Consider the following 72089-nt stretch of genomic DNA (forward strand, 5'->3'; position numbering starts at 1 on the left):
TTGGAACCACCTAAAAGATCTTATATTAATGGTGATAATTATCCTAAGTAGAATAAAATTCTTTTTCCTAACCGAAGTGGAGCTTTTGGTTTGCACCCAACAATGTTTTTGGAAGAAAGTAGTACCTTGAGTCTCTCCTTTATCAGTTACTCTCTGCCACTTACAAAAGCTTGGATCTTACGAAGGTTTAGAGTAAAGGCCATGCAGGTACAGCACAAACACACTTGCTTTTGGCCACTTTGTCGCACCCTTTATCTGATCCACCTCTAATTGATGAACACTTGTTGCATCTCAACCATTTGTTGTTTGATCTAGTGATTCAACCATAACAATTACTACTTTCATTCAAAATCGTTATGCTAAAGATAGTTTTAAAAAATGAAATAATTTTTCTATAGCTGTTACTTGGAATAGCTAAAGGAGCATAAAAAGATAAATAACACAAAAAGCTTTGTTATTTATCTTTTTTGGTGAACCTACCTACGTCTGGAAAGTAGATTTTTATTAAGATTTATAAATGAGTATAACACTAATAATCTAGAAGACACTCCCCTTGATCTAATACTCATTTTAGTTATAAAAATGAAGCTAAAAATAATTAGGCTCCCTCTAAATTGTACTTGAATCTAATAAAGATGGCTAGGTTCCACTTGTAGAAGTAATTGATCCTATGTCAAATTACTAAATCTTCTTTAAATCTTTTATCCCGATACATCTTGAGTTGTCTAATGAAGATATCAAACAATCTTCATATAATATCTAAAAGGGTAATAACTTAATTTTGCAAGGATTCTTCATCAACTGTGGTTTGGAAAACTTCTCCAAAGAATATTGTCAATAACAAATACCATCTCCATTTATAATGGGGAGAAAAATAAAAAATGATGAAGTATTGGAAACCAAATGAGCTTGTGAAGAGAGATCGATAGATTTGAATTTTCTTCTTGAAAATGCACAGAACAATTTTTTTTTTTTTTTTACTAAGTTTCAATCATGAATCTAATGCCAATTGACAAAGATCGTAGAGCCTTTACCTATTTCATGACTTTACTTAGAAAACTATATATTTAAAACATTTGATTTCATATTTAGTAAGAAGGTAATTATTGTTGATGACTTTATACCATCATGAATCTCTCACTTTGTCTTTTTCTTTTCTTTTTAAATTTTATTAACGTTGAATTGAATCGGAGGAGAATAAATATATATGAGATTAGGTATTAGGTATTATTATATTAAGAGATAAGTATTGAGTTTAAGAAAGGAAATTGAAATGGTATTTAAAATTAATGGAAAGAAAAAGAAAAACGGATATACTGAGGAGAATGATTGAAAGGGGTTTTATAAATGAGATATAAAATTAGGTTTGGTTTTATGCGCATTTTAATGATGGGATATTCCCAATTTGTATTTGTAGTTTATAATCAACCGTCGTTTTCCCAATCATTTGTCAATCAATGCATTTGAAGACCGAATTCATACGACATGTATCTAATTAATAAAATCAACACTTGTTTCTTATTTTTCTTTTTAACATCAACCTTCAACTTTTAGATATTTTAGTCATATCATTTATTGTTGAACTAAATTCATTTTGACAATTGTTTATATATAATTTAAATTAAATATATAATAGATCTATATTTAGTTGTTTCAATATTAATATTTAAATTATAATTGTAATTTATCTTTTAAGAGATTGACAACGAATAAAATCAATCAATGGTAGCAATTGATAGTACTTTTTGAAGTTGAAAGTCATTAGTGATCATGAATGCAATCAATATCATCATTGATGACAACTATTAGTGAGGACTACTATCATTGACAACTTTCAATTTTGAGAAATCGAGCAAACATTTAAAAATGGTAGTTGGACATGGGTCTTTTTAATCTTTTACCAGTTTTTGTGCTATATATGCAATTGTTTCGTTTTTTTTTTTTTTTTTACTTAAATATCATTTATGCAACTTGCTGTAAATAGTAGCTACAGAGAAGGTCGAAATAGTTGTCTTCTCTTCTTCTTCTTTTCTTTTTTCTTTTTAATAAAATACTGGTAAAAAAAATTAAATGTTTTAACTTCAGATTGAAATTATAAAAGTATTACCTTAATTTGTTTTATACCTCATTTCAACAATTTACCTTAATTTACTTTCTATAATAATGTTAATGATAAAAAAAAAAAAAAACAAGAAGAAGGAAAGAAAAAAATAATTAGCTTTTCTTACGCAAATTTCCATTATCTTTTGATTTATTTCTTTTTTATTCTTAAACTGTGAAAATGTTTGTTTTGATCTCTTAATTCCTTTTTACTTTAGTTAAAAGTAACTATTTTTAATTTGTACTATTTTTTTCAAAAATGTTTACAATTTATAATAAATAATATTATATATTTTTTTTAATTTTGTAACAAAAAAAGATAATTACAAATAAAATTATCACGATAAATATAAATAACAATATAAAATTATTTTAAATAATTTTTTAAAAAAATATTTATAAATGTAATAAAATATTATGATCTATGTATAATTGATTAAAATAAATTGCTATTTACGTCTATTATAGTAGATATAAATACAAATAGTAGTCTGTATAAATCTATTGGAGGTGTTATATTTTATAAATATTTTAATTTATTTAGTTATATGCGAAAACAATGCAAAAAAGAATAGATGATAAGAGAAAAGCGAAATTAGAGGGAAAAAGAAGTAGGAGAAGATTGATCTGATTAGAATGTTGAGTTTTTACTAACGTACATAAAAGGAAAAAGAAAAAAAAAAAAAAAGAAGAATATTGGGAAGTGGACAGATTTAGAAATTGCAATGCGATGATTGTGTTTTGTTTTTTTAAATATATATATATATATATATATATATATATATGTGTGTGTGTGTGTGTGATGTGTGGCTTTCAATTAATTGACGGTTGATTTGACTTCATTTTTTTTTTATTTAATTTCCTTTTTCCTACTTTTAATAATTTATAATTCTTTTTTCCTTTCATATATAATATATATATACACACACACAAAGTTGTTTTAAATTTTTATTTATCTATCTTTTCTTGGATGGTTACTCCGTTTGGATGAGTCTTGAATTTGACCATTTAGCTTTAAAGAGTTGCTACATCTTTCACTTAGCTACAATTTGGTGGTACCTCACATTCACATTGACCATCGTTTCATCTTACAATTCTTATAATTTTTTTCAAAAACAAATTATATTTAAGCAATTAAAAATTCTTAACATTTTCAATTTTTATTTTTAATTTCATCGTTCACTTTCTTTCACACTATAATTTTTAAGTTTAAAAGATATAGGTCTAACATACATGACAAATGTTATTAAACTAAATTAGCAATTTCTATACATATAGATATGTTTAATTATTTTAGGAAAAATGTCAAAAATATATCATTTCACAAAATATTTACACTTTACAGAAAAAATTAAGTGTAATAAATTTTGTCTTTTAGTGATTGTATTCTATAAGGTGTAAATAGTTAATTTGTCAATTTTTTAATTTTTCTATTTTTATTATAAATATAAATATATAGAACACTAGATATATGCTATAGCATTTTTCCTAAATAAAAGAAACACTGATTTTCAACAAAGAAGAGAAGAGAGATAATTTTAAAAAAGATAAGTTAATAATAATAATAAAGGTACATTTTCAAATATAATAAAAAAATTTATGTTATTTATAAACTACAGCAAAATATAAAATTTTTGCAATATTTTTATTTATAGTTTCATTTTTTTCCACGATAATTTCTCAAATAATAATTTGAAAAAAACCTTAAAAAGAAGAAAATGAAAATGTATGTTTTGTAAAATATTATTATAAATAAACTACGAGCCTATTTAAAATACCTAATAAAAGAATTTTCAAAAAATCATTTTTATTTAAATTTTTTTATAAAAACGTTTTTCTAAAAAGTATTTGTTTACATAACTTTTATATATACCAAAAAAGTTTTAATAAAAAAATTTCAAGTTAATAAGTGGCAACTAGAGATTGGTTGACAGAAGTCCTCGGAGTTGATTGTCAGAGTTGTTATCGACAGAGTCACCGAAGGTGGTAGTCAAAGATTGGCCGACAATGATACAAAGGTGATGTCTAAAAGTTGATTGACGAGCTTCCCGACCCTTTAAGCAAATAACCCTCAAGGTTGAAAATAGTAAGGGATGAGTTATTTTAAATTGTGAGTTCTAATTCGAACTAAAACTAAGCGCGGCCTCAAACAAGGGAGTAGACTTTTATAGCCCACTTCACTCCACCTTACTCTCGGCCTCAAATGTGCCTTTAATGTTTTATTATAGGGTTTTTTTTTTTTTTTTTTTTTTGTCACTTGATGTTTGGGATTACTATTACAAAAATTGACAAATAAATAATACAAAAGAACGTAAAGAGGCAGTAAATTTTAAATAAATATATTTTTAATATATCTCATTATTATTTTAGAAAAACTTTGGTTGACATTTTGGGTGGTGGTTATGTGGGTGGGGGATGTTATATATAATAACAATACTGTTGGTAGGTGAAAGGGTGAGATAACTGTTTTCATTTAATTTGATTAAATTTATGTTTGTGATGGTTATGGTTATCACGTATATACTTAGTTCCAATTGTTTATTAATTCACTGCAGCTATGAGACCTTGTTGGAAGGATTTAAATATGAAAATTGAAGGTTTTGCACCCACGTAAAATGGTCAACACAAATATAGGAATTTTGATTTCCAGTATGATAATATATATGTGCATGCATGATTCTGTTTCAGATTTTTGTAGGAATATAGATATATTTCATAGAATTATTGAGACATTTGAACGCCATTTGTTTCTTAAATATTGGTTGTTGTTTTTTTTAAACATTTTCTAAAAATAAAAACACATTTCAACTAAAACATTAATCTTTTAAACTCTCTACAAACTTTATTTTTATTTTTTCTCTTTCATTACTCCTAGATATATCTAAATTATAAATTACTCTTTCATTGCTCTAGACATGTGAAAATGGTTAAAGTTTTATTTCAAGTATACACATTCTAACTTTTTAAATTAAAGTTTCAAAATTACCCTTAAACTTAAAAAAAAAATCTTACCATTAGTATATAAGCATAAAGCTTTAATACCTTGTTGCAATAATACTTCTAGAATGCTTCTATGGTGAAGTTTTCAAGAGTTTAGAAAGAACCAATTTTAATATATGCATATATAAATAACCTCTTTTGTTCATGTATATATTCTTTTAATTTTTGTCATAGTTTTGTAATTCTTCTACCAATTTTTTCGACAACTAAAATAAAAACAAAAAGTTAAGTTAAAATTACATAAAATTCCAAGAAAATGACACAATTTTTCAAAATAAAAAAAATTTCCTTCAAACATACACAAAACGGTAAATAGTGAACATATACTTGCTTACGAACGTACAATTAATTTTGATAAAACATTTAACATACCTTAATTAGTGAAGTAGACAAACTTATTTATTTATTAGTTTTTAGATAAACAAATGTCTAGCAGTTAACAGAAGGAAAGTAGAGTAGGATGGTAAGCTAATGAATTCTATTTATATGGAACTGCACATGTCTTGTTTTTAAGAAAAAGAAATTCCTATAAATATTATACAAAGTATAGCCAAAATAAAATAAATATATATTAAAAACGATAGAACAAGAAATATTTAGGAAAACTTGTCTACATTCATGATCTTGAAGAAAACGACAATATCATTCTACAATAAATTTTGTTTGAAGGATAACCTAGTAGACATATTTGCAAACTCACCATCTAAAACAATGTTTGAAAAATTGGTGCACAACATTAGGATGTGTTGATTTGAATATCTCATTAATTAGTTTTTTATTAGCAAGATTTTAATAAGACATATTTTATAATGGACATCTAATAAGGGGACTATTATCACTACAAGAAATTTTGCCTTTGTCGATGACAAACATGCCGATGCCCCTAAATGTCGTTGGCAAAAGTGATATTCTTCAACGTACTGTTTAATTGGTTGGCAATAAATGGAATCGTCGACGGTAAAAATTAGAGCATTGGCTTAGATAGATCTTTGCCAGCGACTTATTTTTGCACCGTCGACATAGGTAGACATCTATCGATGGTTTATTATTACCGTCGGGTTAAGTGGACTAATGCCTGGTGGATTTTAAAGAATTTTATTATTACCTTCGGTAGTTCAAGTATACGTCAACATTTTCTTTTTCATCGTTGACATAGGCTCTTTCGACGGCATGAGAGAAGCTGATGCGTTTTTGAAGATATGCTGAAAAATCTTGTCACCGACAAAAGATCAATTTTTTATAGTGTATATATTTAACAAAATAGATCAGAGGTCCAAAATCCCAAAATAGGTATCTTTTATCTCCTCTTGTTTCAGATGTATTAGTGTATATTGGGCATGTAATTTATCCACCCATGCTTAGTGTCCAAAATGTGTCATATCCTAATTTCTAAATTTGTTATATATAAATATTGACATTATGAAATTTTGTGGATGTCATGTTGAAGAAAACATTAGGGGTGTAAACTGATTGACTTGGGTTGGGTTGAAAGATGTTTTCAACCCAACCCATATTTTCGATTGAGTGGGTTGTCAACCCGAATAACTCGAATTAGGTTTCCAACCCAACCCATAAATATATTGGTTGGGTTGGGTTGTCGGGTTGTATTATTTTTTTTCTAAATTCTACTGCTTAAACTGTTAATGTGATCATAAGTCTTACCATAATCTTTGGATCCACACTACAAAATCTTATCCTGTCAATTTCTAACAAGGCAAACAAATCATGCTCATGCTAGAACTTCCTTTCAACTCAAAAAAAAATTAAAGCAGCAAAAAACCCAGTTGAACATAACACTAAAAAAAACACTAAACTCATCATCCAACAAAAGACTTCACGGATTTAGAGAAGAAAGTAGTAGAAAGCAACATAAACCCTTCACTTCAATCCATCCAAGGTTCCCCAGAAGCCAACAAACAACACCCATTAATACAAATCATCAACAATCAAACAAAAACAAACAAAAGAGAGAATTAATCACCAAAAGATGAAGAAAACGAAGTGGTGGGGGTAGATGATAAAGAAAAGCCGAATTTACGTCAAAACCAAAAAGGAAAAAAGAAGAAAAAACGAAAGAGAAAATGAATTTGATAGAAGAAGAGAGTGTAGTATGGTTGAAAGAAAAGAGTAGAGGGGTGGTTTTGATGAAGAGACAGACACCCTGGAATCAAAGGGTTCATCTGGAATGACATTTTCATGGCTACGTTAGAGACAGACAATACAAGGATGCATTTTGTCGCCATTGATTTGTCCTTCTTTGGTAGAATCAGAAGAATGAGGAATTTCAACATCAAAACTACAGAGACCAAGAAAGAAAGCAAAGAACTTTCAATTTTTTTTAAAAATTTCTCTCAAAACCCACCTAGATTTTTCCCCGAAATAAGACGAAGAAGACAAGGAGATGCAGAACGGAGAAGAGAGATTTCTCATCGTAGCCATTCGAAAAGCAAAGAAGACGAAGAAGACAAGGAGACAAATGGAGAACGGAGAAGAGGTTGTGCTGGTAATAGAGAACAAATTGAGATGAGGGAGACGGAGAAGAAGAACAGAGGAGAACGAAGAAGACGAAGATCGAAGGAGAAGACGAAGACGAGGAGAATGGAGAACAAAGAAAACGAGGAGAAGATGAACCGACTGAAGGAGATGAAAAAGACTGAGAAGAGCTGCGCAAAGTTAGAAAAACAAAAACTTAACCTAATTACTTATATTTTATTAAAAAATAATAAAATAAAATAAAAATATATGAACATTAGAAGAATTCGGGTTGGGTTGGGTTGAACCGAATTTTTCAACCCTCCAACTCGACACCTAATCCAATTCGAAAATTTTCAAAATTTTCAACTCAACCCAACCCAACCTAAAAAGAAGAGAGAGCATTCGGAATGCAAAAATTTTGTGAGGAGAGGGGAGAGGAGGGTAGGATGAATTTTTAATTTTTAACCCTACTATTACATTTTCTTTTTCCCTTTTCCAATAATCACCCAAAAAGAGATGCATGCAGATGCATGCATTTATATTTAAATTTACATGTATATGGTACGTATATTCTATAGTCCACAGGCAACCACTTTAGTTGTTAAATGGCGGCTCTGGGACTTAATACATCCAAATTCTGCTCTCAAAATTATTAACAATAATAACAACCTAACGTATGGATTCCATCACACAAACACACATATATATGGACATTTTTCAATATAATAGATAAATTGAAATTATTTAAAAATCATAGCAAAATCATCTAATTTTATATTTGAATCTTTTTTACAATATTTATGACAATTCTTCTCTATTTTTTATTTTTAAATGTGAAATATAGTTTGCTTTTTTATTTATTTATTTGTAAATTTAATTAATTGAATGAATTGGGTTTGGTGGTCTGTCCTAGGGGGAGCCGTATTTTAGTGTTAAAAAATAGAGGCCGCACAGTACATTAGAACATATTGCACTCAGCACTTTAAGGTACATGTATGCGTTTTCATATTTCATTGGATGTTGCATTTTTCTACATCAGCTAAGCAAGCCTAGTCTCTTACCACAACGTTTCCCCGTCCGCGTTGTTTGGAATCAGAGCTACTCATATAGTTCACCATCTCATATGTGATACATGGACTAACCTGAGTGAGAAAGAGAAAAGTTTGAGAAACTATTTGTAACTTTATTGATTTTTCTGTATTTCTCATGTCAAATATTACAGTATACATGTATACTTATACACAAAATTAAGGTAAAATAAGGGAAGAATAATAGTGTTAAATACAGCATAATCTCCTCCTTGATATTTGAGCATAATCTACTCCATGATATTTGAGCATAATCTACTCCATGATATTTGCTCTAATTTCATTAATACCCTCCCTCAAACTCAAGATGGGAGTGTCGAGACCACCTTGAGTTTGTGAATTAACTGAGTGAAATGAGGAGAATGGAGGGCTTTGGTGAATATATCCGCAGGTTGCTCGGTGGTAGAGATGGGTTGGAGATGAAGTGTGTTGCTCTGTAGGTGGTGGCGAACAAAGTGACAGTCATTCTCAATATGCTTTGTGCGTTCATGGAATACATCATTGTGTGCAATCTGAATAGCACTGTGATTATCACAATGAAGAATAGTTGGTGATGTCTGTGGGGTCCCCATATCAGTAAGAAGCCAACGCAGCCAAATTAATTCTGAAGTGGCATCAGCCAGTGCACGATATTCAGACTCTGTGCTGGAACGGGAAACAACAGATTGTTTCTTACTTCGCCAGGAGATAAGAGCGTCACCTAGATAGAAGCAATAGCCAGTGGTAGACCGTCTATCAGTAGGATCACCTGCCCAATCAGCATCAGAGAAACCAGAGAGAACCAGGGAGGATTGGGAGGAGAACTGTAGACCATGACCCAAAGTACCTTTGATGTAGCGAAGAATGCGAAGGACGACAGTGAAGTGAATTGTACGAGGGGCAGCCATGAACTGACTAACAATATGAACTGCATACGCAATATCTGGACGAGTCACAGTTAGGTAAATTAGGCTGTCAACTAGTTGCCTATACAAAGTGGGATCTTCAAGGGGAACACCGTCAAAAGGAGTGAGACGCACATTCGGATCCAGAGGTGTTGAGAAGGTGGCAGAATCAGTAATGCCAGATCGATTGAGGAGGTCAGATGCATATTTTGCTTGAGATAAATAGTAGCCACTAGATGATGAGGAGATTTCAAGACCAAGAAAATAGTTGAGATTTCCTAAGTCCTTCATCTCAAAATGCTTACCCAGGTAACATTGCAAATCAGATATGGCTTGAGGGTCATTACCTGTAATAATCATGTCATCCACATATAAGAGAAGGAGAACAATACCATTAGGCGTCTGACGAGTAAATAAGGCGGAATCATGAGGACTGGAGGTGAACCCGAGTTGTGTAATGGTGGAACTAAATGTTGCAAACCAAGCTCGAGGAGCCTGTTTGAGGCCGTAGAGAGCACGACGAAGAAGGCATACTTTCTGTGGTGGTGGAGTAGTGCCAGGTGGTGGTTTCATATAGACTTCTTCAGATAGGGTTCCATTCAGAAACGCATTTTTAACATCCATTTGAAGAAGGGGCCATTGTTTTGCAGCTGCAATGGCTAGAAGACTACGGACAGATGTCATTCGAGCTACTGGAGCAAACGTTTCTTCATAATCAATCCCATATTCCTGAGAATATCCTTTAGCAACAAGACGTGCTTTGTATCGTTCAATAGAGCCATCAGAGTGCGTTTTTATTTTAAAAATCCACTTACAGCCAATAGGTTTCTTACCAGGAGGTAGGTCAACATAATCCCAGGTGTGAGTTTTGGTTAAGGCTTGAAGTTCATTATCCATTGCTTGCTGCCACAAAGGGTTAGTACTGGCTTCTTTATACGAAGAAGGTTCCACTAAAGACATGATAGTAGAAAAACAATGGTACTCTTTGAGATGAGTAAGAGTTTCTCTTACCCGGGTGGACCGTCAGACAGGTGCATGTTCAGGTTCCTCACAGGGGACAGATGGGCGGTCCGGGAGTGCGGAGGTAGTGTGTGATTCAGTGAGCTCAGATGTGAGTGGGGGACAAGATGTAGTGTTGGATGATGAATCAGGAGTGGGAAATAGAGGGGTAGAAGGATCAGTAAAGAATGAGTGCGGACTAGATAGAGAGGCATGAAATGAAAAAAGACTAGAAAACATACGATGTTCCCAAAAGGTGACATGGCGAGAGATACGTAATCGTTGAGAGATAGGATCCCAACAACGAAAACCTTTATGTTCGGTGCCATAACCCAAGAAACAACAGAGACGAGCACGAGGTTCCAATTTGGTATGTTCATGGGAATGTAATAACACAAAGCATGTACACCCAAAGACTTTGAGATGAGAGTAAGTAGGAGGAGTACCGTATAGTCGTTCAAATGGGGAAATATTGTGTATGACCTGAGATGGAAGGCGATTGATGACGTAAACAGAGGTGAGGGCAGCCTCTCCCCAAAATTTTTCAGGACAGGATCCAGAAAGGAGTTGGGCACGAATAGAGTCTAAAATGTGGTGGTGTTTGCGTTCCGCTCGTCCATTTTGCTGGGAAGTGTGAGGACATGAGTGTTGAATTAAAGTGCCTTGTTGTGCAAGGAAGGAAAGAAAACGAGAGTCCTTATATTCCATTGCATTATCTGTGCGAAGAATTTTGATTTTGCTAGAAAATTGTGTTTGAATCATATTTGCAAAATCAACATATATTTGATATAAGGAGGAACGATTTCTGAGAAAGTAAATCCAAGTGAAACGAGAATAATCATCAATAAATAACACAAAATATCGATAACCATTAACAGTAGGACATGGAGCTGGTCCCCAAATATCAGAGTGAATTAGGCCAAAAGGTTTATCACATAAAGAAGCAGATTTAGGGAAGGACAAAGCAGGTTGTTTCGCCATTTTGCAATGTAAACAATCAAAAGTATTAAACTGAGAAACATTGTTTAAAAGACCAGTAGAAGTTAAACTACGAAGTTTATTAGATGATGCATGACCTAAACGAAGATGCCACTGAAATAGAGTGTTATCAGTGACGGGAGCAGAGATGGCTGGAAACGCAGAAGAATGTTGGAGGGATGTGAGCTCAAATAATCGACCCACCTTCCGTCCCGTACCAATCACTTGTCCCGTCTGAGAATCCTGAACCTGACAACCATGAGAAGAAAAAATAATAGTAAGTCCGAGATCACATAATTGACCAACAGAAGCTAGGTTGAATGTGAGATTTGGGACATGATAGGTGTTGGAAAGTTTGATGGTGGGTGTATTAACGGTGCCAATGTGGGAAATAGACATGGAATTACCATCCGCAGAGTGGATCGGGGGAAGTGATTGAACAGGAATATGAGATGATAATAAGGAAATGTCAGAAGTCATGTGATTACAACAGGCAGAGTCAAGGAGCCAAGAGGTACCTGGGGTGACAGCAAGAGCAGTAGATTGGGAAGAGATCACCTGTTTCAGTAAATCATGAAGATCAGTCAACTGAAGACTCGAAGGTTCAGTGATGTCAGATGATGTAGCAGCAACAACAACAGACGAAGAACCGGCTTTATGGGAAAATTTGGGTTTGTGTGAATGACCAGGAGGGCGGGGTGGGCGTGTTGGACAATTATCCAAAATATGACCTCGTTTGTGACAATACCTGCACTCAATAGTAGGACAGTTAGCAAACTTATGACCATGAAGTTTGCAATTCTTACAGAAGATGGTCTCATTAGCTTGTCGGAGATGAGTAGTTGCAAGGGCGACATCAGAGTGCAGGGAGGAGACAATGCCAAGTCTTTTCTCCTCAAATAAGATTTCTTGAACAGCAGCATCAAGAGATGGCAGAGGATTACGATGTAACAGAGCAGCACGAACGGATTCATATTCTGGTCGGAGACCCATTAATACTTTGATGAGACGAATATGGTCAGGGCTAATTTTTCACTACAAGAATTTTGGCCTTTAATGTCGGTTTAAAACCGACATTAAAGGCCTCTTTAATGTCGGTTTAAAAACGACATTAAAGGCCTTTAATGTCAGTTTTCAACCGACATCTTTGATGGTGTTATTGAAGCCCTTTAATGTCGGTTTAAAAACGACATTAAAGCCCTCTTTAATGTCGGTTTGTCAGTTTTCAACCGACATCTTTGATAGTGTTATTGAAGCTCTTTAATTTCGGTTGAACTCTGATATGTCGGTTTAAAACCGACATTAAAGCCTAGTTTTTTTATTCATTTTTACAAATTTATTTTTATTTAATTGTTACATTATTGTCCTATAGACCGACATTGGGTCAATGTAGATAAATATGTTTTTCACACGCCAACAAATCAATGAAATTCATATTATGTTAGAAACTATAACATTTGTCTTTTACATTTACACAAAATAAAATATTAATATTATGTTTATATATACATTCTACAATAGTACATGAAAAAAGATTCTAATACAAGAATTAAATAATTAAAAATCCTAAATGCCTTCTCAGTCTTCAATTTTCAACGGTCGCTTGACCATTTCTACACAATCGCTTAGCTTTCAACCCGATATCACTTCAATTATCTACAAACAATATCCAAATAAACCATTTATATGAATAACAAAGCTGTTTGAAGTACTGAAATTGCAGAAAAGGATGAAAAGTTCTTAATATTGCCCACCAAATGAATAATCAACATTTTTTTACATAACATTATTATGAAAACCAATATCAATCTATAAAGAAATAAGCAACATCAACATAATAAGCTGAAAAGTAAAGCTTATTATAGTCCAACGTAAGCATAAGTAGCGCAAAGAAAAAATGTCCCTTACGTCACCAATGGAATTTCATTCCAAGTAAACATAAACATCATTAAAAATTAACTAAAATAATAAATAATAAACAAAACCAGAGAAAGAGAGGAAGAATCACAACTTACCAATAATCCCACCACCTGCTGTTTCGCCAGCAAGACTACCATTTCCACTACCACTGCCAAGTTCACAAGGGAGATTGGGATCACCATACGCAACACCGCCATTAATGAAGGTGCCATTATAGTATCCATCACCACCTTTCCCACCATGTCCACCACCTGCACCAAGACCATTTGCAAAAATTCGTCCTCTACCCACTTCACCGGTGCAGCCTGCACAACCAAGTACAAAACATGGTGAGTTGCAATAATGGAAAATTTTCCTCTTATGAATAACCAAACTTTCATCAAGAAAAGATGGAGGCAATCACATACAATAACGAAAACCCACAAAGGATGCAAGATAAAACTAAGATACCAATTTAAATGGAAAAAAAGAAGAAGAAGAAAAACGATACATAGCCGAAGCACAACAGAAAACTTTAATCTACAATAGTGTAATGTAATATGTTCAACCTTCAGTTAAGATGAAGCTGCGGTATATTAACAATTTTTCATTAAAACTACTTGAACCTGCCAGGTAAGAACAAAATAATTGGAAGAAAAATGCATACCAAGACCAGAAGCACTAATTGCACCAGATAGGTAAACAAATATATCCCTGACCCAGTGAAAGTGAATAACAGATCCAGTTATGGTGCCTTCAACTGTTAGATCTTCAACTCGACAAATCTGCAGAAACAAGCCAAGCAAACAAATATCAGATTAGACAATGAAAAGCATGTTCAGTGTAATGAATAAATCTCAAAAATAATATTCTCCACACAAGATAACTACTTAGTGGTCAATCTGGCTAATGAGACACCTGAAGAGTGAAGGGCAATGTGGAATTCACATTACAATCTTCAAGGGGGTGAAGTAGTTCCGCTGGACAATCAGAAAGTTCACAGTAGAGTCGTGGTCTCCTACAAATTTATAGAAAAGTTAGGGAAACAAAAACGAAATTACTGATCTACGATCATACATTAGAAAACTTACGTCTTATTGGCTTTTGAATCGTCCAAAGGTCCTCGGAGGAATGACTTAGGCCCAACCTTAATATTATCAAGTAGATATTCAACACTTGGTACAAACAAACAATAAAAAAAATGTGCATGCTCTTATATCTGCCATATCAATGATAGCTCAGTTTTTCACATTTAAAAAAATGATATATACATCTGTTTATTAACGGAAAAAGAAAAATAATTGACAAACATAACTCAGGCTCTGTAATCCACAATAACCAAGTACCAACCAATCAAAAACAAAAAAAATATGAAATTTTTTAGCCTATTGAAGTAGTAATGGGGACCGAAGAAAAGGATTAAAAACATCAAAATGCCCCAAAAAGTCGTTTTTCAGGCAAGCAACCTTAAAATCATCCACACAGTCTGTCACAGAAAAGACAGCATGTATGGTTCTGAAACAATAGAGAAATAAGTTCAATTAAATATATATATATAGAGAGAGAGATAAGACCAAGATATAGTGTCATGGCTAGTCATGCCACCACGAGTTAAAAGGGAAACAAAAACTTCATGAATCAGTACTGTGTTGAAAATGTTAATTACATATGAAACACACTCTTGAGAAAGTCCAAAGAATAATTTTTGGCAAAAATATAGCTCTCAATAGATGGGAAACAAAAGGAGCTGCTACTTGCCTTAATAACAGAATTGCTCATAAGAAGCTCTTCTGCAATTAACTCAAATTCTGATGATGCGTAATGAGCAAGCCCAAAGGACAGGACTGCACCAACTGATAAATGAATTTGTCCTTGAACCTACGTGAAGAATCAGCAGCATTTCACCATAGAAGTACATAATAGAAAGAAATTGTTCTACCATTGGAGAAACAATATGTTGAATCAAAGAGAGTACGAATTTGGAAGACTGCGAAGTGTCTTAGTCAATTGTTTGATGTTATATTTTTAAAAATTGTAGAGTACCTCGATCACACATAACCTTTTTAAATGGTCTTCTTAGAACCTACTTTGTAGAATAAGAAACAACAATCGGTACTTGCAATACCTTCCTCATATATTTGGTAATACTTGCAAGCAAGTCTCAAAATAGCAAGGTAGAAAAAATTTGCATGCTAAGATGAAATTACACATCAGCAAACATTCATTTCCACTCAAAAAAAATAAAACAAAATCGAATTCTCTCAAATGGGACGTCTAAAATTGAAACTTAATCCTAAAGCTGAGCTTAGGTTAATAGGTTAGGATGGGGCATGTCTTGGAGTGATTTTGAAAGGTTTAAAATCACTTTCTGTCAAGTTCAAAATCAATCCCAAAAATATCTTTAATCATTCAACATCAACTTTGATTGAATGAAAATCATGTTTAAAATCATAAATCCAAATATGAAGATGATTTGATGAGAATCACTTTTAATAAATCACTTATAAACAAATCATATAATCACTTCTTTAAAAAAACACTCCCAAAGAAGTAACAAAATTTGTTATTATTTGAATGTGATGATTGATTACTTTTCAACGAACCACCAAACAAGCAAGTATCTGCCCTTTTCTTGGAATTCTGGTTATTTAAATCCTTTTTCTGATGAAATTACTCTTTCTTCTCTAAGAAAGGGAAAAAATACAACACTTCCCATTAATAGAAAGATGGCATTGATTATAACCAAAAAAAAAAAAAGGCAACTCAAGAAGTCCAGGTCAAAAAACACTCAAGCTGCATGATCCATATGAGAACAGAAATCAGAGAAATAATAATCTGCATAACCGTGGAAGCATATACTCAGAGATATATAACCTGTACACGGCTCCAAAACAAAGGAACCAAAGCCTTAGCATGGTTTTGAATGTACACATTTGTCCAAAGAGGCTGCTTGGGAAATGTTAGAAGAAGTGTATCCGTCTGAGTAGATAAGTTGTCATTGCTAACAATAAGGCTTCGAGACACAGCATCGTAATACGTTCCTGCAGCACCCGCATTTTCAGAACAGCCATAACTCTTCCCCCCTACAAACAACACATAAAGGTCACTATATTATATTTGATTCTTTCTCATTCTTTTCCTTCTCTGCACTATGATGGTATTATAGAGCAGAAACCCCATGACAACACTCAATTTTTGTTACTAAATTTACGTTACTTTCTTTTATTTCAAGGAAAGAAAAACAACCTTAGAACATGTTACTAAATATACATCTTAGAGATAAAATGCTCAAAGTCAAACACAAGGCTAAGACAGCAGACTAGAACAACAAAATGAAGCTTGCTTTAAGTTATAGCTAAGTCAAATAACCTGAATCTATAATGGAAGTGTTTGAAGCATCCGACGATGGGGGGCTGACTTCTCTGAAGCAAATAATAGGCAAAGCACGCTTCGGTATCTTTCTTGCTTTTGTGATGTCCTGAAAACATTGCATATAGTAAGAAAACCGAAATACAAAGAGAGATTGCAATTGTAATGACTGATAACATACTTGCAAATCTAGCATAAAGTTTTATAATAGAAAACACCCACTCTCATGAGACTAAGTATGAGCTTGGGACGAGCAATTCCTTGGTGAAAATGAGAGTTTTTTTTAAATACTTTTGACTATTTAACCACTTAGCACACTATATCCACAACATATCGAAATTTTGAGGGGAAAAAATCTTTTAACAGGTTTAAGCACATTTCACACATCCAAAAGCCATCTCAAGCTCACCTCTTGAAAACTACGTTTTTGTCGATGAAGCTATCAGACGCCATTGAAAAGATTAATGTGAAAGAAATATATTGTTTGACCTTGTTTTAGTGTGAAAGAGATCAAATCAGTGCGGGAACGTACGTGGTGGAGCGAAGTTGGGGCGGCCATTCGTGGGGATCTACTGCGCGAAAGTCCGTTATGGACATCAGGGGAGGGAACGTCGTCTGTGGTGGCGCCGACAAGTCGATTGATATCCCTGTGGTGGCGCGGCCAAAGCTTGTACGTGAACGTCGTCTGTGATGGTCGAATGTCGTCTGTGCGTGAACGTCTGGTGGTGGATTGTCAGCCGAAGCTTGTGCGTAACATCATCTGTGCGTGAAATTGGCGGCCGACGAGCTTGGGTGGAGGAAGGACAGGAAGAAGAATGGGAAAAAGAAAAGAAAGAACGTATGGGAGGGAAAGACTACCCTAAGGTTTTTGCTGAATTAAATTGGGGAAAAAAAGAGAGAGAAACCATTGACTTTTTACAATATTAAAAAAAAAATTAAAAATTAGCTTTAATGTCACTTTTAAAAAAGGGAGAATGTTTAATGTCGGTTTTAAACCGACATGAAACATCCGCTTTTTGAAAAGCGACATTAAAGTTCATTTTTCATTTTTTCCACCTGACATTAAAGCCCACATTTCTTCTAGTGTTTGCCTGATCTAACTGAGTCCAAATAGGCTGAAGAGTGGCGAGATATTCATTCACAGATTGTCCCATTTCCTGATTGAGACTAACAAGTGTAGAGTGCAGCTGATAATAATGAGCCAGTCCTATAGACTGAAAACGTGTGTATAGAAAATCCCAGAGTTCTTTTGCACTATCAAAGGCATCAAACTGAGTGTGGATGGCTGGAATAGAAGTATTACCTAACCAAGTGATAATTTGGTGATTTTTGCTGTCCCAATCCTCAAATCTTTCAATGTACTGAATATCCTCTGCACTGGTTTCATGGACAATAGGTTTGACAGGTTTGGTAATATCTCCCGTGATGATACGCCATAATTTTCGACCTATTAGAAAACTCCTCATTTGGTGGGCCCAGGTAATATAGTTTGTGCCATCAAGGATGGTGCTAATGGGGCGAGCTACGTCATGTTTCGCCATCTCGTCGGACAGAGGGGGCAGAATTAATCTCACGGCGAACTTCCTCACGGTACGGACAAGAAGGCTGGCGGAATGGATCTGCAGGTGGTCGGGCGGCAAACCTCACGGCTGATTGGACGAAGAGGTATACAGGAACACAGATTTCAAGTGGGCTAGTGGAGATCTCAAGTGGGCTAGTGGGGTGATGTTTTATATGGTTTATATAGTGGGCTAGGAAGGCAGAAGTGGGCTAGTGGGCTAGTGGGCTAGTGGGCTAGTGGGGGTGATCTCATCTCCTTCCAAAAAATATGATCGTTCTTAGCCTTGTCTTGATGAAGTAGGGCTAATCAAATCTGAGGAAGCTAAGCAAAAATCTGAGTAGGAGTGGAGTGCTAACTGAACTGGAGCGGACCGGAGCAGAGCGGAACTGGGCGTCGGATCTGCCCCTCGTCGACTCTGAGAGGAACTGAGCGTCGTCGAACGGATCGGCGGATCTGAGGATCGACACGAACTGGGAGTCTTCAAACTGAAGGAGTCGTCTTTTACAGGTACGGATTCGCGGATGAGGACGGATTCGCGGACGAGGACGACCGGCAGAAACTGATTTCGTCGAACGGATCGGTGGATCTGAGGATCGACACGAACTGGGAGTCTTCAAACTGAAGGAGTCGTCTTTTACAGGTACGGATTCGCGGATGAGGGCGGATTCGCGGACGAGGACGACCGGCAGAAACTGATTCGCGGATGAGGACGGCGGCGGCGGCTAGGTTAGAAACTTGGCTCTGATACCATGTAACTTTATTGATTTTTCTGTATTTCTCATGTCAAATATTACAGTATACATGTATACTTATACACAAAATTAAGGTAAAATAAGGGAAGAATAATAGTGTTAAATACAGCATAATCTCCTCCTTGATATTTGAGCATAATCTACTCCATGATATTTGAGCATAATCTACTCCATGATATTTGAGCATAATCTACTCCATGATATTTGCTCTAATTTCATTAATACTATTTATTTGCTTTGCTAAGTTATTTAATCATTGATTTGTAAAGCATGTTTTGTTTTAAAAGCTAGTCACTCATTGACCTTCAACTCACCTTTTCTAAAAATATTTTCTTACTTTTTAGGTAGAAATCTTTGATCCAGAGCCTGACTACTCATTTTCTATTTGCTAGAAAGTCTTGAGTTTTATTTTAGTATGTTTTGTATCTAGTTTATGCATATTGTCTGTATGTTATGGGTTGTACAAACTTTGTTTCATAGGTCATTTGGTCTATATAATACTTGTTTAAACTTAGTTTTTCAGGGCTGTATTACCTTTATTTGTATTAAGTTTGTTGTTTTTCCATGTTTAAAGCATGCGTGTGTTTTATGCTTTTAGCAAATAGGTCAAATCTTAGTTTTTAGTTAGGTGTAAATATATAACGTTTAGATGGGAATGGTATTTGTTAGCTTCAAGTCGTCTCTTAGGCTAAGAGACGAGGGTCTGAGAGGAGGTATGATGGCAATTGTGTAGCCCCGCTTTTTCGCCAACTTGATATTTTTCTTCAATTTTCTTGATGGTTTTGACCTGATTTTGGCATAGTTTGATCCTTTTGATTTCTAACACTCAATTTCATGAAAACATCTTGAAATAAACGAGCAAACATATTAAATGTAATAAAAACAACTCTAAATATAAGGCAAAATAAACACATTTTAAGTACGTATAAATACTATTAAATGAAGAAGGCGTAGAAGTAGATACACTCTTATAATCAGATGTTCTAACTGATTTAATTTTTGTCTTTTTCATTAGAAATGCATATTCAAAAGATTTGACATCCCTATATTCGCATATGGATCTATCATTAGCACATCGACCTATATGCAACACTATTTTGAGCATAACCAATAAACACATAATTAGAAGTTTTAGATCCTACCATAGGTTTCTTGAATGCAGGATATGCTACCTTAGTCAAACATCCTCACACCCTCAGGTCATTGAGATTAGGTGCATAATCACTTCAACGTTTGTAAGGTGTCATATTCAATTTTTTGTGAGCTACCTTGTTAATAATAAAATGGCAAAAAGCACAACTTTCCCTCACATATTGTCAGACATTTCAGAGCTTAACAACATAAAATTCATCACTTCTTTAAGATTTCTATTTTTATATTCTACTATATCATTTTGTTGTGGTGAATATGGTGTAGTAAATTCATAAATAATGTCATTTCATTCACAAATTTCTGTAAGAGAATTATCATTGTATTCACAACAACCTTAACCTTTTAATGATCTTCTTATCTAATTGATTCTCTACTTCTACTTTATATTTAAAAATCATAGTACCAACTTCATTTTCTGTTCTTAAAAGATAAATACGTAGTTATTAGAGTATTAGGGTCTAGGGTTCATTTAGTTCGTCGAAATTGATCGCCTATCATTTTCTATATGATTACCCAACTTTTATTAAATAATAACTCAGTTTATTAAAAAAATCCTCTAACTTTGATTAAATTATCATTTTATTTCTTCCAAGCGGTTGTGTTAGCTTTTCTAAACGATCGACCACATGTTATTAAATGATTTACTTACCTTTTATTAAATGATCGACCACATTTTACTAAATGGTTGTCTAATTGTTATTAGACGACTGCCTACTTACATGTTGAAATGCATACGTTTTGTTCATACTTTGCTAAGATGGCACATTCAATTGCTACTAAAAAATATTTTCCTGTCACTATCTCTTGCATGGTCGACAAAACAAATGGCATGATCAAGAAGAAGCTTGCTAAAGAGAAAATGGACATGTTTATAAAGGCATGCTTTGGTTTCACTTTTAAACTTGACCTTTGTGTTTAGTGAGCCGTTGTTACACATTTTTTTATTAAGAAAAGTCAGAAATGAAAACTCAGATATTATGAATTTTATCATACTAAGGAAGAAGGTAACGTTCACCTAAGATGACTTTAATTTGATAACTAGTTTATGGTCGATTGGGGAATTAGTAATAAAAGATACAAGTGATGAAAGCCTACGACAACTCATTCTTGGATCAAAGATTCAAGATGAGAAAGGAAAACTTTGCAAGGATGTTTGGATCGCTCTTGAAAAGCATGATTTTACAATTGACGAAAATGTCGTGAATGTTGCATTGGCATTATACATCAAAGTTATAATGATGGAAAAAAGATAAGAAAACACAGTTCGATGTTAAGACAATTGCGGTCATTGATAGTGCTAAAGTCTTTAGAAGATACGACTGGTTGTCTGTCCTCTTTAAACGCTTACTAGATAGTATGAACTGCGTTTTATAAGGAAAAAGAAGTCATATTATATTGTATAAAGGGTTTTATGGTAATTTCAATGTGTAACAAGGTTTTCCATAATGTAGGTTTTAGCTTATGAAATACTATCCACATGTTCATAGCCATCAAACGAGGCAAGAAGACAATGCAACGAACTCTTAGGTGGTCATGTTCTCAAGCTCCATCATATAAGTCATTGGATAGGAATGTATTCTAATGTAAAAGGGTTAGTAAATTATCACTTATATAATTTAATAAAAGATTGGATACATATTATCTATACAAATATTTAGAATTCAATACATGATTGCTTACATATTATCCAAACGATCAAATATACTTGATTAAATTATCATCTATATATTTTTAAATGATCGCATAGTCTTGTTCATGTGGTCTCTTAGATAATATATGTTAGAATTTATGTCATAAAGCTCATAGTTTTAAGTTTAAATTATATTATATTTAATAAAGTGGTTATGATGACTTATTAGTGAAAATTATCGAATATTGTAACCTTGAATCCAATAAACTAAGATCCTAAGGCTATCTAGCAGACTTGAACTTTATGTAGAGACATAAATGTGAATCAAGTTTGAGTATATAGCCTAAAAGGTCTATATTCTATGAATAAGGTTGGACGCCTTATTGTGGGGACAGTATTTGTCATTTCTAAGTAAAGTTTTGATGTTTTGTTGGTCAAAGGGATTTAATTGGACTTAAAATACCATAATTTTAGGTCAAGAAGAGAACGAGTAAATTTATAAACCAAGGTTCTAAAGCTTGTATCTGTTAGTGAAAAATGAATTTATTAAAATGTTTTCAAAACATGTTCTTAAGCTATTGTTTATGTATGAATTGAATTAAATATATAAGTTTTTTTATGAAAGATTTCCAAGCATGTGATTTCATTGAGGTATTTATTCAAGTATGTTTGTTTACTGAGAAATGTTTAAGGTTTATTTGAGGAAGGAATTTATCAAGGCATTATTATGTTTAAGGGTTAGTTTATGCAAAAAGAATTATTAAATGGTTTGAAGCATATAATTTTATAAATGTTTTCTCGGATCCAAGATGTCCTAAACAGCTCTTAATGGGATAGGATAAGAGGCGTCAAGGAATTTGAGGTAAGGACATTTATCTCTAGGATCGGAGCTAGGAATGCCAACCTCCTAGGAATAGGGATTGAGGATGTCCATCTCTGAAATTTGGAGCGAGTATTAAGTAATGTCTACCTTCTCCCAGGAATAGATACTTGGGATTCAAGCAGGAAAAACAAGGATTTAAGTTACTATTTCCTAAAGGTTTATGAAGCTTAAGAATTCATGATTTTGTTCATCATTTATTGTTTCAAAAGGTTTATGAAATATTATTTTTGAATGGTTTATTCAAGGCTATTTAGAAAATCTATCACTCACGGGGCTCAATTAGATCACACTCTTCAAAACGTTTTCCACTTTTTAGGAGGATTGTCCTCAAAGCCTAAATCACTGCTATCTGTCTATTGAAAGATTTTATTTTATTATCGTATGTGTCTTATTGTTTTGAACTTATGTTTAGCCATCCTTTTAATTTGGGCCAGACTTAGGTTATGGTTAGCTGAAGTTGAGGTCCATTCATGTGTAAATAAAGTTAAGTTATGTATGTATAAAGCTTATAAAAGTTGTTTAATGGAAGAGGTTTTGCTTGATTGTGTTTAAAATTTATATGTATTAGCTTCCACTTTCTTTTTGTTTAAAAGTTAAAAGTTAAAGGTCAACTGGTGTCGTTCTTGAGGGGAGCGATATCGGTTGATTTCACGCCGTCTCTCAGGTCTAGAGTAGGTGATCTGGGAGGGAGTGTGACATTAGCTATTTCTTTGCTACTTACTCTCTAAAGAAGTTGTCGATGAACGCTAGCCAAGTCATAGAGTTGAGCTCAGCTAAACGCAAAAAGCCTTATAAGTAAAGAGCCTTCATCAAGCACTTATCACACACTTAGACTACTTAATAACCACAAAAACAAAATGAATAGTAAAGAAGTGATAGATTGACCATGAATAAAGATGCAATGTATTGATTGATGTAGGCCTTTCGACCATGGAAATATAAAAGTCAAAACATTACATTGAAAGTACAAAAATAGAAAGTAAAGAGGTGAGTCGAGCCGCATAATGCATTGTTAAGCATTTTTTGGCTCTTTTACAAGTTAAGGGAATGGTTGGTGGTTTTTCTTTCTAAGTCTCACTCAAAAGTTGATCGGAGAAGAGGTGAAGAAGAGAAGAACAACTTCTATAGAAGGGGAAGAGATAAACCTCGCCAGAGCTCTCTAGGTTTTGGTCCTTCCAGACCTCTTTTTACATGGTAGAGATGGAGACTTTTATAGGCTAATTTAGGTGGGAAGTTTCTATTCCTTATCCTCTGTACTTGTCAGCACTAAATGCCGCCTTATCAAGTCACGTCACTCCAACTACCATTCTTGTCTTCTAGTGAATCTCCTTGCATGATGATGTGGCATCCCGCCTAGCAATGTTAATTGCCAGACAACTTCTTATCGCATAGGTCCTTGCATGCGTTCTTCATGCGATTTGCTATATTTCTTCTTTTCTACATCATCATGTGATAAAAACACTGAAAAGCATAGTTAATCAATCTAGGAAGCTTATGAAATTATATTCTCTTCTCTTTATAAATTTACAGTAAGAGTTACGCGTTTTGGTACTTTATCCTACATTTTGACTTCATTGTTTTACCTAAAAGGCTATAATAAATTGTATTTCTACAAGTTATAATACCTCCAAATTTAAAGCAATGCTTGTCCTCAAGCATAGCTCCATACAAATGCTTGTCCTCAAGCACAGCTCTGTAGATGCCATATTTTTGCCATTTATTTTTTACATTTTTTTATTACTTTATTTTATTTATTTATTTTTTATTAAATTAAGTTGATTTGAGTTTGAATTTATTTATAAAAAAAGGAAAAGAAAACAGTAATTAAATTTCATATCTTTTCCCTGTTTTCTCTCAACCACTTCCCGTCCTACGATTTTCTCCCTCCTTCTCCACGATCCTCCCTCTCCACGATTCTTCCTCTCCACGATCCTCCCCCTCCACGATTCTCCTTCTTCACGACTCTTCCTACTTTCCCACTATCATAAACATGATCCTCATGATCTTGGAATCTTAAAAAAAAAAAAGCTACCATCTTAGTGCCCTATAAAAACAGAGAAAAAAAAGAGAGAAGGGGGAGATTTCTTGATTACTAGAGATTTCTTGATTACTAAAAAGAGAGATCAGTTAAAAGGAAAAAGCAAAAAAATTTATTCAGCCAAGGTAAGTTTTTTTGTATTGTTCTTCCATTCTTTAAATTTAATTTGTTTTAATTCGTTTTGATTTTATCCCTTCGTCAAATTTTACTAGACTGTGTTTAATTTTTGTTAGGGTTAGGTTATTTTAATTTTGTTAGGTTTAGACCAATTGAGTCTGTATCGTTGTTTTGTATTCTAATTTTGTTGGGTTAAACTTGCATCAAATTTTGCCTAGACTGTACTGTGCTAAATTTTTTTAGGTTTAGGGTGTTTTAATTTTGTTAGGTTTAGACCAATTGAGTCAATTTCTCATTAGCCTCTGTTTTCTATTCCAATTTTGTTGGGTTAAACCAATTGGATATTATTGCATCAAATTTTGCCTAGGCTGTTCAATTTTTTTTTAAATTATGGCTCTTTAGGTTAAACCAATTGAATACCAATAGAATAGTGTTACATCAAATTTGCCACTGTGTTTAATTCTGTTAGGAATACTATCACATCAAATCACATGGGCTTTAAATTTGATTTAAAGTAAGCAATTTAATTAAAATTTGTTAAATGTAAGGTTTAATTTGGTTGTTTTTACTGTTTATTAAGTATGTTTGATATTGATTGATTAGATTGGTTGAATGACATAATACTTATTTCAGCACGGTATATTATTTACTTTCCAAATATTATTTCTCAAACATTATATATTTCTAATATAGTATATTATTTTCAATATTTTATTTTTGAATATGTAGATATTATCTCCAACTTTTATTATTTGACAACATATATTGTTGGTTGTATTATTTGTCATATTTGCCAACTATTTTATATTATTTATGGGAAAGAGTAATGCTCATTTATGGTTAAAATTCCATAAATACATGAAAATTTTCAATTTTTAAAAGTTAATACAATTATTTTTAAACAAAGTATATTTAACAATTTTATATTTTAGAATGGGACTGAGCAGTGTTTTCTTTAGAATTCATTAATTCTTTAGATACATGAAATTTTCCATTAAAGGCCTATGATGGAGATCAAAATATCAAAGTTTGATATTTTAATATTCTTGAGGTAAATAAAAAATCTTTTTAAATAAAAATTAAATTCTATTTTTCTAATGGCTCTCATGCCACCCATATAATCATCAATTCAGATTTAGTTTTTTTAGTTATGAATTGATAACCATGGGACATTTAAAAATATCAAACAAAAACTTTGTTTTTTGAACCTTTCGTTTAAAAAATAAATTTTGGTAATCATTTTTATGGGTGTTGTAGGGTGCTAATACCTTCCCTACACACGTGCTAATACCTTTTCTACACACAACTGACTCCCGAACCTTAAATCTGAATTTACGTAGACCAATTTTTTTTTTGTGGTGACCAATCACACCTTAATATGATTGGTGGCGACTCCAAACCTTTATAATAGTAAAGATTAAATGAGAGGGGGATGTCGGCCGCTCCGCGTCACAATCACGCCGCGACAAGCTCCACACTCAAGACTTACCTTCATCTTTGTATCCATTAAACTTCTCATAATGCAACCTAATCCTTTTTTGCCAATCAGCTCCACTCTCGTTGCATACTTCTTACTATGAAAATATTTTCAGGCCCAGAAGGCGGCAATCTTAAGTTTCAAACTACGCTTGTTCCAGAAAATCTTATTTTCAATTTTTAGAAAAGGCTGAAATTTTCGAAAAGTTTTGGGTACTCTTTGTGAAGAAACTTTTATTTATTTTACTTGGGATTTGGCGTTGAGTGAGAAATCATAAGTACTCTATGAGTCCGTTCCTCTCCTCAACTACAACTCTTATTGGCACTTTTACTTTTACTCTCATATTTTTAAAGCTTTGCTTCTTTGTTTTTGGGTGAGAGGTAGGAAAATTGGAGTTCTTATTTCAATTGAATTAAAAGAATAAATGAATTTTTGAAATTTACTCTATTTTTGGCTTTGTTTTAACTTTTGCTAAAATCCTTTATTTGAAACTCCTTAATAGGATTTTTCAAAAATTTCTGAAACCTTTAGCTAGGACCTCACACACCCCTAAATTTAGAACGTAAAAAGGTCCTCATTGCTCAAAAGTGAATTATAAGATTTATCACAGAAAAATCTTAAATCTTACAAAAGAGGTTTGAGGTAAAGCTTGCTCGCCTAGTGAACTTCCTATAAATAGTTCCTAAGTAAGTTTTCTTAACAAGTTTGCTGCCTAAGTGACAAATAAAAAACTTAGCTTGCACAATTATATCATTGAAGTTATCCTTGTGGAGCAAAGAAAAATTAAAGTGCTTAAACTCAAAGAGATAAAATTGCGACAAGGAAAGTGAAACATGCAATAAATACATCACAAACTAGTACTTGAATTGCAAAAAATATAATGTACAAGAGAATAAAATTTACATAAGTACAAAAATAAATCACTTTATTAAAGATAACACCCCCAAATTTATCCTTGATGCGATTTAGAAAGTTCTATTGTGGTACTCTGTTCAACATTAACTTTGGTGAGGGGTTCCTCCAGTTCGGGTGGATAGATAGGCACAAGCATGGTGTTGACAATGTCCATGTGGATGTAGCTCATGAGAGTCTTACATTACCTATTTGTCTGCGACGATGCTCGCTTGATCAATGTGTTTAACGCCCAATTCTGCGTTTTTAAGCACCACAATGTCTACCTCTATTATGTCAAGTTGAGCTTGATGACGAAGATCTTTATTGTCAATCCTCAGTTCTAAGTTTTGAAGCTGTTTCTGACTTCTCATGCCTTCTTGTAAGTTAGCTTGGCATTAGAAAATGTCTTCAAATCCATCTCTCATTGGTTTCCCAAAGTTGTTCTTTATGAATTTGAAGTACTCATCGTCATATTTAGGCGGAGAGGGGCGGATTCTCATTGCCTAGACCAAGGTCTTCATCTTTGTTTACCTGGCCTTTTCGCCCATAGGATCCTTCTTTTTCTCTTTCTCTTCTCGCTTCTTAGCCAACTGTTCCTTCAAAACCTTCTTTTCTATGGTGACCTTTCTCTTCTTCCTTGAAGGTTTTACCTTCTCATCCTCCATAAGATGTAAGTCTTTCAATTCTTTGTCAAACTCCTAACAGATCTTCTCGCTTGGAGTTTTCTTTACCTTGCTCTTCTCCATGGAGAGGGACACTTTGTTCATTTTGTTGAGGAGTTCTTCTTGCTCCTTAGTTATAGTGTATTTTTATGTTGTGTAGATAGACCTTTGTTAGACTAATATGGGTATAGGTTAGTTAGTGTTTTGTAACTAAAACCACCACTCAATCAACATTGTAGATACTCATAGTTTTTTTGTGTGGATTATGACATCAAATTTTTTTTTTTTGAAAAAATCGATGACTGTGATAACTAATTGAAAGGTAAGCACACATATTATTGTATCTCGATTATTAACAATGTTTATGTGTAGTATGAAATGTATGATAACCATTTCTTTTCTTATTAGGTTTTACAGGAATCTATTAGAGTAATGAAGTCATGGTAGCACTCTCTTTATGTTCAACTCTACTATTTTCTTTGTAGGATTTAAAACTTGTATTGCGATGTACCTATCATACTTTATTACATATAGATTCTTGTAAATCCTTTACGAAAAATGGTTATTAGTCAATCTTTTTGTACAAGTATTATAAAGTGTATGATTACATATATATATATATATATATATATATATATATATATATATATATATATATATATATATATATATATATATATATATATTAAAGTGTAAATTGTTTGTTTTCATATTGGGTAAGTAATTAGAAGTACTTTGTAATTGAAATAGTATATGTAATGGCAAGGCTACAAGAAATAACGATCTTCGATTAATGTATTTTCTTGTAAACAAAAATGGTAATACGTGAGTATATGACATTTAACTTCTTTTAAAAAAACTGTTTAGGTAAAGACATTCTTGACATTAAATTATAGTCATCCTAGATATGCTACTGACATTCAATGATAGTCATGCTACGCCTGTTCTTGACATTCGATGGAAGTCATGTTGGGCATGTTCTTGACAGGCAAAACATGTCAAATTATATAAATTCGTGACATTTCATAACAGTCGTCAATCTGCAAAAAATTGCAAATAATTACTTGAATATGTGTGAATTGATGACAATAACTAACTGTCATAAAAATATAAAATATAATGACATTCATTTTTGTCAATACTATTGGATATGTGACATTTATTTTTCTTCATGATAATACTTATTGTGATAGTTTTTCAATCTGTCACAGATAATCTGTAACGACCTGAACTTTTAAGTTAAGTTAAAGTCATTACTTAAAAGATAAATATCAAAAGACACTTTCTTGAAAAAAAAACTAAAAAATCTTTATAAAATTAATATCAAGATGTTCACAAAAACATAAGATTATCAAAATTAACAAAAGTAATTTGAAAACGTGACCCACGGGTTCTTAAAATTTTAAAGAACTAAAAACAATTAAATAGGACAAAATCTTAAGTAAAATTGTTAAAACTTAAAATACCAAAAAAAAAAAAAAACATAGGAATAGACGCAGAAGCTAACTGTGTCCCCATTTGGCGTGCCATTGATCACGTCGTGTCGCTCGAATGACCTCGTATACAATATAACAGTCCCCTAACCGTGCATGTGATCCGTAGGTACACCCCTAAATTGTGCGGGTGATCTCATAGGAACACCCCTAGTCGTGCAAGTGACCCCATAGATAGGATCACAATACAGTTGGGGTAAGAAACTTAACATACAAAGTTAGCAGATACACCATAATCCAAAAGCATGTGACATCATCATAAACATCATAACATAACATGAATATTAATCGTAATGTCCTTAAGCATGTGATTAATATATCATGTATCATAATAAGCATAAACATATCAGTCATCATTATCAACATAACATCAGTCATCATCTACAACATCGCATTATGCATCTTAGCTATCGTCAATGCATAGTCGTAAATACATGCAGTCTCTTAAATGCAATTCGAATGTCTAGTAGTAGAATCTCTTACCTGGAGATTAGCTTAATTCCAAAAACATAATCCTAACAGAATGTTCAAGCTTCCCAAGAGAAATCCTAAACAATAAGAGAAAATACTAAGTTCGATAGCTTAATTAACAGTTGATTAAGGATCTAAAAATCCAGTTAATTCAACTTACCCAAAGTTGAGGTCGAATCCAATTTATCCTTGGTTGGGCAAAATTTCACAGCTCAAAACTTCCAAATAAAATCTAACCAAAATAACCCGAAATTAAATATTTTGGTCCAAAACTATATCTTATGGGTATTACCTAAAACCATCAAATACTTACCAAAAATAAGGGAAAAGACCAAAAATAAGGTTGGTGGTTTAAAAATAGCTTGGCGGCTCAAGGAATAGGGTTGCGGTTGGTGGACAGCTTGCGACTTGGGAGGACAAACCGGCTAGGGCGACGTGGATGACTCAGGCAGCTTGCACGCATGTTCGAATCTAAGGCTGGAAGCGGCTCGGCTGACTGCTCGCACGGATCGGGTGGGACTCCTTGCGTAGGGCTGGCAAACAACTGAGGAAGAAGTGACCCGCACACTCACCGACTCGGATGACAACTCGGCTTGGTCTGATCTTCATTGACGACTGCTGCTCGACGGGATGACATGACGAAAGACGACACCCAACAAGGAACAACTCGATCGACAGATGACGAGAAAGGCGAGCCACGTGCGATCGAAGACGAACGAATGAGGTGCGAAGTGAACGACGATCCATGGTGGAGGCTTCGACGATTGACTATGGAAAAGGAAAGTGCGACGGCAGTGGCGGAGGGAGTAAGGGCGGCTAGGGTTTTGGACTAGATTTTCTTGTGAAGAAAAGTTGAAGATGGCACGTAATACGAGGTTTAAATAAGATAATAATAATAATATGATGATTATTATTATTAATAGTATCTCTTTTTCTACTTTTAAATCTTTTTCTAAATATATTCAAATCTTCTCACCCTTCATTTAAACTCTCATCCAACCAACTTTCTCTTTCTAGTTTCTCCTCCTAAATATCTTTTATTAAATAATAATTATATTTTTCATTATATAATTATTATTTTAAATTTCTTTCTCTCTCCACAAAAATATCCTTTTTCCAAATAATTAAATTTCAACAAAATAATATCCTCAATCTTCTTCTCTCCAAAATATCATATCTTTTCCTTAACCCAATATTTTAACCAATATAATTATCTTTTCATTTTTCATAATATATATATATATATACACACACATAAAATTCTAATTCACTTATTTATATTAATTAAATAAGCTCCCAAAATTATTTAATTAACTCCAATTTCTAAGAAAGATTTAATAAAATTTTAAAATAACATCCCTTATGTTGAACCTAATTAAACAAAACTAAAATAATAAGTTCCAAAATTATCTAAATTTTTTGGGCGTTACATGATCATACATTTACGATCGATACAATGATTGGAAAAAATTGTCAAGAATTTTAAATCTGACAGCCTTTAAATGTCATGATAGGGCATATTTTTTGTAGTGTTTGGTTAAAAACCACAAAGACTCATCAAGACTAATGCAATCGTTAAAGAAGAACCATTTAGTTTAATTTGAGAAGTCGTTTTAATTTAAATGTTGCAACTCAATCCTAAGTTGGAGATGTTTATTGTTGAAACGAGCACATCGAGACCAAGGATGCACCAATTGATTATGATAATGACAATTAAATACGTATAATACTAACTTATTTATTATTTATGGAGTTATTAGTCGATGAATAATTCAATGTTTTCCTTAAATTAAAGTATAAAAATGTAATTACAAAAGGACAAAAGATAGTAGAAAAATCTAAACACGTTCTCCTTTTCGAGTACATATTAAACTCCAACTAAAAAAATGTGCATTCCCAAATATTATAATAAAAATTATAACTACTTTAATATACTCAAACTACTTTAATATAATATACACTCCTAATATAAATTATAATTATTATAACTCAAACTAAAATAATTATAATTTATATTTTAAACACTAAGACTCAGCAACTACAACTTACTCAAACTCAAACCCCCCAATCAGTCTCTTAACCTTCATTTTCTTTTTCTTGCTATTATTTTTCCTATCTAAAGCCTTTTCTCTATCTCTTGTAGGCAATCTCCTCAAACCTTTTGTTTTTTCACTCAAACAACTTAGGTGTCTTTCCTCCCACGTTTTGTTGAACTAATGCAAAATATATATTTCGAAAACATGTTCTTGTTTTCAGAGGTTACTAGAAATTCCCATGCTTTGGTTTAAGTTCTCGAATTTGGTTATCTTTTTTCCTAATTAAAAAACAATTATTACATACTTTTCATTTGTTTTTCTTTAATGCAAACAATTGTCAAAATATAGGGGGAGATTCAGAAGTTCATGTCACGAAACCATGTTTATAGAAACTTAAAAGTTTAGCTGGCAAATCTGTAAATTAAAATTTAATTTGTATTTTTTATGTATAGTTTTTAAACTTTACGATATCTAATAAATACCTGAATTCTTAAGCCGTGTGTATACTAAGCGTACCATTCAAATAATTAATGTATCCATTTAACTATAAAATTCAAATTAAGGTTTACCATCTAATAAAATAATTTTTTTTTTTATTTTAGTATTTGGGGTTTTTTAAAAATATAACAAAGTGCATAGAACAATTTCTAAAACGGAGAAACATAACAAAGGCTACCCAAATCTAAACGATTTTTTTTTTTTAAAGATTCTTTGGTACACGTCTAGATTTGGCTATTTTTGGACACGATTGTTTAGATTTGACTATTCAATATCCCAACGATTTTTTTTTCAAGATCTTTTATATTTGGTACACGATCTTGAACAACCAAATAATAGTTTGAAAAAAATATATCTTTTATATTTGTTACACAATCTTAAACCAAATAACAGTTTGAAAAAAAAAATTGCAGAAGAAGAAGGAAAAAAGACGATGGAAAGGAAAAGAAAAATTGCAGAAGAAAGAAGATGGAAAGGAAAAGCAACCTTGGAATATTTTAAAAAATAGTCAATTTCATGGGCTTTTTGACTTTGTTACATAGGGCGTATAAATATTTTGGTGTTTTTTTTTTATATTTATGAAAATTTCTCTTAATATTTTGTGAGATATATTAGATACAAAACTAAGACTTTATACATCTTGTCATGCCTTACTCCAAAGGTCTCTTCATGCAACCAAGTGGAGGCGTGTCAGCTATTGCCCATCATGTGTCTCCTCATGAGATGACACATTAAACGTCTAGTAAGTGGATCAACTTCGTAAATTACAATTTTAAATAGGGAAGTCAAATTTGAGAGAAAAAATAACACTTCATTAATGAATAACCATAAAGGTATGTTTGATCATTGGTACATAAGTCCTCTTTATTGGGCAACACTCTGTAAAAAAAAAAAAAACCACTCACTATTACGATCGATTAGTTTCCTTACCTTCCCAGGCCAAAGTCTCCTTGCTTGTTTTGGAATCTCTGGTCGAAAATGAGCTCGTTCCTTGTCTCGCATCCTTGACAGTTCTCCAGTTCTCTCTCTGCAAAATCATGGTAAGAAAAGTAATCTCAAATGGCTCGAACTCTCTATTTATAGACTTTTCCAGTGAGTTTTTCCATACCAAAATGATTTCTCTAACCGATGGCAGAAAATGGCCTAATTCTGAAATGCCACGTGCCTTTGTCTACCCTTATCATGAATTCAAATTGGGCAGTCGGGTCCCATCAATCGCCTACCTACTGATATCTACATCACATCACTGTCTCTAGGTGAAGTAGGTTCTTGTTGGTTTGGTCGTCGCGTACCTTCTTCGCATAGGGATTCTTATCGCATAATTCATTTGGAGATTGCACTTTACTAACAGGAGCCTCCTCGCACATTGTTCTTAGTGCGAGGCCTTCATCGAATTAGTGATATGCGATTAGGGCCTTACACATCTACCAGAAATTTAAGAAACTTATTTAAGGTAAAAATTAAAAACTTAGATATTTATTAGTCATACTTTTTAAAACCAATTGATGGACTATGCTTGTAAATTAGCTTGAATGTAATTTTAAATACATTGATATATAGTATATACATTAACAGTGTATCAAAAGTTAAAAAAAATATCTGTATATGGATATGTACACATAGGTTAGACCAATTAAAAATGGAATTAAGTTTTACTAACATTTTACAAGTGTATTAAAAGTTGAAATAACATACATGAAATATGAAATATGTGCATTTTAATGTTTGAAAAATTAAAATTGTATATAAGGGAATGTGAGAAGAGAAAATCTATAGGATCTGTGTTTTGACCTTATAAATTTAAATAATTTCAATTTTGTCGTTTGTTGAATTTGAATACAAAAACGTTCCTTCTAGGTATCACATCTTTATTGATATGTTCATATGACTGAGTGATCGATATATCAATTACCGTTATAACATCTATATGAAAACTTCTTTTGTTTATATTAGATATATAGTACATACATATATATACACATTTAAATTGTGTTAACCTATTTGTTTTCTTTCTCCTTTATGGTCCACACGCTTACAAAGCTTAATGAAGTACAATGGGAACACAAATATCATGAAAATATAATATTAAAACAAATCATATATAATATATAAAAATAAAATGAATAACAAATTAAGAAATTCTCCAAAAAATTATCTACTATCTCCTATTTCTTTGAAATTTCAATCAATATGTGTGTCTTACAAAGCCCATCAAATATCACTGTTTATAGGTAATTTGGCATGCATGAGGTGGATTATATTGAACACTAAAGGTTAATATCTTCAAGATACACGAGAATGTAGATGGATGTGGAAAAAGTGACTCGTCATTTTGACACTAAGCATAATGGACGTCTATTTAATAATATTTATAATACTGCTTCTTAGATATCCATTACGTATATGAAATGTGTCTCGTTAAAATCTTACTATAAAAAAATTCAATGGGAAAAGAAATTCTAGTGAAAGAAAAAGAGTACATATTTTATTTAATTTATACACTTACAAAAGTACAATTTACTCCCGTTCATAGAAACATCACTTGAGATCTCTTAGTCGTCGCATTCCAATTTCGTTCACTAATTTTTCAAAGGTTGCATAAAGTGATGATTTTGTAAATAAGTCTATGAGGTTATCCTTCAAACAAATTTTTTGGACTATCATTTTCTTCAAAATCATGAGTGTAGAAAAGCTTTGGTAAAATATACTTTATTCTATCTCCTTTAATATAACCTCTTTTGATTTGAGCTATACATGTAGTCTTATCTTTGTATAGTATTGTTGGAAGATTTTTACAAGAAGACAAATCACATGTTCCACAAATGTGATAAGTCATTGATCTTAACCATACACATTCTCAACTTACCTCGTGCAATGCAAGAACTTCAACATAATTTGAGTAAGTGGCTATTATGATATGTTTCACTGTTTGTCAAGATATAACATATAGTAGCTTCACATGTGAATAAATAACCTATTTAAGATCTAGCTTTATATGATAAGATAAATATTTAGAATATGCAAAAATAATTAAATCAAAATTTGATTTAATTTAATAAAACAAATTCAATAACAATTATTCCTTAGGAATAATAAAGTATGTGTTTAATTTCAATCTAATGTCTTTTTGTTAAAAAGTAACTATATCTAGTTCATAAATTTATTAAAAATACAATGTTTTGTCTTGTATAATTATTAGCAAGATACATAAGTGTACAAATTACACTAAGATTCGGTATGTAACGACCCAAACTCTTAAACTAAGCAGATGTCATTACCCAAAAGATAAATAATAAAAGGCACTTTCTTGAAAAACTATGAAAACATAACCCACGGGTTCTAATAATTTGAAAGAAAATAAAGATAAATTTATACGGTAGAAATTTAAATAAAATGCTTAAAAGCATAATACTGAAAACTAATGAGAAAAAAGACGAAAGAAGAATGAGGTTCCTATATGGCATGTCACGAGCCTTTTTTGTCGCTCGCCAGCTTTCTTGATGCTCTACCTTTGCCTGAAATATTAAACATATGCAAAATCATCATCATCATATTTTCCTTTTTCCTTTTTCCTTTTCCTTTTCCTTTTCCAACAATTAAATCCAACTTTCCTATTTTCTAATAAATTCTTTATCTTCTCCCAATCGAATCAACTTTCTCTTCCCCCAAAAATTACCTCTTCTAATTATATGTTCATTGATAAATATAATTATTATTCTTTTTTTCCATAATAATTATAGGTTAATTTTCATAAATGTAACAAAACACAAAAATATTTACGACCCCTGTAATAAAAAGCAAAATCCATAAAGTCGGTATAATATTTTCATAAATTTAAGATTTTCCTTTGAATATTGTGGATGATTCGTCACTTCTTTTTGTTTTTCTTATTTGCGATTTATTCATTTTCTCTTCCAGATTTTTTCATCTCCTCTTCTAGATTTTCTTTTTTCTATTTTTAAACGATTCGTTCTTCTGTTTAAAACTCATATTTCATCTTCATCGTTTTCGGCAAGAGTCTTTGAAGCTATTTCATCTTCCTCATATTTGAGAATATCAAGATCGTCTAAATATCGTTTTGACATGATCTAAATAATCGTTTACCATTATCAACACGATCGTTTAAATTTGAAGCCCTTTTCCCATCATTTAAAATAATCTAAACAGTCGTGTTGACATTATTTAAACGATAGCTTACCATTGTTAATACGATCTCTTAGCATGGTCAACACAATAATTAGATTTGAAGTTTTTAACGATCATTTACATTGAACTACACAATTGCTTACCATAATCAACACGTCATTTTTCATGATCAACATGATAAATTTCCATGATCAATGCGATCATTTAAATTTGAAGTCTTTTTCTCCATCATTAGAAAAGAACTACACGATCATGTATCATGAACTAAACGATAGTAGATTATTCGTTTAGACTGTAGTACACGATCGTTTAGAAGAATATTATTTGTGCGCGTGTGGCCGATAAATCGTGTGTTGACTGAACATTTTTGATATTTTTCATTATGGGTCTGTGGGCTTTATTCGTTTTTAGAATTTTTTTATATGGTGTAAATATTTTATCGATTTGTTATATTTTTTAAAAAGCCTCATAACTATAAATGTATAAATACATATAATTAAGAAAAATTGTCAAAAATGGCAAATTTGACAAAATAGTTACAAAATATAACAAAATTTTGGTTCAATCAATGATAGACATTGATGAACACTAATAGATAGAAGTCTATCGGTGTCTATTGTTGATAAAATCTTAAATTTTGCTATATGTTGTAAACATTTTAGTTTATTTTACTATATTTAAAAATGTCTCTATAATTAACCAAAATTCTTAAAATCCATAACATACAATTTCTAATTCTCAACAAAAACACTACAAAATCCTCTAATTAATTAAATATTCAACCAATCAAATTAATTAATTCCAATTTCCACAAAACCAAACAATTCTCATTCAATTAAGGGGCATTTGCAAAAATAACAAAAAAATATATATATAATATTAGGGCCCATGTCATTACATTTTTTAAATTGTAAAAATAACAAATTTAAAAGCGAATAGTCTTTTAATAGCCTTTTGATAGCCCTCCTTTAGTGGCCATCTGATTTATCTAATTATTGTCGTATTTGTCAAATTTGCAATGTGCAAAAAAGAGGTGCTATGAGCTATTTTTTCTAAATTTTTTTGTCATTTAATGCAATTTCTCTTCAATTAATTCAAAATAACATCTAATAAATGTAACATAATTAAAAAAAATTAAGATAATTAAATCCAAAATTACCTTAATTTTTGGGTCATTATGTGGTACTTTTAGACCCAACCAAAAGGTTATTCATTATCATCTCAATGTTGAAATATATCTTTCTTCACATTTATTGAATAAACTTGCATTGGAATGTTCAATGAATGTATTATATCCATATAAAATCTTTTTTAATTTTTTGTATAAGTTGACTAATGAACAAATATCACATCTGCTGAATGTTCAATTTGCAAGCCAAGGCAAAATTTTCCTTTCTTAAGATCTTTCATCCTGAATTTTTCTTAAGATATTTTATTTTCTTTGAATGCTCTTCATGTAACGACCCAACTTCTTATACTAAGTTGAGGTCATTACCTAAAAGTTAAATAACAAATTAACACTTTCTTGAAGAGAGAAACTAAATTTTTATTAAAATAATTTCAAGTAATTGTTCATAAGCACAAATTTTGAGGTAAATAAATAAAGAGGACTATAATGAAAACTTGTTCCAGAACTCTAACAAATTTTAAGGGTATAAAATAAATAAACGACACAAAAAGTTCCACATAAAAGTTCAATATCAAAATACTGAAGAAAAAAAATGAATGATGGAAAAGCGGAAGCAAAATTGAATCCTATAGGGCATATATATCAAAGGCCCTTCATGTCGCTCGTCGACTTTCCATTACCTCTACCTTGCCTAAAATATTAAACATAGAAAAAAAGGTGGGTGTAAAAATATACGAGTAAGGGATCCATTACTAGTCTCGCTAGGTGATCTGTTAACTTTTCATTAAGATGTACCAAAAACTATCGTGTGTCCGATGGAACACATGCAATCTAGTGATCCTATAGGAACGCTCTCATTTGTTGATGAACCCGAAGGAACACCCATGATATCGAGTTGTAAGTGATTCTGTCGGACCATTCATAAACATGGCATGACAGATTGGTGGTCCTGTCGAACGCACACTATCATAAATTTGTAAAAGGTGGTAAAAGCCTTGGTTGATAGGGAAATCTGAAATAAACTAATCCTAAACATAAAGAGAAAACAATTTAATAAGTTACTTAATAAAGTTTATAACTGGCCATCAACCTCAATTTTCCAATTTAACTTACCCGAATTTAAGGTTGGAATCGACTTAACCCTTAATTGGAAAGTACAAATGGCTTCAAGAGTCCCCAATTAGTTCTTTAAAGAAAACCCTAAAATAGATCCAAAATAAACTTTATTTTAGAACCAATAATTAATGTTTGATGGATATACCTAAACCCAATAAAAAAACGCACCAAAGATGATTGAAATCGGTTGGGAAAAGGTTGAAAAAGTGGCTTGGTGGCTTGGCTAAGCAAAAGAGAAAGGTAGACAAGGGTTTGGCTTGGCAAAAGAACTTTGACGTGCGCGGCTCGGTGAGGGACGCGTTTAGCTAGGCGTCAGCTCGCGAATAAGGACGGTTAACTCGAATGGAATGAGGCATCTCAGGTACTTCGAATGGCAGCTTTGCATCGGACGGGGAGAGGAAGAGAACCGCATGAAGGAAGAAACTCGATAATGGACAATGAATTGCGCAACTCAGATCTAGGGAGGGTCGCGGCACGCAATGATGGCTTCTGGAACGTGGCTCGACGAAAAACGAATGCTGACAGAAAAGAATGTCGACTCGCAAACTAGCATCGAACGACTTCAGGTGAAAGATGACTTGCAGCTCGGACTTTTTGAGCTTCATTGGATGTGAGCGGTGCACGACGGGGGCACAGTGAAGGACTAACGATGCCCTGTGCGGCGATCAACGGAGAAAAGAAAACCTACGTTGGCTAAGGCTTTCAAGTTGAGGAAGAAGATGATTTAGATGTGCACACGGACCAAAGGGCTTTAACAAAATTATTATTATTGTTGTTGTTATTATTATCATTTTTATTAAAAAAATTCCTTTTTCTTTTTCCTTCTTTCGTTTTAATAAAACTTAACATTGCTCTTTCCTAATAAATTCCAACCACATCAAATCCTACTTTTCTCTCTTTTTTTTTCAAAATACAAATATCTTTTCAGAATAACTATATTTTTAACAATAATATAATGTTGGAATTAATGTCCTAAAACTCGTAGTTTGTAATTATACTTTTTCAATAAAGTCATTATTGAGAAATTGAATACTATATTCTTAAAACCAATAAACATAGATCTCAAGACTATTTTTTGAGTAAACTTGAACTTTATGTAGAGACATAAACATGGATTAAGTTCGAGTAAATAGTCTAAATAGTCTATAACATATGATTAAAGGTTGGGTGCTTTATTTAGAGATACTATGGATGCGGCCCACTTTGTAAATAATACAAATGATGTAATCCTGAATCGTTCATGTAGAGACATGAAAGAGGGGACATCCTATGTAAAAGGTTTACATAAGACAGAACCATGAAATAGTCACTTTTACGTAATAACGTCGTTTACTGTTTATAACTAACTATCTCATTTTTTAATGACCCAAGTAACTTAATCTTAATCATGAGCTAACTGTAAACTCCTGTTCACACGAGATTATCCTTAGATCTGTATAGGTGAAGATAACTCATTAGCGTTGGCCCAATAAGCCTCCCATTTTAGGGATAAGATCGGGTGAATAGTTGGGAAAATAGGATACAAAATGGAATTCACTCCTACATATTTTAGGGTTAGTAGATAGGTTGTTCCCTTAAGAACTAAATCCAAGTCTTGAACATAGGGGCCCCAACCTCTCATTGGCTTGAGAGGGATTCGGTTTATAGGTTGGACCTTAAACCAAATGTTCAATAGTGGATCAGTGGGACTTAAGAAACAAGATGTAGTCTCAGGGGTAAAAATGATATTTTGAGCCAGTTGAGGTTACGAACAACCTGTGAAGGATTAACTTACTGTTCATGGTTATATCAGATGGACAGAAATATATTTATAGTGAGGGGAGTGCAGCTACGAGACTTTAGTGGAATGACTCGTTAGTTAACGAATGTTGATTAGCTTGGTCTAAAAGGGTTTAGCCAGTTAATCTCGAATCGTTGGAGCACATGACCTATAGGTCCATTAGGTTCCCCTGCTAGCTCATACGGAATTAACTTAGAACAACATAATTCGAATTGTTCGAATTAAGTAAAGAGAGAGAAACCGACGAATATATGTGATATAATCATCGGTTATAGGACTTTATATTCAAATGTGATTTGAATTTCAAGAAAATGAATGCGGATTCATGCTCGGAAGGTCAAAATTAGTCAAAATGGACAAAATGGTAAAAAGTCAAAATGTTGACTTTTGACTTGAAAAAGTCAAAGTTTGACTTTGACTAAAATTAATGGGAATATCCAAAAATCCCACTAAATGGAATGGTGAGTAATTCCACTAAATGTTAGTGGAATACAAAGTGTTGAGAAATTATCCAACTAATTACATGCAACTTTGCATGTAATTAGGTTATAAATAGTTCTTTTTCTTACTGAAGGATGATTGTTTGTTTGGCTAATTTTTATCAAAACTTCATTCCATATCTCTCTCTAAATTCTTTCATTCGACGGGTATCACAACCCAGTTCTTAGTCCGAAGTATAGCGGGTGATCTCTAGTGGTGGTTCTAGGTGTGTGGTCGTGAGAAGATTTTAAGCATCAGGGAGCTTCAAAGATAAAGAATTTCTTTTAACGATGTTAATTACTAAAGTGTTTAGTTGCATATAGAGTAATTTTTCGATCCTGTTTTCACTGCTTTTGTATAATTTTCAGCATATAATTATTCTTTACCCTTCCACAATTTAATTATTTATATATATACATATATAATTAACCATAATTCCTTAAATTCATAACTTAATTCAATTCTCAATAACACCAAAAGTTAAATCCTTTAATTAATTAAACATTCATCCAACAAATATTTAATTAATTCTAACTTTCACAAAAAAGATAATTCTTGATCAATTATCTCAAAGTAACCTCAAAATTTAACACAAAAAAAGTAAAAATTAAGATAATTAAATCCAAAATTACCTTAAGTTTTGGGGCGTTACACTTCAAGAGTTCGAATTATATTTAAAGCATCAGCATATAGTTATAATAAAAAATTCTAACGGTTATTTCTTTATAAAAACACCCGAACAAATTAGAATAATATTTTGTACCATTCTTTCAACAAATATCCACTCAGGCGATTGTACCACATTCGTCATGATTGTTTCTGTAACGACCCGACTCTTTATGCTGAATCGAAGTGGTTACTGAATCTAGGATCAGTGTTTAAGTCATAAAATCCGGTGTAAATAAATGCAAAGAAATCTAGCAAATGTATTTATGAAAGATAGTTAAAGTAACATGTAGAAATACGAGTTAAGTTTAAAATCCCTAAGCGGGCCCTATCTACAAAAATAACCAAAGTAAACATGCAGAAAGCCGAAACATGAATTTAACTGTAAGGTAAAACATGTGCGGAAGCAGGAAAACCCCTATGGCTCGCCACGGTCACTTCACGTCGCTCGCCAGCTTGCCCTTGCCCTTGCCTCGTCCTCTACCTGAAAACATAAAACGAAGAGAATGAGTATAAAAATACTCAGTAAGGGACCCACTACTAGTCCCACTAGGTGCCTGTTAACATTCCTATCGAGTCCTGAAACTAGTACCCAATCTCTGGCACGCTCCCGAACACGTGCAACATGCGCCCCGTGGGGACTTAACTCTGGTCTTCGGTGTCCAGGGGACACTTAGGACCGTCGGGATGCGAGGACCCCGTCGAGTCGCTCGAGTCATATCTATAGTCATGCTGGACTGGCGCCCCGTCGAGCCTAACAGTCCTAAATAGGTGGTGATCCCGAAGGACACCCATGCAGGTACGACTCAGATAGGAGAAGTTAACAGGTACCCCCAATCCCAACATACATATGCATACGTCATCAAATTATCATCAGAAAATAACCACCATCTCATCCCCCACTACAGCTATCATCAAACAGTCACTAATAGTTCTCATTATACAGTCACATACGTCGTAAGTCCATCAGTCTTATCATACAGTCACATACATCATAAGTCCATCAGTCTTATCATACAGTCACATACATCATAAGTCCATCAGTCTTATCATACAGTCACATACATCATAAGTCCATCAGTCTTTCCATACAGTCACATATGGTTCGAGGGTCCTCATTACCATAATATTATGCCAAAGTATGGCCATGTCATTCGTCAGATCATGATAAAATATTATCATACATCGTAAGCCCAACCATCATCGTATGTCACTGAAGGAACATGCAACATCAAATTCTCACATGGGGCTAGTAGTAGAAATCTCTTACCTCGAGATGTTGCTAGATGAGTTCCTACTGAGGAAGTCCTAAGCTGCAGCAGCTATTTGGTCCAATTTGCAAAAATTTAGGTGGAAGGAGCCAAAACAGGCTTGGCGGCTCGGCTGGAAGAAGGCAGGACCGGCTCGGCTTGGTGCAGACGCGGCTCGGCTCGGTATGGGGACTTCGCGTGCGGCTCGGCTTGCTACAGGGAGGGGACGCGGCTCGGCTACGCGGAACACACGGCGCGGCGCGCTTGCACGCGGGAGAGTCAGGCACGTGTGGCACGGGCGCGGGTTCGGTTCCGGGTTCGGGCGCGCGGGCGGTTCCAGGTTCGAGCGCGCGGGCGGTTCCGGGTTCGGGTTCGTTCGTCGGCTGGAGGCGGGCGCGTTCGCGGCTTCGATACGGCTCGGGTGTAGGCGCGTTCGCGGCTCGGATTTGCAGACGCGTTCGCGGCTCGGATGCAGACGACGATGGCTGGCGACGCGGCTTCGACGTGGAGGTGGATCTCGGCTTCGCGACGCGTTCGGCGCAGAGGTGGATTCGGCTTCGGGACGCGACGGGTTTCGGCTGACCTGCCTCAGATCGAAGCGGCGCGGCTCCTTCGGCTGGCGGACGCGGTACGACGCGGCTTCTACGATGGCTGGCTTGCGGCGGCGTGCGACGGCGGCGGCGGCGGTGGAGATTGGCGGCGGCGGCTAGGGTTTCCCCTTCTCTCCCTCTTCTCTTTTCTTTTCCTTTTCTTTTCCTTTTCTTTTTCCTTTTCTTTTCCTTTTATAAAATAATTTCCCTTCTTTTCTCTTCTTTGTTAAATTCCAAATTTCACCCTTCTCTCTCAAATTTCTCCAATATCTTCACCAAATTCCTCCTTTCCCTCAACTTCCAAATACCAATTAAATCTTTAATTACCAAGTATAATTAAAGTTGAAATTTGCTTAATATTTTAAAAGGGGAAAATTCACATCTTGATGACATAAGTTTCATTATTTAATTATAAACAAATAAATGAATAAAATAAAAATAAATAATCGAATTTAAAAAAAAATGAACAACATGAGATCATTGGGGTGTTACAAACTTCCCCCCTTAGAAAGCTTTCGTCCTCGAAAGCTCTAATCCTCGAACATTTCTGGGTACTGGGCCTTTATGTCCTCTTCTCTCTCCCACGTGGCCTCTTCAACTCCATGGTTCTGCCAGAGGACTTTGACTAGTGGAATATCTCGACTACGAAGCTTCTTGACCTCTCTTGCCAAGATCTCGACAGGCTGCTCCTCGTAGCTCAAGTTCTCACTGACCTGTAGGGGCTCGAAGTCCACGATGTGCGTCGGGTCTGCGACATACCTCCTCAACATGGAGACATGGAATACGTCATGCACTGCTGAGAGGGATGGGGGCAAGGCCAAACGATAAGCCACAGGGCCAATCCGTTCCAGTATCTCAAATGGCCCCACGAAACGTGGACTCAACTTCCCCTTCTTCTCGAACCTCAGAACGCCCTTCATCGGTGCTACCTTCAAAAAGACCATATCTCCCACTTCAAACTCGAGGTCCTTACGTCGTACATCAGCGTAACTCTTCTGTCTGCTCTGTGCGGTCAGCATACGAGCTCGGATCTTCTGTATGGCTGCATTGGTAGTCTGCACTAACTCGGGGCCTAGCATCCTCTGCTCTCCAACCTCGCCCCAGCAGACAGGGGATCTACAGCACTTGCCATACAGAGCCTCAAACGGAGCCATACCAATGGTAGCCTGGTAACTGTTATTATAGGCGAACTCCATTAGATGCAGGTGGGAGTCCCAACTTCCTGAAAACTCTAGCACACAGGCCCGCAGCATATCCTCCAAAATCTGGTTCAGTCTCTCTGTCTGACCATCAGTCTGAGGGTGGAATGCCGTGCTGAAGTCCAGCCTCGTACCTAATGCAAGTTGGAGCCCTTGCCAAAATTTCGAAGTGAAACGGGCATCCCTGTCTGAAACGATGGATACTGGTACTCCGTGCAGTCTTACTATTTCCGTCATGTATAACTGCCCCCACTTGCTGGCAGTGTACGTGGATTTCCCTGGCACGAAGTGGGCTGTCTTCGTGAGTCTGTCGACCACAACCCAGATCACCGTGTAGCCCTTCAAGGTCTTGGGCAGTCCCGTGATAAAGTCCATCGACACACTCTCCCACTTCCACCCTGGCACACTCAAGGGTTGCAACAACCCTGCTGGATGCTGCCTAGGTGCCTTCACCTGCTGGCACACCAAGCACCTACTGACGAACTCTGCTACATCCCTCTTCATGCCCCTCCACCAATAGACACTCCTTAAGTCCTGGTACATCTTCGTACTCCCAGGGTGCATGGTAAACGGGGAACTGTGAGCCTCAGTCAAAAGCTCTGTCTTAACTGCGCTGTCTTCCGGCACACACAGGCGTCCCTCAAACATAAGGCCATCATCAGAGGATATAGAGAACTCTTCACCTTGCTCCGTCTCTACCATACGACGTTTCTCTGCCAAGTAAGGATCACTCAGCTGAGCAGCAATGATCTTTTGCCTCAAGGTTGGCTGAACTGTCAACTGAGCCAACTGTGCGGCAACCTCACCTACTGAGACTGCAATCTCGGCTCTCTCCAAATCCCTGAGTAAGGGGGTCTGCTTCGTGACTAGCGCTGCTGAATGTGCAACCTTCCTACTCAGCGCGTCAGCCACTACATTTGCTTTACCTGGATGGTACAGGATCTCGCAGTCGTAGTCTTTCACCAACTCGAGCCACCTCCTCTGCCTCATGTTCAACTCCTTCTGAGTGAAGAAATACTTCAGGCTCTTGTGGTCGGTGTAAATCTGAATCTTCTCACCGTACAGATAGTGCCTCCATATCTTCAGTGCAAAGACTACAGCTGCCAACTCCAAGTCGTGGGTAGGGTAGTTCTGCTCATGATTCTTCAACTGGCGTGAGGCATACGCAACTACCTTACCTTGCTGCATCAGGACACATCCCAGTCCTTTCTTAGAGGCATCACTATAGATCACAAAACTTCCCGACCCATCAGGCACTGTCAGGACTGGTGCCGTCACTAGCTTCTGCTTAAGCTCTTGGAAACTACTCTCACATGCTGGGCTCCAGACAAAAGGGGTTCCCTTCCTGGTCAACTGGGTCAATGGGCTGGCTATGCGTGAGAAGTCTTCTACAAACCTCCTGTAGTATCCTGCCAGACCCAGAAAACTGCGAATCTCACTGACTGTAGACGGTCGAGGCCAGTTGGTCACCGCTTCGACCTTAGCTGGGTCCACCGAGACTCCCTCACTGGAAACCACGTGCCCTAAAAATGTCACCTTCTTTAACCAGAACTCACACTTGGAGAACTTGGCGTATAGCTTATGAGCTCGAAGGGTCTCCAAGACTTGGTGCAAGTGCTCTTCGTGTTCGGCCTCAGTCTTGGAATAGATCAAGATATCGTCAATGAAGACTATGACGAATTGGTCTAGAAAGTCCTTAAACACCCTGTTCATCAAATCCATGAACACTGCAGGGGCATTAGTTAAACCAAAGGACATCACTATGAATTCGTAGTGTCCGTACCTCGAACGAAAGGCCGTCTTGGGAATATCACCGTCCCTAATCCTCAACTGGTGATAGCCTGATCGCAGGTCGATCTTGGAAAAGACGGTGGCCCCCTGTAACTGGTCGAACAGGTCCTCGATTCTGGGTAAGGGGTAGCGGTTCTTAACTGTCACCTTGTTCAATTCTCGGTAGTCAATGCAAAGGCGCATCGACCCATCCTTCTTCTTCACGAACAACACTGGGGCTCCCCAAGGTGATACACTGGGCCGGATGAAGCCTTTGTCCAGCAACTCCTGTAACTGGACCTTCAACTCCTTTAGCTCAGCTGGAGCCATTCTGTAAGGAGCTCTAGAGATAGGGGCGGTGCCGGGCTCTAACTCAATGGCGAAGTCTACCTCCCTGGGAGGCGGAAGTCCTGGGAGTTCGTCGGGGAAAACGTCAGGGTACTCCCTTACTACTGGTTCGGAAGATAGGGAAACTTCTGGTTCTGCCATATCTACTACGTTCGCCAAGATACCCCAAGTACCCTGGCTAAGTAGCTTACTCGCCTTCATTGCTGAGATGACCTTGGGTATACCTACCATGCCTGCTCCTCTAAACTTAAACTTATCCCCGGAAGGAGGGTTAAAGACTACTTCCTTATTAAAACAGTCTATGGTTGCATGGTTAGTTGACAACCAATCCATGCCTAAAATTACATCGAAATCTTGCATATCTAGCACCAGTAAAGTTACGTTCAAGGTATGGTTTGCTATTTCTACCCAACATGCCCTTATTTTTTCCTTAGACAAAAGGACCTCTCCAGAAGGAGTAGAGACAGACAAGGCACTACCCAACGGTTCTACTTCTAAACCCGCATGCTTGACAAAAATAGAGGATATAAATGAATGCGATGACCCCGAGTCAAATAGTACCAAAGCATAATGCCCCAAGATTGGGAGCGTACCTGTCACCACCGTACTAGCTCGCTCGGCCTCCTGCCGGTTCGTGGCAAAGACTCTCCCCTGCTGGGGAGCAGAAGGCTGACGTGGCGTCGTCTCTAAGGGTTTCCGAGGACACGCATCAGCAGTGTGCCCCGGCTGCCTGCACCTGAAGCAGACTCCACTCCCAGCTAAACATTGTCCTCCATGGACCTTCCCACAGGTAGTACAAGTGGGTAGCTCTCTCAAAGTTCTCCCAGCTGCTGCCAGCTCCCGACGGTGTCTCTGGAAGACACCTCCTGACCTCGGAGTCTGCTGTGGTACTACGTCGGGCTGCGCCTCCGCCTTCCTCTTCTGTCCCGAGGCTGACCCTGTGCCGACAACCTTAGATTGACCAGCTCTCTCATGCAGGCTCAGATCCAGTGCTATGCGTAGAGCATCCGCATGAGTGGTTGGTCGAAGAGCTCGTACAAAACCCTGGAGGTCTAACCTGAGGCCATTAACAAATCTCTCAGTCCTGGCGGCCTCATCCCTTACCACATCAGGGGCAAAACGGGACAACAGGTCGAACTCGGCATCATACTGTTCCACGCTCAGTTTGCCTTGCTCCAAGTTTAGGAATTCTTGGAGCTTGGCGTGCTTCACGTTGGCAGAGAAGAACTTAGCATAAAAGCTCTCCCTGAATTGCTCCCATGTGATCTTGCTGGCATCTCCTCCCAGCGCCCTCTCAGCAGTCTCCCACCAGGCAGTCCCCCTATCCTCCAAACAGAAAGCTGCACACTGCACCTTCTGGTCTTCTGGGCACTTCATGTACCTGAAGATCGTCTCTATGGATGTCAACCACAGCTGGGCTCTAAAGGGGTTGTCCAAGGATCCGTCGAAAGTCTTCGGGTTGTACTTCCTAAAATCCCTCAAGTGCTTGGCCTCAGCTGACAGTTGTACTGGCACCGGCTGGGCTTCCACCGGGGCTGGAGGGATGACGGGCTGGTCCTGAACAGGGGCTGGAGGGACTACAGGCTGGTCCTGAACAGGGGCGGCCTGGTTCTGCTGAGCAGCGAGGAACGGCGCTAGAGCAGCTTGCAGCATGGCCTGGTAACGCTGCTCCATTGCGGCGAGATCCGCCTGAGTGACCGGTGCATTAGGGTTGACTGGTACGTCGGGGTTGACTGGCGGCGCGGCAGGTTGCTCCGCCGGTTGGCCACGACCGGCTCCTCTGCCTCCCCTGCCACCTCCTCGGCGTGCACCTCTACGTGGCGGCATTCTTCCTAAAATTCACCAACAAATTTTTCACCACTAGAACTCAATATTCTCACTCTAAGTCTAATCTAATCAGGCAACATTATAATCTTAATATTTGTAAAGCTTTAGGCATACCTGGCGAGTGACGAAGGACCGTATAGCCATAGGGTGAGGTAAAAATCAAAACAAAATGACTTACATCATAAGTCAGTCTACAGGACCTAAAACACTGCGCTCTGATACCAACTGTAACGACCCGACTCTTTATGCTGAATCGAAGTGGTTACTGAATCTAGGATCAGTGTTTAAGTCATAAAATCCGGTGTAAATAAATGCAAAGAAATCTAGCAAATGTATTTATGAAAGATAGTTAAAGTAACATGTAGAAATACGAGTTAAGTTTAAAATCCCTAAGCGGGCCCTATCTACAAAAATAACCAAAGTAAACATGCAGAAAGCCGAAACATGAATTTAACTGTAAGGTAAAACATGTGCGGAAGCAGGAAAACCCCTATGGCTCGCCACGGTCACTTCACGTCGCTCGCCAGCTTGCCCTTGCCCTTGCCTCGTCCTCTACCTGAAAACATAAAACGAAGAGAATGAGTATAAAAATACTCAGTAAGGGACCCACTACTAGTCCCACTAGGTGCCTGTTAACATTCCTATCGAGTCCTGAAACTAGTACCCAATCTCTGGCACGCTCCCGAACACGTGCAACATGCGCCCCGTGGGGACTTAACTCTGGTCTTCGGTGTCCAGGGGACACTTAGGACCGTCGGGATGCGAGGACCCCGTCGAGTCGCTCGAGTCATATCTATAGTCATGCTGGACTGGCGCCCCGTCGAGCCTAACAGTCCTAAATAGGTGGTGATCCCGAAGGACACCCATGCAGGTACGACTCAGATAGGAGAAGTTAACAGGTACCCCCAATCCCAACATACATATGCATACGTCATCAAATTATCATCAGAAAATAACCACCATCTCATCCCCCACTACAGCTATCATCAAACAGTCACTAATAGTTCTCATTATACAGTCACATACGTCGTAAGTCCATCAGTCTTATCATACAGTCACATACATCATAAGTCCATCAGTCTTATCATACAGTCACATACATCATAAGTCCATCAGTCTTATCATACAGTCACATACATCATAAGTCCATCAGTCTTTCCATACAGTCACATATGGTTCGAGGGTCCTCATTACCATAATATTATGCCAAAGTATGGCCATGTCATTCGTCAGATCATGATAAAATATTATCATACATCGTAAGCCCAACCATCATCGTATGTCACTGAAGGAACATGCAACATCAAATTCTCACATGGGGCTAGTAGTAGAAATCTCTTACCTCGAGATGTTGCTAGATGAGTTCCTACTGAGGAAGTCCTAAGCTGCAGCAGCTATTTGGTCCAATTTGCAAAAATTTAGGTGGAAGGAGCCAAAACAGGCTTGGCGGCTCGGCTGGAAGAAGGCAGGACCGGCTCGGCTTGGTGCAGACGCGGCTCGGCTCGGTATGGGGACTTCGCGTGCGGCTCGGCTTGCTACAGGGAGGGGACGCGGCTCGGCTACGCGGAACACACGGCGCGGCGCGCTTGCACGCGGGAGAGTCAGGCACGTGTGGCACGGGCGCGGGTTCGGTTCCGGGTTCGGGCGCGCGGGCGGTTCCAGGTTCGAGCGCGCGGGCGGTTCCGGGTTCGGGTTCGTTCGTCGGCTGGAGGCGGGCGCGTTCGCGGCTTCGATACGGCTCGGGTGTAGGCGCGTTCGCGGCTCGGATTTGCAGACGCGTTCGCGGCTCGGATGCAGACGACGATGGCTGGCGACGCGGCTTCGACGTGGAGGTGGATCTCGGCTTCGCGACGCGTTCGGCGCAGAGGTGGATTCGGCTTCGGGACGCGACGGGTTTCGGCTGACCTGCCTCAGATCGAAGCGGCGCGGCTCCTTCGGCTGGCGGACGCGGTACGACGCGGCTTCTACGATGGCTGGCTTGCGGCGGCGTGCGACGGCGGCGGCGGCGGTGGAGATTGGCGGCGGCGGCTAGGGTTTCCCCTTCTCTCCCTCTTCTCTTTTCTTTTCCTTTTCTTTTCCTTTTCTTTTTCCTTTTCTTTTCCTTTTATAAAATAATTTCCCTTCTTTTCTCTTCTTTGTTAAATTCCAAATTTCACCCTTCTCTCTCAAATTTCTCCAATATCTTCACCAAATTCCTCCTTTCCCTCAACTTCCAAATACCAATTAAATCTTTAATTACCAAGTATAATTAAAGTTGAAATTTGCTTAATATTTTAAAAGGGGAAAATTCACATCTTGATGACATAAGTTTCATTATTTAATTATAAACAAATAAATGAATAAAATAAAAATAAATAATCGAATTTAAAAAAAAATGAACAACATGAGATCATTGGGGTGTTACAGTTTCGATCCGTATAATTATGATCTTTGTAACGTTCTTGAATATAATTTCGGAAACTTAATTTATATGTTTTAGATATCTTAAATCATTATGGAATTTTCATATAAATGTGATTGTCAAGAGACTCATATAAATATATTATGACTACACATGATAGTACCGAAAATGTGCTAACGAGGTTGTTCCTATATTTTATATATTTATTCGATTATTTTATAGGTTTCAAGCATCAACGAGATAAGATCGAGCATTATAAAAAAAATGGAGCTAAAGTGGACAAAGCTGGAGCCTTAATGAAGTATTTAGGCCAAAAGATTTAGCAACTACGAAATTGTCACTAAAAGAGTTCAGTCACACAAATACAAATTTGTATCTTTGGTTTTCAGGTCATATCTTTTGATCCGGGTGGTTGTTTTGGGCAAATAACCAATCATTTTTTTCGGCCTCTATATATCCGTGGCATTAATTTGTAGGTTTGATTTCGTCTTATCTTTGTAAGCAAGAAAAAATCATGTGGATGAAAGACTAAGGTACTTTTTCTAGTTTGGGACGTTAGGATACTTTCTCTATTTCATTGTTTGTGAGCTTTTGAACTATGATCTTGATGTATCAATGGTTTGATTTTTTCTAATATTGATTGAAACATATTATTGGACACTTGTGGATGTATGTTTATCGCTTGAATTCATATACAATATCATGACACTTGATTGTATACTTTTTTTAGAAACAAAATGTTGAGTTAGCTTATAATTCTAATTAATTAGAAGAGCTTGATTTAACCAACTAAGGATCATATCAATAGAATAATTAGCCAGACCCTTGGAAGTTAGTTCACTACAAGAAAAATGGATTTTAACGACATAAAATTTGTGTTGTAAAGAGTTTCAACAACACATTTTTTGTGTGTTATTAAAGCCCATGTCAAGATGGGCTATTTAACAAAACTTCAGAAAAAGTATCATTAAATATGTGTAGATGATACCAATATATTGTCATTAATACTATATTGACGCTTTAAATGTGTCATCGTTATTTATAACTTGTTGTAAAAAAATGTCGTTGTTCATGTGGTAATCTGTTTATTCATGTCATTTTTTTCGTTATTGACGACACTTATTTCGTGTCATGTTTTAACATTTTGTAACACATAATTCTTGTCAAGAAATGTTCTCTTACGACACTGTTCATGTGTAATAAATGCTTATATGTCAACATTTTTTAGCGTTGTTATTTTTCAATTCACAATACATTTTTTTGTCAAATATTTACTTATTTCGACATTTTTCTATTGTAATAAATAATAAAATCATGATTCAACATTACCCACATTTGTTTAGAAAGATCTTTATATTAATAATAAAAAATTTAAATTACATTGTCGGTAAAAGCTTTTACAATAATCCAAAAGATAAATTAGCTGTAATACAAGTATGGTGACCTAATCTAATCAAAGTAATGTATAAATGGACTTGATCGATGATAACTTGTAGAAATACAAGTTATTACGACCTTTTAGGTAGAACAATGGAGCCAAAACCCATAATAATACGTCAAAACACATAACTTCTATCACAAATTTATAAAGATAAGAGAATGTAAGTTAAATAAGTCTTCATGCCTGTTTTACTCTATTTTTCAGTGTCTTATCTTTTCGCAAGATTGGAAAGAAAAGAGAAAGAGAGTGAATCGCAGAGGAGCGCGTGCTACGCGATAAGAGGCTTGCCTCGCAACTAAATATCTTTAGGCGAGAAACTACACCAGCACATAAGGAAGGTTCATTAGCAGACAAGGATTGTAGTTGGAGTTGATGGGACTTGACGAGGCCGCTAGCGGTAGGGATAACTAAAAAAAATGATGACTGCAGTCGGCACTGACTTGCACAGAAAGAATAAACGGTTATACTAAAAGTAACCTATATAAACCCTCCTTCTCCATTGAGAAAAGTAGAGACGTGGGCGCCTCTTGTCTGAATAGACCACCCCATGTCTGACTTGAATGGGTTAAAACCTAAAGAGCTCCATCGAAGTCGGTGGAAAAGACTAGCTTCTCCACCTTCTGTAAAAATCTCTATCTTCTTCTTTGATCACTCTTGTAAGCGAGAACTCAAGGAGAGATTAGAGAAGAAATCCACCATTTTCTTCCTTCAAACTTGTAATGTTTTCCACTTCCTCGCTTCCTAGTTTTGTATTTTTTTTTGTAATGTATTATGTTCATAATGTACGGTGGTCGATGACCTACATTCTTTAATACATTGCACATTTATCCACTTTCAATCCATCATTCATTTACTGTTCATTTTTCAAAGTGTTATAAGTGGTTTAGGTTGGTGATAAGTTCTTCATAAGAAGTCTAGCTTATAAGGTTTATCACGTTAGTTGAGCTATAATCACCGCTTGACAGCGTCTGTTGTCAACTACTTGAGAGAGTAAGTAGCAAGGATATAGCTAATGTGCAAGAGGGAGTTTGGAGACAAACTCCACCTTAGTGATTAAACCTCCATCGTTTGTGTCTTAAAAAGAGAACAATTATGGTGACTTGGCGTTGAGAGGTTGCCACCCTTAAAAGAGAGGTAATATAAGTCTTATAAGTAAACACTTCTAGATAGATATCGCTTAACCAAGCTTTATCATTTGCATCCTGAGAGGCGAACAAGTGTGGCGTTTAAGGAACTGGGAGGTGAACAAGTGTGGCGTTTAAGGCACTGGGAGGTGCTTTCCATAATTAGAAGCTAGTTAACTAATCATCAAGCACTACAAGAAGAAGGGGTCTACTGACACAGAGATGCGTCACAGATATCAGATCCACGTCAAGAAAGGCTACGCCAACACAGAAATGGCTATCGACAAGAGCGTCATGGGAGATGTATCGTCAAAGGCACTCCCGACGCGCAAACGGGATGATGTCGACAAAGGGTTATTGTCGACGCACTGTTCACCAACACGATCAACACGTCGACAATGGAAAACTGTTGACGTTTGTTAATGGAAATGTAGATACCTTATTACTGACATCGTCAAGTACGTCGACGTCGTCTAGTACGTGGCATCGCAATGCTATCTGATTTAAATTCATTCTAAACATAATTAACGTAAATTTAATAAAAATTTATTAAAATTCCAAATTGAATTACAATTAACATAAAACTAAAAAGAAATTATTAAAATACCAAATTGAATTTATATTAATATTAGTTCAAATATTAAAAAGTATACGTTTGTTTGTTCAGAAATTACATGAATAATAAAAAGTAAAAATGAAAACTTAAAACATAGTTTTAAGCACCAACGCCAGTTTCCTAACTTTTACACATTACCTCAACATGACTGTAGCTAGTATGATTCTAGGGGCATGGGTAGAATGTGCAAAGAGAGAAGTTGAACATTATTAAGAGGTGCATCGAGGAAAATACGAGGTTGCTTCAAACAGAAATAACCCTTATTCTGGTGGTTTCAAAAAATTGATTGGGAAGAGAGGAGCAGTAAATAACAAGATCGATAACAGAACAGTAAGCCATAGAAAGTTTCCCACTTGCATATTAAGTAAATGTGATTGATAGTTTTTTTAACAATCAATCATATTTACATAATCTGCAAGTTAGGAACTTTCTATGGCTTACCTATTCGATTCTCAATCTTGTCATTTTCTACTCCTCTCTTTTGAATCAGTTTTCTGAACTACCAGAGTATGGGTTGTTTATGTTTAAAAAAACTTATATTTTTCTCGATGCATCTCGTAATAATGTTCAACATCTCTCTTTGCACATTCTACCCATGTCTTTATGATTATACTGGCTACAGTCCATGTTGAACTCTTGACTGCTACTATTTGACTTTCTTTGAGCTCCTCCATTGCACATAAGCTCCTCTATAGACTTCTCATACTATTTCTTTTCTTTCTTCGCTACTTAAATATTAATATTGTAATTCTGAAATATACGACAAATTTGGTATCAAACATAAATACAATATACATTCATCCATCAACAAAAGTACATCCCACTGCAAAAGTAATTTTTTTTCTTTACAATCAGTAACTTTGCCGTTATTCACCTAAGAATGCAATCATATTAGTATTATGTATGTGATTATCACATTTTCACTATTAGATGTAAGACTAAATCAAAATCTAAATGCAAGGCTGGCAGAATGTGGCATTGGCAACTTCAATCTTACATCCTAACAACACTAAATTTGAATGCAATACTAAAACCTACAAATAAATCAAAATCTAAATACATGACTGGTAGAATGTGGTATTGGCAACTTCAATCTCAACTTCAATCTTACATCCTAACAACACTAAATTCGAATGCAATACTAAAACCTACAACTAAATCAAAATCTAAATACTAAAACTAATTTAAAACCTAAAACCTAAAACTAATTTGAAATCTAAATACTAAAATTAATAAACTAAAACAAAAGTAAAACAAAGTAAACAACTTATTGGAATAAAGAGCGGCAGCGGTAGATGATGATGAACGAAATAGAGCGACAACGATTACTCTGCTTCTCGGCCTCTCTCAACTCTCTCTTGACCTTCTCTCCTCTTCGATTCTCTCTTGGCCAACCTTCTCAGTTCTATGAATTACAAAACATGAAGTTAGTTTTTATAAAGGAACTCCCGACGTTTCACTTATGGCATCGACATAGGCTTCCCAACTTGCAACACAGTTGCTTATGGCATTGTGAGAAGCCTGTTAAAAGCAGTCAAAATGTCACACATCTCGCAACGTTACCTACCCCACATCAGCAGAGATTTGACCTCTCACGATACCATGCAATCTGGCATCGTGATATGGTTGTTAGAATTTTTAAATGTTCAACCTTTGCCGACGTTCCCACATCGGTAGAGGTTTGACCTCTCACAACACCTTGCACACAACGTAGGTGTAATTGGGACAACGACGATGCATACATGCATGGTGTCGTGAAAAGTATATATTATTATTTAAATTAAACATTTTCACGACATCTCATCGTGTGGCTTCATGGAAGCCTCACCCTCTGGCAACATTCCTCTGTCAACATTATTTGTGCAACGTTGCCAAAGCTCCATACTGTCGTCGCTTTCTTTACGACTTTGCAAAAAGGTTCTTACGACGTTATTTTTTCCGACGCCTTTTTCGGCATCGACAAACCTTCGATTTTTTGTAGTGAAGATTTATGCATGACTTAATTTCCTAGTAACACAAAGACCCTTCACTATTTCTTAATGTAAGTTAATTCATTCTCCATCCTACTCCCTCTATCTCTTTTACATAATCTCTAGTGTAGATATCATGTTAGCTTAGATACACCCTTATCTTATACTATATAGCTTATACTATCTGATTGGAGAAGTAAACCTTATAACTAAGATTTGATATCAATTCTCTGTGTTCGAACCTGGACTTTGCAGGAAACCTATTGTTTCGCTTACACTTGTGCAAGCGATAAGAAAACTTGTACTACATACTTGTTATTTGGAACTAAGCAATGCACACACACAAACTACATTCACAAAACCAAATAAGGAATCGATCTCATGGTCTACAGATTCTTCAAATACTTGCAAAATGAAAATAGTGTATATTAAAGTAAATTAAGGCAAAGGAAGAAGAGAGAGATCAAGTTGGTGCATACAATAAGGAATCGAAACTCTTTTCTACAATTGAAGAGTTACAAAACTTTTGATGTTTCACAATCAAAACTCTTTTCTATAATGTGTATGTGTCTTGTTGTATTTGAATGATGTAATTCAAATAGCTTAAACCTAATACCTTACTAGTTTACTGTTTTACTTACTATTATATCTGTTAAAATTATTTACTTACAAAATAATCATCTTGTATTAAGTTTTTCTCAATAACTAAAGATCTCCTCTCACATTGAGAGATAAGATTTTTACTCAAACAAAGTTTAGACTTTGGTATTAACACCAATTTGTATCCATGCTTCTTAGATCATTATCATATAATGCAAGCAACATACCTCTTTGGGCCTTTAGAAACTTATCATAAGTTGAAAATGCATCGCTTTCAACACATTTAGAAAGATGATCTGCGCTAATCAAATATCAATACACAACAATGTCATTAAAGGTTAAATACAAAAAAACTTGAAGATGTTTAAAGTCAAAATAGAAAGGTGTCAAAAAGTAACTAGTAACTTATCGTATTACACCAAAACTGATGTGCTAAACTTCAATTCAAATTTTAATTATGTAAGTTTTACTAAGAAGGAAAGCCATGATGATTTTCTGTTTTCTTGGTTGTAAAACTAAACAAGCCCATAAAAGAATGTAGGAAAGAGAGTAGAAGACATGATTTTATCAGCTCCAACAATACTTACATGTCATTCTTAGCCTAATCATGTACATAAATACTGTCATGAAGTAATAAGCAACAACTGTCACACCCCACCCCAAAATCCTACTTTATGCGGCCAAGTGGACGTGTGCAGCCTAGACACCTAACACGTATTACATTGCATGATAAACGTTGAACGCCTAGTAAGAAGAACAACTTCTTAAACCAGTCTCAACGCAAGTTTCCAACTTTGAATTCAAAAGACTTTTACAGCATAAGGTAGCAGAAAAATATAGACTTAATCAATATCTAATATTCATTTAGTCATGGCTTTGTTGCCTAATCTTAAATTACAAAGCTCTTAGGTGATAAACACAATACAATGCAGCATAATATAACAACAACACAACTTCAGTTTTTATTTACTTTAGACCATGCGTTCTACATGCATAAGGCATAAATCCTTAAGTACATTAACTATAAAACTTAAAACTTTAGGACATCTGGCCCAGCTTCTCCACTTTACTCACTTAGCTTGATCGCCTAGTTTTTTTTTAATAAAAGGACTCAATTCTCTAAATTGAGATACAACCCTCAAATGAACTATAATAACTTCAAAGTAACTAAACACTGAAGGTTTGGTCAGCTTTCTTGCGTCGCAATCCATCTTACCCTTCTTTTCTTGGCTTTAACGCCTGATTACCTAAGGAAGGGAGAACTTAAAATATAAGTCAAAGACTTAGCGAGTGAGATTTCAGAAATACCTTTTTGGGAAAAACAATACAATCACATAGACTCATTTTCCTTTCATAAACATAGGCTCACTTTGTCTCATTTCATAAATCATGTAAATCACATGTTGCCTTCTTATTCCTTCACACCGAGAACATGAATCGTTCTTTACTCTAAGTATTCACTCTTACTAGCATCTTATGCTTAGACTACTATGATGTTCACTCCATCTACAGCAATCGAGAATTTTTCTAATTTGTTTCTTGTTCCCTCCTTCGTCGTGCCCTCTCGCATTGACTAGGACGCTCGATGCTTCGTTCATCCGGGTGATGAAATTCGTCGATCACTACATCTATAAGATGGATGTCTAGACTTTCATACACAGTTAGACCAATTAAATTTTTTTAATGTGATCACACATCCACCGTCGAAGAATATGTCTCCTCATAATCAATACCAAGTCTTTGTGAAAAATCATGTTCAACAGGTTTGGCTCTTCTTTTGTACTACTGGTCCAAAAACTTGACGTTTAGAAAGTGAATTTAATTATGGCTTAAATTCTTTTTTCCACAAAAACCAATCTTTTCTCTATTGACATTCTTCAACAGATTTTGGTTAAGGACCTCATTTTCAAATGTTATATATCAAGAGCAACATTATATACAAAAATGTTGTCAACAACAACGTTAGTTTAATTCTTTTTATTGTCATGATATAGTTTATCGAAATTTTATTATTATCTTTAGTTGTTTATCTTTTTTGATATTTTTGTGAGGAGTCAAATTTCTGATTTTTTTTAGGACATCCATATCATTAATTGAGTTAGTGACTTGCTTTCTTTTTCGAGGATTTTTATCTTTAGAACCATTGGTCTACCACGCTTCTGGCGTATTTCAGATTCATTAATGACATCTTGTTGTACTGGGATATCAATTTTCGATGGAACATTTGTAACTTGGTAGTGTGACTTAGTTACTTTCTTTGTACCTACAAATGCATTTGGTAACTAATTTACTGTATTTTGTAAATGAATTATTTTTTGAACTTGGAGTTCATATTGATATGTATGAAAATCTAAATGAGACAATAATGAGGCATTCTATGTAATTATTTATCCAACTTCTAAATTCCTCCCCCTAATGCTGAAAAAATTGTCTTGTTAAAATGATAATCAACAAATCATGTAGTAAATACTTCACACGTCAAGGATTCAAGATATTTAATAATTGATAGGAATCAAATCCAACATATATTTCTAGCCTCCTTTAAGAACCCATCTTAGTACGTTGAGATGAAGCAATTGGAACATAGACTGCACATCCAACAATTCTCATATGAGAAATATTTGGCTCATGATCATATGCTAATTGTAATGGTGAGTACTTGTCATAAGTTGTTAGTCTAATACACATAAGTGATGCAACATGCAAAATAACATGTCCTCATACAAATGTAGGAAGCTTAACTCTCATAAGCAATGATCTAACAATTAATTGTAAATGTTTTATAAATGATTGTGCTAAATTATTTTGTACACGAACATGAGTTTTAGGATGTTCAATGGTTATCCAAATGACATACAATAATTATGAAAAGCCTAGGATGTAAATTCAGCATTATCGAGACAGATTGACTTAATTGTATAATCAAGAAACTGTACTCTTGACATAATTATTTAAGCAAGTAACCTTGCAAATGCAAAATTAGATTTGATATTAACATTTCAATTACTCGTATATGAGTATAATATAATCTAGAAGATAAAATAGACAACTTCTCCTACATACGTTTTTTATTTCAGATAGTAGATATAATATAAAGATATTTTATCTCATTCATTCTATTAGTCTTAATATGATAACCATTATAATGTATATCTTTAAAATATAGTAAATTTCTCTTTAATTGATTGGAGAACAATGCATTATTATAAATTGTGAATTTTGTTACTTCAAGCAAAATAATATTTTCTTTTTCAAATCCTTCGATAAGTTTGCAGAACATGATATTGCGTTGACTTTTGCGTTCAACATTGTCAATTTGGAAAAATATTTCTTTGTTAGTATTGTGTGATTAGTTACACTTTCAACCATACATATATCTTCCTGGCTTATTTTTTAGTTATTCAACATAAGAAAACTATTCAGGCTTCTTTATTAAACAAAATAAAAACAACAATAGAAACAAAATTTAGAATATAAAAATAAGAATGAGAGATAAAAAAACATTGAATATGATAAATTCAAAAAAAGAAAAAGAAAAAGTTATTTTATCAAATATGTTAATTTTCTCTTCAGAAGATTTAAAAATTCTACAAAATCCAATTTTTTTATATTGGATGAGTCAAATATATTGTTAATCTGAAATGCAAAATTTGTTCCCACATTTTTCTCTTTTTCTTGTGGGCTCTTTATTTTATGATCATCATTTAGTGTGGTTCTTTTGAAATTTGGATAATTATAACGATCAACCACGAAAAATAATTATTTCTTCTTCTACTGTTGTTACAACCTTGATCACAATTGTCAAATTCACAACATATTCATTTCAGGGAGTGAGATTGTTTCAGTTTGTCAAGATTCACAATTTTTATCCACCATTATTGAAATTTACAACATTGTCTTCATGAAATGTTGGTTCCGTAATATTCATGATTTTTCAATCAATAATTCTTTATTTCATTCGGCCACGAGAACACATTAGATAAGTGCATAATATATTTTAAAATATTTTTCTCGATGTTGCTACTACAAGAGCATATTTGAAGTGTAGAAAAATTCTTCTCTAACATATTTATTTAAATTTTTGGAGTCTCAAGTGCATTCATTTATAATGAGCTTTAGGAAAAATAATTACTTTTTGATGATCCTATTTTTGTGGCATCTTGGTGTCTTTTGATATCAAACATTCGTGATAAATAATTATTATTATGTGTATCAAATATTAGAAATTGTAATTTTGTAATATTTTTCAAGATAACACTATTAAAAAATATTGTAATTATATTTAAAAATATAATATATACTAAACATGTAAAATAATTTGATTAATTATAAGGAGTAGGAAAAGTAAAGGAAAAATGATAAGAGCTCATGTTGAAGGAGAAGAAAGTGAGAGAAGACATTTTGAAACTAAACATGATAGGACATCAATTTAATAATATTTATAATAATTTTAAACTTTTAGTTGTATTAATGGGATATATTACCTAAAAACCTCTGTCAATAGACTCAACATAATATTTACAGCTCTTAAGGTCAACTTTTCAAAAAGTAAAAAGAAAAATAAATAAAATAAAAAAAAAGCAAATTAGACAACTAAAGATGATTCCCTCGTGGAGGAAGAAAATAATCGCTGGGAATAATATTTGTTTTTTCAATTTTAATTTCTAAAATTTTCTTTTGGCTTAAAACATTAAAATGAAAAGGTTTTAAGTATAAAGACATTATTAGATCAGTACGCCTCTAGTTTCATACAGCTTAATTAAGAGCTGAGCTGTATTTATTTTTCACATAAATCGTGGCTCAAATCAAAGTATCTTCACTGTGAAAAATGCTTATATAAAGTCATTTATATAATAAAGTCATTTAATGGTTTATTTTACAACTCTTTTCGTTCCTTTACGTGTTAAAATAAACCAACGAAAATAGGAAAAAAGGAAAAATAAAACAATGAAAGAAAGAAAATCCAATTGATTAAGGAAAGAATTATTGAGTCAAATCCGTATCTTCCACTTTACATATCATTCCTACCAAAGACGTTTTTTCCTTTTCCTTCACATTTCACATTTTAATTAACAACAAAAATCCACAAATTTTAATTTTGTTTTGTTTTGTTTTTTGTTTTTTTTTTTTTTTTAAAGTAAAAGACATGTAATTTAGAAAAGGGAAATGAAAAGACGAAAAAGGGGTTGGGAGGGGAGTTGGTGGTTCCCGTCAAACCCTCATCCGTCCCCACGTTGTGGAACCTCCCCCTCACCCACCTCTATAGCTTCCACCAAACCCGCGCCGTTCCCCCACTCTATTTCATACACCCTCCCGCATCCAAACAAAATCCCCTTTAATTAATTAATTTAAACTAATTACTATTTTAATTTTTAATTTTTAATTTTATGGAACAATAGTATTTAACCACCCCACCCCTCCCCTCCGGCGACCTCCATATTTAAAAGTGCTTTGCCCATTGAGTCCCCTCTTCTCCAGTCGCCGCGTGTCACCATCGTCAGCGGACGACATAGCTAATACAAGAATACCTCCACCACCACCACCACCACCACCACCACCACCTTCTTCTTCTTCTTCGATTTCATTCATTTTCTTCTCCGATTTCATTCATTTTCAACCAACAACATATTAGATTTTTCCTCTTCATCAATTTTCTTTCCCATTTCTATTACTTAAAATCCGTTTTCCCGACTTTTTCGCTTTTCATTTCTCTATCCATGGCCGTCCCTTCGTTTTTGTTATAAATAAATCCATCTATTACTCCAAACCGCCTTCTTCCTCCCCTAATCTTTCCTTTCCATTTCCATTTCCATTTCCATTTCCATCCATGAAACCTCCCCCCGATTCCCACCACCTCACTTTCACTTCCGCCCCCATCTCTTCATCTTCCCATCCTTCTCTTTGATTCTTCCTCTCTTTTTCCCTTTTCTTTTCTTTTCTTTTCTTTTCAATTCCCTCCCTATGCATTCTTTCTGCTGTGTCTCTACTCTCTCCGATAACTCCCCTTCTAAGCAACCCCCCTATTCGATGCCTGACCTTCATATTTCCCCACCCTCCCCTTCTCTCTCTCTTGCCTCCAGATCCGATCCCACCATTCGAATTTCCAATCATGCTCATAATCGGAGTCTTAGTAGTAGCGATGCTGGACGTCTTAGCCAACGGAGTATTTTTGCTGCTGAGATGGTTGCACGCCATTCCTCCGCTAGGGAGCCTCCGGTTGACGTCAAGATCAACGATATCGTTGGCAATGGTATTTGTGGTATACTCTATAAGTGGGTCAACTACGGCAAAGGTTGGCGTCCTCGTTGGTTTGTGCTTCAGGATGGCGTTTTGTCTTACTATAAGATTCATGGACGTGATAAGATCGTTGTCAATCAGGAAACAGAGAAGGGATCCAAGGTCATCGGCGAGGTCTCCATGCGGAGGATTTCCAGGCATAAGAACGGCTTCTCTAATCAGACTCCTCAGCTTCCACACAGGCGCAAGCCATTTGGGGAAGTTCATCTCAAGGTCTCTCACCAATCCCAACTCTTTCTTTACAACAACTTTCCTTCAACTAACCATGCCATTCGTTTTTTTCTTCTTTTCTTGATCTTGATTCTAATTTTCACGCTTTATTTTGGAGGTGGTGATATTGCATATCAACATCTTCCTTCATTTTTCTGTCCATTGTTTGTTTCTGTATGGCTATTAGTTTGTACGTTTCTTCCCCCTTTATAGATAATGACTTGTTTTTTCAATTGACATTCAACGTCTTCATCCATGATTCCAATTGATTGCTCGAATTTTAGTAGAGTTTTCTATCTGATCTTTCTAAATCGAGAATGTGACCTGAGAATTGATGTCTGGATTGCAGATGTTACTTTTAATTTACATCTGGTTCTATTATTTATTTCCCACCGTTGAATTGAATTTTGATATGACAGGTTTCGTCTATTCGAGAAAGCCGATCAGATGATAAGAGGTTTTCCATCTTTACTGGGACAAAGAGACTTCACTTGCGGGCAGAGACCCGCGAGGATCGGGTGGCATGGATGGAAGCATTGCAGGCAGTGAAAGAATTATTCCCAAGGATGTCTAACAGTGAGCTCATGGCGCCTATGGATTTCCTATCTGTGTCAACTGACAGGATTAGACAGCGGCTTCTTGAAGAGGGTGTAAGTGAAACAGCCATTCAGGACACTGAAAATATTATGAAGACTGAATTTGCTGCGTTGCAAAACCAGCTTTTGCTGCTCAAGCAGAAGCAGTGGCAACTTATTGACACATTGCGGCACTTAGAGGTACATTGAAACTGAATCTGGAATACTTCATGTGAATCAAAATTCAGAATTATTTTTTCTGTTTCTACTATTGTTGGAACTTTATGAGTCGCTTTCTTCGGTGCTGGAGCATACAGTGTTACTCTGCTTTTGAGATTGTACATATTTTCCCCTTCAAGTGATTCTTCTGATAGAATGCAAGGGGAAATTGAGTTTGTAACTTTACACTTTCGTGACTTTGTAAGCATTTAAATCTCTCAATTTTAATAATTAGCTGCCATTTTGCTTAAATGAGTTTCCCCTTCTCTCTCATGGTACTATGTTGATTGTTGATTTCATAGAGGGATTTCAGCCCAATTGATATATTGGTTATTTAGACCCATTACTTCCGTGTACATTTCTTCAGGCGACTAATATGATTGTGGTTTGACATTGCTTCTTTCACTATTGTTGATTGTGTAGCGGATTGGTGGCGTTTGGCTTTATGTAGTAGGTGGAGATTGTCTTATCTTTCCATTTACACATATTCTCCCTGAAATATTTTATTTAAAGCAAGCTAAAAATAGCGTGGAATAATTACTTTTCTCCACTACAAATCTAAAGATGAAGACTGAAGTCAATATCCTCAAAATGCTCCAAATTTTTTGAATTGATAAATCTATAGTTCTCACTTCTCGCTATATCCATTTGGTTATATCTAGGAACTTTGTATGTGTCTGCCCTTTTTATTTTATTTTAATCAGTTCGTTCAATTTTTGTATTCATATGTTATTTAGTTTTTTAATTGAAGTTTATTTACATGTTGGGTTGTTTTCATAGTTTCTTAACTGAACATCGTCTCTTTTTTGTCTTGAGTGAATAGCTATCTGTCTGAAAATTTGAAATTGGATTCTTTGAGCAGAATTCTGAGCTTTCCTGAGTCCAATTCTTTATTGGATCTTATGTTTAGAGTACGTCTTTGGTACGACATTCACTCTCGCTTACAGATTCCTAGCAGATAACATGTGTACCAAAACTTCTCAGATTTAATTCCTTTCTTGAGATACCACCTACTTGCAGCTAAAAGTTAAAATTTTCTTCCAAAGACAATTGTATTCTGATTCCTTGGTTTGTCATCAAGGATAGTTAAAGTTCCTTCTGCTTGCTTATTTTTATTTTTTTTTTACTTTTTTGGTTTCACTTTGGAAATGGTTTTTCTAGGATCTCTTAATTTCTTTGCCTCATGGCTGAAGACTGAGGTTTATATTAAGACGAATCAAATCATTTATGTCATTGGATACAAAGCAGTATTGCAAGGCTTAACCCAAACAGTCTGTTTGTTAGTAGGCACTTCAGATATTTCCCCTCACTTGAGCCATTTAGTTCTCGTTTTCTTACCTTTGAGTCGGTCAAAGCTCTTTTTAATGCATCTTTACATTTATAGAATTTGATCCTGTAATTTCTCGTGAATAATTCATTCTTGTTAGCATTGGGTAGACTTCTAGTCAAACCAATAACAATAGAAGTCCCAGTAGAAGTTCACTGACTGACCTTAACTAACCATCTTAAGGTCAGTCATGTAAAACTACCTAATTCTGCATTTCGTACTACATTTTCTTTTGGTTGTTGAGCTCTTGGTAAGCTACTCTATTTTTCTTGTGTAGACAGAAAAGGTTGACTTGGAGAATACAGTAGTTGATGAGAGCCAGAGACAGTCAAATGAGCCTGGGGCCTTGCCTGGTCTGCTGGAAAAGTTTAGTGGTGAGTTTTGTTCATACCTGCATAATCATGGCTCTATACTTCATTGATTTTGCATCACTGCCGTTTGGCCTGTCACTTTTCTTTTTGTTTTATATTTCTTTTAATAATTATTACCGGAAGCAATATTGTCTTGGAATATAAAATTAGTAAAATGAACCAAAATATTTACAAATTATACCAAGATTTCAGATTCTATTCAAATAGAATCAGAAACTTTGCTATATTTTGTAAATATTTAAGCAATTTTGTCATTTTCAATAATTTCCCTTTTCTGAGTGTTACTTGCAGTTTTTTAAAAATGATGATGTCTGAAACTTCTTTTTGGTGCTCTGTTTTCTCATAATGTGTCATAATGTCGATAAATATTCTTAGAATTTTTTTTTTTTATGAAATCCTACACTTGTTATCCGCGGAGGTTAGCAGTAGAATTGTATCTAAATTTGATGAATTGTGGTGACGTGTAGCTTAGTTGATCTCTCTCAAGCAGCAGAACATGTATGAGGTCTCATGGATGGAAGTAATAGTTATCTAGAGTAGGCTATTGAACTAAGAGTAACTGGACTGTCGGTTTTGAAATAAGAAATAGCTTATGTTCTATATTCTGGAGAACAAGTCGCAACTGATTAAATATCAGTATAATTAGCTGTAGGCTATGGAGATTTCCAACTGCAAGCCAGTCCATAATCAATTAAAAGATAAAAATCTGACTAAGGATGCAAAACTCAAGAATCATTGGAATTCCTGGTCAAACTTCAAAAATACAAACTACAATTTTTTTAGTTAAAAACCGATTTATTTAGTTTTCAAAAGTTAACATGGTTTTTGGAAATAAGAGTAGAAAGTGATAGACATTGGTGGATCTAGAAATTTTATTGATGGGAGACTTTATAGATTAGTAAAAATAATCTGGAAAAAAAATGTGAAAAAAAATGTAAAGAGTGGTGCTTGAACTTGGGTTTAGAGGGTCTGGAAGACAGTTTTACCATTGGGCTAACTTCTTGAACTAGATTTTATTTCAGGTTTTTATATATATGTAATATAAAGAGCATAAAGTTGAGGAGGGCTCCATGCTAAATCCACAGTGTTTATAGGCTTAATTTCCAAAATCCAGATGATGTTATCAAATGAGGCCCAAATTTTTAAAAATGTGGAATGTAAGGTTGTTTTTTAATTCTGAATAGTAGGACAATAGGAAGTGTGAACTTTCAGAGTCGCAGCTTGAAGGTTTAAAACGTTTAAATTTTCCTAGTTTGGAAGTCCAACTGTGGCTAACCAATTACAACCCCGTACAAACTAATTCGGCATATTTATTATTTATTATTTCCAGTTATTGCTTCTCCATGTTCACACATCAGATCTTTGTCTCTTTTTTAAGTAGTTTCCGTGTGCTATTTTACAATTTCTTAGCATAAGCACGCCAAACAGATTTATTCATCTACTTTTGATTTGTTTTTGTGCAAGTGCATATTCGTTTGGGCATTGAAAAGTATTTCTTACTCTTTTTTCTCTCAACTTTTCTATCTGGCTACAGATGCAAGTGCAAGTGCAACTGAATCTGATGATGATAATGATAGAGCCGATGCTGCAGAGGAAGAAACAGACGAGGAAGAAAACACCTTTTTTGACACTCGAGATTTTTTATCATCAAGTTCATTCAAAAGCAATGGATCTGATTACAGGATATCATCTTTTTCTTCTGATGATGAAGGCCTTTGTACAGTTGATTCTGAGGAAGACGTAGATCCATCAATTAGATCTGTTGGAACAAATTATCCCTATGTTAAACGGCGCAAGAAATTACCTGATCCAGTTGAAAAGGAGAAGGGAGTTAGTCTTTGGTCAATGATTAAAGACAACATTGGAAAAGATCTCACTAAAATTTGTCTTCCTGTCTTCTTTAATGAGCCTCTTTCTTCTCTGCAAAAGTGTTTTGAAGATTTAGAATATTCATACCTCATTGATCGGGCATATGAATGGGGGAGAAGGGTAAGTTGATGGTATATAGTTCTATGTTGTGCCATATCTTTCAACACTTTTTTTATGACATAACTAGCAAAGGAGAAGATCTCATGGAAAATGTTGCAAAAACCACTAGTGATCTCCAGAAATTGAAGTGATTTTCTGTAAAATAAAAGAAAAAGCAGAAACTTTGCATATATTCAGCTCCCCAACAGTTTCTTATTAGTTGGTTTATCTTTTTGCCAACTCTTCAGGGTGACAACCTCATGAGAATTCTTAATGTAGCTGCATTTGCTGTATCTGGGTATGCTTCAACTGAAGGAAGAAGTTGTAAACCATTTAACCCACTGTTGGGGGAAACTTATGAGGCTGACTTTCCAGATAAAGGTCTCAAGTTTTTTTCAGAGAAGGTATTGTTTTTATATATATTTTTCTTGTTTGGGGGCAATAACCAGGAGTGGAAGGAGTAAATGCCTTTGTCCAGATAATGGAAAAAAGCTCACGGCTTGAACTTGATGCCATGCCTAATGGATTTGCGTAAGCATTCTCGTGTAAAATTTCGACTTATGGGCAGAACAATTATAAACTATATCAAATTTGAAGCAGTAAAACATAGTTCATGTTGTTTTGCACCCACTGTCCTCCCATTTCCTTGGACTGAAGAATTTTATGGATTATGTGGTGAACTGGCCATATATGTTTTCTTTCACTTTCTTTCATTTTATTTTACATATATTTTCATTCAATTCAGTAATTCTGCAAAGGCGATGTGGTTATTCCAACAGTGATTGGATTGTGTGACCGCATAAGATGGGAATGAGAAATGAAATGGGATGACAGTTCTAAGTCAAGACTGTAAAAACTAATTTCGAAGAGCATAGATCATCAAAGTGCTGTTGTGGATTTCTTCCTTTGTTAGATATTTTCAGTTTGGTTCTGAACAAATTCATGGTTATTGATCCACCATATATTTTTTTTGTCGTATACTCCACCGTTCATATTCTTGGAGTCGCTGTATAAGGCCGTGCCTCCATCTTAATTTACACAAGCATTCGTCAATGTCCATGTTATTTATCATTGCATAAAAGTATCGGGAGAGCAAGATTTTTATGTAATGGTACTAGATCATCGTTGTGCCATTACACCAATAGTATTGATCTGCTACACATAGAGGGTCTTCCATGTCCACCTTTTTTTTGAAATTTTAATTTGTGAAAGCCATTATTACTTCATTGCTCTATTTATTTATTTCAAATGGCGGGGATTGTTCATTAGTTCCTGTATTTAAATGAAAGAGTGAATGCCTTCGTTATATTTGGCTTGATCCAAGATAGCCTCTCAAATGGTATAGATTTTTCAAATTTTGGTTAGGTTAGCCATCATCCAATGGTAGTCGCATGCCATTGCGAGGGTAAAGGGTGGAGATTTTGGGGTGATAGCAATTTGAAGAGCAAATTTTGGGGTCGGTCCATTCAGCTTGATCCTGTTGGTCTCTTGACATTAGAATTTGATGATGGAGAAGTCTATCAATGGAGTAAGGTGTTGCACCAGTTATTGTTTTATATTGTTTATATTCTTTTCTTCTTTGTTATATGTTTTCATTTAGAATTTTAAATGAATTGTTTGGAACTTTATGCATTTCTTATAGGTGACAACGTCAATTTACAACCTGATACTGGGAAAGCTGTACTGTGATCATTATGGTACAATGCGCATACAGGGAAATCGTGAATATTCATGCAAACTAAAATTCAAGGAGCAGTCTATTATTGACAGGAATCCGCACCAGGTAAATTTCTTTGTCTTTTATCTTTGCCTGCTATATAGGACTGTTATCTTTGAGAAATGTTAACAAATATTTTCCGTAAATATTTTCTGTTTATTCTGTCAATGGTTTTAGTATTTGTTTTATTCTGTCAATGGTTGTAGTATTTGTTTTATTCTGTCGATGGTTTTAGTATTTGTCATCTTCATTGGGCCATCGTTTCTATACCACCACAACTCTTCATCGTAGGATTCTTTCCCTCTAACGAGATGATTGAGGTAGAAAATGAAATCAATGTAAAGTTATCAAAATGCTTCCAGACTACGTTGGTTTTGAGGATTATGCTGCACCTTTATATCAATCGAGGAAGATATCATCAGCCAATTACTCTACTCTTTACCAAGTTAGGAAGCATAGCCAATAAAATCCATTCTCTTTCAGAAAATATGTTTTATACTTTCGGATTCTGGGTGCATGTGAAACATTTGATTCCACCAGCAGGGTATCATTTAGTGAAAGCTGAGGTTATACTTGTTACTCTAAGCTGGTTCATTTCATACACTGTATAATTATTTGACTGGATGCTCTTAAATACATACATAAATATAAATATATATATAGACACACACGCACACACACACAAACGGGATGTCTTCTTATTGTTAATGGTGAAGAGCTTTTTAGTTCTATTTATAAGTGACTGCTTAGTGCTTTCATTTAATCGACTCAGTTTGTTGATTAGGCCACTAGATGCAGGAATGTGTTGTTTGTTTTTAGTTAGAACCTTAGCTTAAGGAAATCTGTGGAAGTTCAAATTACAAATCTTTGGATTATTAAATTTTGACTGAAACTTGAAGCACCTTAATTATTTCAGGTACAGGGTATAGTTCAAGATAGATCTGGAAAGACAGTGGCTACATTATTTGGAAAATGGGATGAAAGTATTCATTATATGAATGGGGACTGTTCCCATAAGGGAAAAGGATTGGATTCTTTATCTGAATCCCACCTACTCTGGAAACGAAGCAAGCCACCAAAATTTTCTACTAGATATAACTTCACGCGCTTTGCTATAACTTTGAATGAGCTGACACCAGGCTTGAAGGTAAGCCTATCGATTACTTGATTGCAGTTTCCTACTAGATTTTCACGTTTGCTTGGATAATTTATCTGTTATTGTTGCAACGCAAGGGATGAGATGATAGTTTAGATTTAGAATTTCTTTCTCCCTCTTTTTCATCTGTTTTCATTAGATATTTGAGACGTAATGATATGCAGCTGGCAACATTTTCTGGGATCAATTTGGTTCTAATGTTACTCAATATGCAGGAAAAGTTGCCTCCTACAGATTCGAGGCTCAGACCTGATCAAAGGTATTTAGAAAATGGAGAGTATGAAATGGCCAACTCAGAAAAGTTGCGATTGGAGCAACGCCAACGTCAGGTAAACTGACTATACTTCCATGTTGCATAATTGGTCCTTTTTCAGAAGTATGTACAACACAACTCCATAATTGTCTTTTTTAATCTCCCAATTAGATATCCCAAGCAACAATTTTTCTAATGATAACCAAACACTTTCAAATTAATAATTTGTTTTAGAGCTTGTGGAATGCTTACATGCCAATTTCTTGTTTTTTACTGCTTTAAAAAATAAATTCGTATACTTAATAATATTCCTTTTGCGATCTTCTTTCTCTGAAGACACGTTTACATTTGTAGTCAAATCTTAAAAGCACAAAGATTAGTTTTGGAAGTTTTATTTGTGTACTCTATTTGGATGGCATTTTCAAAGTTGTTAGATCTATAGAATATGTTATGATATTTCATTTGGTTTTCAGGCTAGGAAGATGCAAGAAAGAGGGTGGAAACCAAGGTGGTTTGCCAAAGATAAGGGAAGTGATACCTATCGTTACGTTGGTGGGTACTGGGAAGCCAGAGAGCAGGGGAAATGGGACTCATGCCCTGATATATTCGGTCAGATCCCGACTGATCCCCAACTCGAGTGAGTTGAACAGTTTTTAATTTTTGTTGTTTTTTTTTTCTTTCTTTTTCTTTTTTTAAATTCTTTTTTCACATATTTTTACCGGATGAGTAGCCAATATAGCTTGCTCATTTGAGTGGTTTATATAGTATAGCAACTGCCACTCTCATTGTGGTTGCAAAGTATAAATTAGATTGAAAATGCTGGCCAGTAAAAAATGACATTAGAAAAAGAAAAAGAACAAAAAAAAAAAAAAAAAAAGAGTGAAAAACAGACATAGTTTCTCAAACCAATCTGGCCGGCATTTCATGTGTTTTCCTTTTAGATAAATTTTCCTTGTATTAGGTTGAAACATCTCTTTCACAGCCAAGTGTTAATGAAAGCATTTGTAGAAATATATACATAATCCTAAAAATGACCATAATCATCATCTTGCTGATTTCTCCCAGCAGGTTTCTGTATGACGTTTCT

General features: G+C 35.0%; 3 protein-coding genes and 1 long non-coding RNA gene across 4 annotated transcripts in view; 1 reads left to right on the forward strand and 3 right to left on the reverse strand.

Annotated features, from left to right (window-relative positions):
- Positions 1–13004: 13004 nt before the first annotated feature.
- On the reverse strand, positions 13005–17648 carry LOC127150848 (uncharacterized). The gene is made up of 10 exons (XM_051089538.1): positions 17325–17648; positions 16793–16901; positions 16298–16506; positions 15182–15301; positions 14890–14909; positions 14515–14598; positions 14342–14441; positions 14091–14208; positions 13540–13592; positions 13005–13180 (listed from the first exon to the last, which is right to left on the reverse strand). Exons 1-10 carry the CDS (start codon positions 17349–17351, stop codon positions 13157–13159), a joined length of 864 nt encoding a protein of 287 aa, XP_050945495.1. The 5' UTR covers positions 17352–17648; the 3' UTR covers positions 13005–13156.
- A 24353-nt stretch (positions 17649–42001) lies between these two features.
- Positions 42002–44044, reverse strand: LOC127150891 (uncharacterized). The gene is made up of 2 exons (XR_007823440.1): positions 43044–44044; positions 42002–42257 (listed from the first exon to the last, which is right to left on the reverse strand). It is a non-coding gene; the product is annotated as an uncharacterized LOC127150891 (long non-coding RNA).
- A 3227-nt stretch (positions 44045–47271) lies between these two features.
- On the reverse strand, positions 47272–51101 carry LOC127150849 (uncharacterized). Its single transcript, XM_051089539.1, has 3 exons — positions 50100–51101; positions 47339–49313; positions 47272–47292 (listed from the first exon to the last, which is right to left on the reverse strand). The coding sequence occupies exons 2-3, from the start codon at positions 48755–48757 to the stop codon at positions 47272–47274; spliced, it is 1440 nt and encodes a 479-aa protein (XP_050945496.1). The 5' UTR covers positions 48758–49313; positions 50100–51101.
- An 11249-nt stretch (positions 51102–62350) lies between these two features.
- Positions 62351–72089, forward strand: part of LOC103503404 (oxysterol-binding protein-related protein 1C) — a 10145-nt gene continuing 406 nt past the window's right edge. The window contains exons 1-10 of the mRNA XM_008467594.3: positions 62351–63419; positions 63836–64192; positions 65815–65911; positions 67443–67897; positions 68125–68280; positions 69242–69409; positions 69519–69659; positions 70510–70740; positions 70965–71078; positions 71476–71639. Coding sequence (XP_008465816.1) covers positions 62871–63419; positions 63836–64192; positions 65815–65911; positions 67443–67897; positions 68125–68280; positions 69242–69409; positions 69519–69659; positions 70510–70740; positions 70965–71078; positions 71476–71639 — 2432 coding nt within the window. The 5' untranslated portion in view covers positions 62351–62870. The remainder of the gene's footprint in view (positions 63420–63835; positions 64193–65814; positions 65912–67442; positions 67898–68124; positions 68281–69241; positions 69410–69518; positions 69660–70509; positions 70741–70964; positions 71079–71475; positions 71640–72089) is intronic.

The sequence above is a fragment of the Cucumis melo genome, chromosome 9 (assembly GCF_025177605.1).
Source record: "Cucumis melo cultivar AY chromosome 9, USDA_Cmelo_AY_1.0, whole genome shotgun sequence".
Lineage (NCBI taxonomy): Eukaryota > Viridiplantae > Streptophyta > Magnoliopsida > Cucurbitales > Cucurbitaceae > Cucumis > Cucumis melo.

Excerpts from the sequence above, each read along its gene's own strand:
- LOC127150848 (XM_051089538.1), bottom strand. The coding sequence starts at position 17,351 with ATGGCCGCCCCAACTTCGCTCCACCAC. Across the intron at positions 14,910-15,181 it reads TGAGCAATTCTGTTATTAAG|ACTGTGTGGATGATTTTAAG; the intron begins GCAAGTAGCAGC and ends TTTCTGTGACAG. Across the intron at positions 13,181-13,539 it reads AGCAGGTGGTGGGATTATTG|ATAATTGAAGTGATATCGGG; the intron begins GTAAGTTGTGAT and ends TATTGTTTGTAG.
- LOC127150849 (XM_051089539.1), bottom strand. The coding sequence starts at position 48,757 with ATGCCGCCACGTAGAGGTGCACGCCGAGGAGGTGGCAGGGGAGGCAGA. Across the intron at positions 47,293-47,338 it reads AAAAAATAAGGGCATGTTGG|ATATGCAAGATTTCGATGTA; the intron begins GTAGAAATAGCA and ends TACTGGTGCTAG.